This window comes from Mustela erminea, chromosome X, assembly GCF_009829155.1.
Source record: "Mustela erminea isolate mMusErm1 chromosome X, mMusErm1.Pri, whole genome shotgun sequence".
Classification (NCBI taxonomy): domain Eukaryota; kingdom Metazoa; phylum Chordata; class Mammalia; order Carnivora; family Mustelidae; genus Mustela; species Mustela erminea.
In genome coordinates, this window is record NC_045635.1 from 82,666,835 (window position 1) to 82,738,923 (window position 72,089).

At 38.4% G+C, this 72,089-nt stretch overlaps 2 long non-coding RNA genes and 2 pseudogenes across 3 annotated transcripts in view; 2 read left to right on the forward strand and 2 right to left on the reverse strand.

Annotated features, from left to right (window-relative positions):
- Positions 1–5,603: 5,603 nt before the first annotated feature.
- LOC116583175 lies at positions 5,604–50,933 on the reverse strand. Its single transcript, XR_004282637.1, has 3 exons — positions 50,600–50,933; positions 44,350–44,474; positions 5,604–5,684 (listed from the first exon to the last, which is right to left on the reverse strand). It is a non-coding gene; the product is annotated as an uncharacterized LOC116583175 (long non-coding RNA).
- LOC116583738 lies at positions 16,494–16,712 on the forward strand (annotated as a pseudogene).
- Positions 50,934–69,476: 18,543 nt separating the features above from the next.
- On the forward strand, positions 69,477–71,240 carry LOC116583173 (annotated as a pseudogene).
- Positions 71,237–72,089, reverse strand: part of LOC116583174 — a 2,190-nt gene continuing 1,337 nt past the window's right edge. Inside the window, exon 3 of one of the 2 annotated variants that reach the window (XR_004282635.1) lies at positions 71,237–71,322. This is a non-coding gene — a long non-coding RNA (uncharacterized LOC116583174). The remainder of the gene's footprint in view (positions 71,323–72,089) is intronic. The other variant, XR_004282636.1, reaches the window with a different exon arrangement.

Below are 72,089 nucleotides of genomic sequence, written 5' to 3' on the forward strand. Positions count from 1 at the left end.
CTTCATGGAGATACCTCTCCAGAAACAAAAGGTCTGGCTGGTACCATCTCCCTCTCCAACCCCTCAGCATAAACACAGATGCATCTGCAGGAAGCAGCACAGCACCAACACTGATAGACTATCTTGCATACAATGAACCCAAACCCCCAGGGCTCTGGCTCTGACTGGACTGCCCTTCTCAGTCAAGTTTGCCTCAGCCCCAGCATGACAGATCTCTGGTCTGGAAAACCAGCATAAACCCTGGCCCACACCACATAACCCAACCAGAGAGTTCTGCAGGGCCTCAGTTCTGGTAGAGGTGGTGTCAGGAATCATTTCACAAGCAGATTAGAAAAAACCGAGTTAAAACTCGTGGCTTTCAGCCCAGGGACCAAACACTGCCCACAGCAGGCAAGGAGAGCCTCACAGATGGCTAGCATGAAGGACAGACCAGCCAAAACACAACAGCACAGCATGTGCAGCACACATCAGAGACACTTCCTGAAGCATCCGGCTCTGGACAGTACATGACTGTTTCTTCAGAAGGTCATTATTTTCAGGTCCAGGAGACATAACTGGCATTACTAACACAGAGAAGAAGCATAGACATAGTCAAAATGCCAAGATGGAGGGATTTATCCCAAATGAAGTAACAAGATGGCCACAGCCAGAGATCTAAGCAAAACAGATAAAAGTAATATGCTTGATGAAGAATTTAAAACAATAATCTTAAGTATACTCACTGGACTTTAGAAAAGAACAGAAGACATCAGTGAGCTCCTTACCACAAAAATAAAGAGCTAAAAAAGAATCAATGAGAGATGAAGAACGCAATAATCAAGATTGGAATCAGGATTGATGTAATCAACAGCAGAACAAATTAGTGACCTAAAGGATAAGGTAATGAAAATTAGTGAAGCTGAATAAAAGAGAGAAAGAAGAATTAATTAGAAGTATTATACAACATGAGAGTAGACTCAGGAACTCATGGACTCCATCAAATGTAGTAACATCCATATTACAGGAGTTCCACATGAAGAAGAGAGAGAAAAAGGGGAAGAATATGTATTTGAAGAAATAATAGCTAAAAACTGCTGCTCTGGGGAATGAAACAGACATCCAGATCTAGGGGGCAAAAAGAACACCCATCAAAATAAATAAAAGTGGGGACGCCTGGGAGACTTAGTTCAGTGTCTCCCTACAGCTCAGGTCATATTCTCAGGGTCCTGGGATCAAGCCTCACATCAGGTTCCCTGCTCAGAAGGGAGTTTGCCTCTCCCCCTACTCCTGTCCCTACCACCACCCCTGTACTCTCTATCTTACACACTCTCTCTCTCTCAAATAAATAAAATCTTTTTTTTAGATCAACAAAAGCAGGCCAGCACCAAGACATACTGCAATTAAATTTGCAAAATATAGTGATATAGACAAAATCTTAAAAACAGCAAAAGAAAAGGAGTCCTTGGTTACAATGGAAAACTCATAAGGCTAGCTGCAGATTACCCAACAGATCTGGGAAGCACGAAGAGAGTGGCATGATATATTCAATGTGCTAAATGGGAAAAATCTGCAGCCAAGAATACTCTGCCCAGCCAGGCTATCATTCACAATAGAAAGAAAGATAGTTTCCCAGACAAACAAAAAATAAAGGAGTTTTTGATCACTAAACCAGTGCTTAAAGAAATATTAAAGGCTACTCTTTGAGTAGAAAGGAGAGACCCCCAAAAAGTAACAAAGATAAAAAAGGATCAGAGAAAATCTCCAGAAACAATGACAAAACAAGTAATAAAATAGCACTAAATTCATATATATCAATAATTGCTCAGAATGCAAGTGTATTAAATCCTCCAATCAAAAGAAATAGGGTATCAGAATGGATTAAAAAAAAAAAGACCCATCTATATGCTGCCTACAATGGACTCATGGTAGACCTAAAGACACCTGCAGATTAAAAGTGAAGGGATAGAGAAATATTTATGACATAAATGAATGCTAAAAGAAAGCCAGAGTAGCAATACTTATATTGGAAAACTACACTTTAAAATAAAGAGTGTAAAAAGAAACAAGGAATGACACTATATAATCATTAAGGGGAAAATCAAACAAGAAGATATAGCTATAAATATTTATGCACCCAACTTGGGCGGTCCCAATATATAATAAAATTAGTAACAAACATAAAGGAACTCATTGATAATAATATAATAATAGAAAGAGACTTTAACACCCTCCTTCCATTAATGACAGATCATTCAAACAGAAAATCAAAAAAGAGAGTGGCTTTGAATGACACACTGGACCAAATGGATTTAACAGATATATTCAGAACATTCCACCCTAAAATAGCAGAATACATGTTCCTTTCAAGTGCACATGGAACATTCCCCAGATAAGATCACATACTAGCCCACAAATTAAAAAAAAAATAAAAACTCAACAAATTCAAAAAGAGGGAAGTCATACCATGAATCTTTTCTGACCACAACACTATGAAACTAGAAGTCAATCACAAGAAAAAATCTGGGAAGACCACAAATACATGGAGGTAATCAACATGCTACTAAATAACAAATAGGTCAACCAGGAAATAAAAGAAGGAATTAATAGTATAATTATTTTTGTTTAGGGACTTGTATTAATTACTTAGGTGTTAAATGTTGGGAGTCTCTTAACATGCAAATGAAAACCACAATGAGCTATCCCTTCATCCTTATCAGATATCCCTTTATCCTTATCAGAATGGCTAAAACCAAAAACACAAGAAACAACAAGTACTGGCAATGATGTGGAGAAAAAGGAACCCTTGTGCCCCATTGGTGGGTATGGAAACTTGTGCAATCACTGTGGAAAACAGTATGGAGATTCCTCAAAAAATTAAAAATAGAAGTATCATATCATCCAGTAATTCCACTACTGATACTTATCCAAAGAATACAAAAATACTAATTTGAAAAGATATGTCCACCCCTGTTTATTGCAGCATTTATACAATAGCAAGACATGGAAGCAACACATGTGTCCATTCATGCATGAATGGATAAAGAAGTTGTGGTACTATGTATAAAATGGAATATTACTCAGCCATAAAAAAGAATGAAATCTTGCCCTTGAAACAACATGGATTGATCTTGAGAGTATAATACTAAGTAAAATAAGTCAGGGAGAGAAAGATAAATAGTGTGTGATTTCACTCATATGTGTAATTTAAGAAACCAAACAAAGAAAAAAGAGATAAATGAAAAAAAAAATCAGACCCTTAAATATAGAGAGCAAATTGGTGGTTACCAGAGGAGAGGTGGATGGGACAAAGGGAGAAATAGGTGAAGAGGATTAAGAGTACATTTGTCATGATGAGCACTGTGTAATATATGTAATTGTTGAATCATTATATTGTATACCTGAAATTAATGTAACACTATATGGTAATTATACTAGAATTTTAAAAAAATTAATTTCTTTTAAAAGAAGGATTTAAAAAGTATATGGAAACAAATGAAAATGACAACATACCACAATCCAAAACTTCTGGGACACAGCAAAAGTGGTCCTAAGAGGGTAGTTTATAGCAATACAGTCCTACCTCAAGAAGCAAGAAAAATCTCAAATAAACAACCTAACCTTACACCTAAGGAAGCTTGAAAAAGAACAACAAACAAAGCCTAAAGCCAGAAGAAGGAAATAAATAAAAAAGATGAGAACAGAAACAAATGATATAGAAACAAAGAAAATAATAGAACAGATCAATGAAACCAGAAGCTTGTTCCTTGAAGAAATTAATAAAATTGAAAAACCTCTAGCCAGACTTACCAAGAGAAATGAGAAGGGACCCAAATAAGTAAAATCACACATGACAGAGGAGAAATAACACCAGAGAAACACAATTATAAGAGAATATTATGAAAAACTAGATGTCAACAAATTGGACAACCTAGAAGAAATGGACAAATTCCTAGAAACACATAAACTACCAAAACTGAAACAGGAAGAAATAGAAAACTTGAACAGACAGATAAGCTCAGAATGCAAGTGGATTAAATCCTCCAATCAATCCTCCAATAGATCAAAGAAACTGAACCAGTAATCAAAGAACACAAACAAAAGTCCAGGACCAGATGGCTTCACAGGCAAATTCTGCTAAACATTTATAAAAGAGTTAATACCTATTCCTCTCAAACTATTCAAAAAAAAAAAACAGAAAAGGAAGGAAAATATCCAAATTCATTCTATGCTGCCAGCATTATCCTGATATAAAAGAGATAAAGACTCTACTAAAAAAGAGTACTACAGGCCAATAACCCTGAGGAACACAAATGCAAAAATCCTCAACAAAATACTAGCAAACTGATTCAAAAAATACATTTTTAAAAATCATTCACCACAATCAAGTGGGGTTTATTCCTGGGTTGCAGTGGTGGTTTAATATTTGCAAATCAATCAACATGATATACTACATTAATAAAAGAAAAGAACCATATGATTGGTTCAGACTGGATGAGAAAGGATGCAGAAAAAGCACTTGATAAAGTACAACATCCATTCATGATTTTTTAAAAAAAACCTCAACAAAGTAGGTTTAGAGGGAACATACCTCAACATAATAAAGGCCATACATGTAAAGCCCATAGCTACTATCATCCTCCATGTGGAAAAACTAAAGGCTTTTCCTTTACAGTTAGGAAAAAGACAGGGATGTCTACGCTAACCAGTGTTATTTAACATAGTACTACAAGTCCTAGCCATGGCAATCAGAGAGCACACAAAAATAAAAGGCATCCAAATTAGTAAGGAACCCAAACATTTTGCAAACTATTACAGACGACTGATACTCTATATAAAAAAAAAAGCCCTAAGACTCCACCAAAAAACCGCTAGAATTGATGCACAAATTCAGTAAAGTTGCAGAATATAAAATTAACATATAAAAATCAGTTGCATTTCTGTACACCGACAATGAAGCAGCAGAAAGAGAACTTAAGGAATCAATCCCATTTACAACTGCACCCAAAGTAATAAGATACTTAGGAATCAACTTAACCAAAGAGGTAAAAGACCTATACTCTGAAAACTATTTTTAAAAGGCTGAAAGGAATTGGGAATGACACAAAGAAATGGAAAAACATTCCAAGCTCATGGGCTGGAGGATCAAATATTGTTAAAATGTCTGTACTACTTCCAAGAAATCTACACATTCAATGCAATCCCTATCAAAACACCAACAGCATTTTTCACAGAACTGGTACATACAATGCTAAAATGTGTATGGAACCACAAAAAAAAAACCTCAAATACCCAAAGCAACCTTGAAAAAGAAAAGCAAAGCTTGGAGGCATCATAATTCTGGACTTCAATGTATATTATAAAGCTATAGGAATCAAAACAGTATGGTTACTGGCACAAAAATAGACACAAAGATCAACAGAACAAAATAGAAAACCCAGATATAACCCCACAACTATGTGGTCCATTAATCTTCGACAAAGCAGGAAAGAATATCCAATGGGAAAAAGACAGTCTCTTAACAAATAGTGTTGGGAAAACAGGATGGCAACATGTAAAAGAATGAGCCTGGACCACTTTCTTATATCATGCACAGAAATAAATTCAAAATGGATTAAATGTAATAGATAAACCATAAAAATCCTGAAGAGAACCCAGGAAGTAACTTCTTTGACTTCACCTCAGCAACTTCTTTCCAGATAGGTCTCCTGAAGCAAGGGAAATAAAAAAAAACAACAATAATCTATTGGGATTAAAATAAAAAGCTTTTGCACAGGAAAGGAAACAATCAATAAAACTAAAAGACAACCTGTAGAATGGGAGAACATACTTGCAAATGAAATATCTGCTAAAGGGTTAGTATCCAAAATATATAAAAAACTTATAAAACTCAACATATGAAAAATAAAATAATCCAGTTTAAAAAATGGGCAGAAGACATAAATAGACATTTCTCCAAAGAAGACACCCAGATGGCAGGAGACACAGGAAAAGATGCTCAACCTCACTCATCAGTCAGGGAAATATGCCAAAACTACAACGAAGTATCACCTCACATCTGTAAGAATGGCTAACATCAACAGCACTAGAAACAACAGATATTGGCGAAGATGTGTAGAAAAAGGAACACTCATGCACTGTTGGTGGGAAGGCAAACTGGCGTGGCCACTGTGGAAAACAATATGGAGGTTCCTCATAGTTAAAAATAGAAGTACCCTACCATTCAGCAATCATACTACTGGGTATTTATCTGAAGAATACAAAAACACTAAAGTGATTAATGTACCCTAATGTTTATAGCAGCATTATTTATAGTAACCAAATTATGGAAGCCTCCCAGGTGTCCATTAATTGATGAATGGATAAAGAAGATGTGGTGTATATATACAATGGAATATTATTCAGCCATAAAAACTAAAGAAATCTTGCCATTTGCAATAACATGGATGGAGCTAGAGAGTATTATGCTAAGTGAAACAGATCAAAGATAAATACCGTATGATTCTACTCGTATGTGGAATTTAAGAAACAAAACAAATGAGCAACGGGGAAAACAGAGAGAGAGAGACAAACCAAGAAATGGACTCTTAATTATAGAGAATAAGGGGATCACTACTAAAGGGGAGTTGGGGGGATGGCACGGGTTAAGTAGGTTATGGCAATTAAGGAGTGCACTTGTCATGATGAGTACTGGGTGGTGTATGGAATTGTTGAATCACTATATCATATACCTGAAACTAGCACTTAATGTTAACTAACTGGAATGAAAATAAAAACTTAAAAAATAGGTCATAATTGGGAAAGACACAAATAAATGTAAAGAAAATCCATGTTCATGGATTAGAAAAACTAGTATTATTTAAATATGCATAACTACCCAAAGGGATCTTCAGTTTAAGTTCAATCACTATCAAACTCTCAATGGCATTTTTTCACAGAAATAGTAAAAATAATCATGAAATTTGTTTAGAAGAGCAAAATATCCTTAACAGACAAAGTAAAAAACAGAGGTGGAGGCATTTTACTTTGAGGCATTTTACTTCCTGTATATAACAAAGCCATAGTAATCAAAACAGTATGATACTTGCATAAAAATAGATACATAGATCAATGGACTAGAATAGAGATTCCAATATAAACCCATGCATATATGGTCAACTAAACTTTGACAAGGGCTCCAAGACACACAGTGGGAAAAGGATAGTTTCCTCAAGAAATTTTGCTGGGGGTGGCCCTGGGTGGCTCAGCCATTAAGCGTCTGCCTTCAGCTCAGGTCATGATCCCAGGGTCCTGGGATTGAGCAGGAAGCATGCTTCTCCCTCTCACACTCCCCTTGCTTGTGTTCCCTCTCTCGCTGTGTCTTTCTTTGTCAAATAAATAAATAAAATCTTGAAAAAAAAAAAAGAAACTTTGCTGGGAAAACTGGCTATCCACAGGCAAAAGAATGAAACTAGACTCCTACCTTATACCACTTAATTATACTGACATGGATTAAAGATTTACATGTAAGACCTGAAATTATAAAATTCCTAGATAAAACATAGATAAAATGTTTTTTGATACCAGTGTCTTGGTAATGATTTTTTTTAATATCACACAATAAACACAGGCAATAAAAGCAAAAATAAATAAGTAGGGCTTCATCAGTCTAAAAAGCTTTTGTAGAGCAAAGGAAGTAACAAAAACAAAAAGACATCATATGAAGACATCATATGAAGACAGTATTTATAAACCATATATCTGACAAGAGGTTAATATCCAAAACATAAGGATCTTATACAACCCCATAGCAAAATAACAAATACTCTGATTTAAAAAGGGCAATGGAGGGGCACCTGGGTGGCTCAGTTATTTAAGTGTTAGACTCTTGATTTTGGCTCAGTTCATGATCTCAGAGTCATGAGTTCAAGACCGGTGTGGTGTTACCCACTCAGCAGGGAGTCTGCTTGAGATTCTCTCTCCTTCTCCTTCTGCCCCTCCCCTGCTCTCTCTCACTCATGCTCTCTCTCTCAAATAAATAAATAAAATCCTTTTTTAAAGGCCAATAGATCTAAATAAGCATTTTTCTATAGAAGACACACAAATGGTAAACAAGGGCGTGAAAAGATGCTCAACATTACTAATCACCAGGGAAATGCAAATCAAACCATAATGAAATATGACCTCATGTATGTTAGGATGGCTTTTACCAAAAATATAAGAGATAACAGTTGTTGGTGGAAATACGGAGAAATCAGATCCCTTGTACGCTGTTGGTGGAAATGTAAATTCGTATATCCATTATGGAAAACAGTATGGAGATTCCTCAGAAAAGTAAAAATAGAACTACCGTATGGTCTAGCAATCCCACTTCTGGGTATATATCTAAAAGAAATTAAATTAGTACCTTTTTTTTTAATTTATTTATTTTCAGCATAACAGTATCATTTTTTTTTTCACCACACCCAGTGCTCCATGCAATCCATGCCTTCTATAATACCCACCACCTGGTACCCCAACCTCCCAACCCCCCACCACTTCAAACCCCTCAGATTGTTTTTTCAGAGTCCATAGTCTCTCATGATTCACCTCCCCTTCCAATTTCCCACAACCCCCTTCTAACTCCCTATGTCCTCCATACTTTTTGTTATGCTCCACAAATAAGTGAAACCATATGATAATTGACTCTCTCTGCTTGACTTATTTCACTCAGCATAATCTCTTCCAGTCCCGTCCATGTTGCTACAAAAGTTGGGTATTCTTCCTTTTTTTTTAAGATTTTATTTATTTAGGGGCACCTGGGTGGCTCAGTGGGTTAAGCCTCTTCCTTTGGCTCAGGTCTGTCTGTCAAATAAATAAATAAATAATCTTAAAAAAAAAAGATTTTATTTATTTATTTGACAGAGATCACAAGTAGGCTGACAGACAGACAGAGAGAGGCAGAAGCAGGCTCCCTGCCGAGCAGAGAGCCCAATGTGGGGCTCAATCCCAGGACCCTGGGATCATGACCTGAGCCGAAGGCAGAGGCTTAACCCACTGAGCCACCCAGGCGCCCCTAAATTAGTATCTTGAAGACATATCTGCTCTTCCCTATTCACTACAGTGTATTCTCAATAGTTAAGAGATGGAAATGATTTAAGTGTCCATCAATGAATGAATGGATGAAGATGAAGTGTGTGTACACATACACAAACACACACAATATGGAATATTATTTAGCCCTAAAAAGGAAAGAAATACTGCAATTTGCTACTACACTGATGAACCTAGAGGACACTATGCTAAATGAAATTAAATGCTGTTTGGTCTCATTTACTTATGGAATCTAATGGGAAAAAAACTTATAGAAACAGATAGTGGATGTATGGTTACTAGGGCCTTATGGATGAAATAGATGCAGTCATGCTTATCAAGGAGTACAACACTTCAGTTTTAAATGACAATGTCCCAGGAATATAATGTACATGCTATAATGTACATGATGACTACAGTTTATAAAACCATATTTGTATGTGAAATTTGCTAAGAGAGTAGACCTTAAGTGATACATAAAAAAGGTAACTATGGAAAGATGGCAAAGGAGTGGGGTGCCTGGGTGGCTCAGTGGGTTAAGCCGCTGCCTTCGGCTCAGGTCATGATCTCAGGGTCCTGGGATCGAGTCCCATATCGGGCTCTCTGCTCAGCAGGGAGCCTGCTTCCCTCTCTCTCTCTCTGGCTGCCTCTCCATCTACTTGTGATTTCTCTCTGTCAAATTAAAAATAAAATCTTTAAAAAAAAAAAAAAGATGGCAAAGGAGTAGCAGACTGAGATGACATCAGGTCACAGGAGTTCAGCTAGATAGTTATCAAACCATTCCAAACACCTACAAATCCAACAGGAGATCAAAGAGAAGAAGAGCAGCAATTCCAGAAACAGAAAACCAACCACTTTCTGAAAGTTTATTTTACAAATAACTTTCAAAAAAAATTTATAAACCTTCATTATTATAGTCATATTTTATCCTTCATTGTATCTAACTTTATTTATTGTATACATATAGTGTTTTTTCACCTAAAAATGTTTGGGATACAATTTCTTCTAATAGATCAAAATATACCCTCAATCTAGCACAGGGTTTTGTTCTAGTCTCCAGCCTAAGCAAATTTTCTCCACTTTCTTTTTCTTTCTTTTTCCAACCAACTTATCAATTCTTTTTTTAGAATTTTTTTTTAAATTTTCACCTTTACAGTCATATTCCATCCCTTCATTGTGTTTACCCCTGTTTTTGTATATACATAAGTTTTTCTTACTTTAAAATTTTGGGAGGTAATTTCTTCTAAGAGACCAAAATACACCCAAAATCAACAGAATGGCTCTGTTCTATTCATCAGTCTAATATATATATTCTTTTTAATTATTTAAAAAAATTTTTTTAAACTTCTTTTTACCCCCACACTTTTCCCCCCAATTTGGAGTCTCTTCTGATTTGGTTAGCATACATTTTTCTGGGGTCTTTGCCACCATTTTAGTATTTTATTTTCTCATTCATATATTCTTATCTGGATAAAATGACAAGGTGGAAAAACTCACCACACACACACACACACACACAGACACACACACACACACAAAAGAACAAGAGGTAGAACCAAAGGCTAGGGACCTAATCAATACAGACATTGGTAATATGACAAATCTAGAGTTAAGAATGATGACTCTCAAGGTGCTGCTGGGCTCAAAAAAGGTATGGAAGATATTAGAGAAACACTGTCTTGAGAAATAAAAGCCCTTTCTGGAGAAATAAAAAAACTAAAATCTAAAAAAGCTGAAATCAAAAAAACTATTAATGAGGTGATATCAAAAAAGGAGGCTCTTACTGCCAGGATAAAACAGGCACAAGAGAGAATTAGCGATATAGAAGACCAAATGATGGAGAATAAAGAAGCAGAGCAAAAGAGAGATAAACAACTATTGGACCACAAGGGGAGAATTCAAGAGATAAGTGATACCATAAGATGAAACAATATTATAATAATTGGGATTCCAGAAGAATAAGGGGTGGGGCAGAAGGTATATTGGAGAGAATTATTGGAGAGAATTTCCCCAATATGGCAAAGGGAACAAGCATCAAAATCCAGGAGGTGCAGAGAACCCCTCTCAAAATCAATAAGAATAGGTCCACACCCCGTCACCTAATAGTAAAATTTACAAGTCTTGGTGACAAAGAGAAAATCCTGAAAGCAGCCTGGGAAAAGAAGTCTGTAACATACAATGGTAAAAATATTAGATTGGCAGCAGACTTATCCACAGAGATGTGGCAGGCCAGAAAGAGCTGGCATGATACATTCAAAGCACTAAACGAGAAGAACATGCAGCCAAGAATACTATATCCAGCTAGGCTATCATTGAAAATAGAAGGAGAGATAAAAAGCTTCCAGGACAAACAAAAACTGAAAGAATTTGTAAACACCAAACCACCCCTACAGGAAATATTGAAAGGGGTCCTCTAAGTAAAGAGAGAGCCTAAAAGTAGTAGACCAGAAAGGAACAGAGAGACAATATACAGTAATAGTCACCTTATTGGCAATACAATGGCAGTAAATTCATATCTTTCAATAGTTACCCTGAATATAAATGGGCCAAAAGACACAGGATGTCAGAATGGATAAAAAAACAAAACCCATCAATATCCTGTCTATAAGAAACTCATTTTAGACCCAAAGACACCTCCAGATTTAAAGTGAGGTGGTGGAAAAAGGGGGTGGAAAACAATTTACCATGCTAATGAACATCGAAAGAAATCTGGGGTGGTAGTCCTTATATCAGATAAATTAGATTTTAAGCCAAAGACTATAATAAGAGATGAGGAAGAAGAACACTATATCATACTTAAAGGGTCTGTCCAACAAGAAGATCTAACAATTTTAAATATCTATGCTCCTAATGTGGGAGCAGCCATCTATATAGACCAATTAATAACAATCAAAGAAATACCTCGATAATAATACAATAGCAGTAGAGGACCTTAACACCTCCCTCACTAAAATGGACAGGTCATCAAAGCAAAAGGTCAACAAGGAAATAAAGGCCTATAAAGGAAATAAATGACACAATGGACCATATGGACATCACAGATATATTCGGAACATTCCATCCCAAAGCAACAGAATACACATTCTTTTCTAGTTCACATGGAACATTCTCCAGAATAGATCACATCCTGGGTCACAAATCAGGTCTCAACTGGTACCAAAAGATTGGGATCATTCCCTGCCTATTTTCAGACCACAATGCTCTGAAGCTAGAACTCAATCACAAGAGGAAAGTTGGAAAGAACTCAAATACATGGAGGCTAAAGAACATCCTACTAAAGAATGAATGGGTCACCCAGGAAATTAAAGAATTGAAAAAATTCATGGAAACAAATGATAATGAAAACACAACTGTTCAGGGATGCTTGGGTGGCTCAGTTTGTTGGACAGCTGCCTTCGGCTCAGGTCATGATCCCAGTGTCCTGGGATTGAGTCCCACATTGGGCTCTTTGCTCAGCAGGGAACCTGCTTCTCCCTCTGCTTGTGCTTGCTCTCTCACTCTCTCTCTCTCTCTCGGACAAATAAACAAATAAATAAAATCTTTTAAAAAACACACACACACACAACTGTTCAAAATCTGTGGGACACAGCAAAGACGGCCCTGAGAAGAAAGTATATAGCCATACAAGCCTTTCTCAAGAAACAAGAAAGGTCTCAAATACACAACCTAACCCTACACCTAAAACAGCTGGAGAAAGAACAGCAAAGAAAGCCTAAACCCAGCAGGAAAAGATAAATAATAAAGAGAAGAGCAAAAATCAATGAAATAGAAACAAACAAACAAACAAAAAAAGACCAATAGAACAAATCAGTGAAACAAGGAGCTGGTTCTTTGAAAGAACTAATAAGATTGATAAATCCCTGGCCAGACATCTCAAAAAGAAAAGAGAAAGGAGCCAAATAAATAAAATCATGAATGAAAGAGGATAGATCACAACTAACACCAAAGAAATACAAACAATTATAAGAATACATTATGAGCAACGCTATGCCAGCAACTTTGACAATCTGGAAGAAATGGAAGCATTCCTAGAGACTAAAAACTACCAAAATGGAACCAGGAAGAAATAGAAAACCTGAACAGACCCATAACCAGTAAGGAGAGTGAAGCACCCATCCAAAAATCTCCCAACAAACAAGAGCCCAGGACCAGATGGCTTCCCAGGAGAATTCTACCAAACATTTGAAAAAGAATTAATACCTATTCTCCTGAAACTGTTCCAAAAAATAGCAATGGAAGGAAAACTTCCAAACACATTTTATGAGGCCAGCATTACCTTGATCCAAAATCCAGACAAAGAGCCCATCAATAAAGAGTATTACAGACCAATATCCTTGATGAACATAGATGCGAAAATTCTCACCAAAATACCAGCCAATAGGATCCAACAGTACATTAAAAGGATTATTCTCCATGACCAAGTGGGATTTATTCCAGAGCTGCAAGGTTGGTCCAATATCCACAAATGAATCAGTGTGATACAATACATTAATAAAAGAAAGAACAAGAACCATATGATACTCTCAATAGATGCTGAAAAAGCATTTGACAAAGTACAGCATCTTTTCTTGATCAAAACTCTTCAAAGTGTAGGGATAGAGGGTACATACCTCAATATCATCAAAGCCATCTATGAAAAGTCCACAGCAAATATCATTCTCAATGGAGAAAAACTGAGAGCTTTTCCACTAAGGTCAGAAACATGGAAGGGATGTTCTCTATGACCACTGCTATTCAACATAGTACTAGAAGTCCTAGCCTCAGCAATCAGACAACAAAAAGAAATTAAAGGCATCCAAATCAGCAAAGAAGAAGTCAAACTATCACTCTTTGCAGATATGATACAATACATTATGTGGAAAACCCAAAAGACTCCACTCCAAATCTGCTAGAACTTGTACAGGAATTCACTAAAGTGTCAGGATATAAAATCAATGCACAGAAATCAGTTGCATTTCTATACACCAACAGCAAGACAGAAGAAAGAGAAATTAAGGAGTTGACACATTTACAATTGCACACAAAACCATAAGATACCTAGGAGAAAATCTAACCAAGGAGGCAAAGAATCTGTACTCAGAAAACTATAAAGTACTCATGAAAGAAATTGAGGAAGACACAAAGAAATGGAAAAATGCTCCATGTTCATGGATTGGAGGAACAAATATTGTGAAAATGTCTATGCTACCTAAAGCAATCTACATGTTTAATGCAATCCCTATCAAAATACCATCCTTTTTTTTTTTTTTCAAAGAAATGGAACAAATAATCCTAAAATTTATATGGAATCAGAAAAGACCTCGAATAGCCAGAGGAATGTTGAAAAAGAAAACCAACGTTGGTGGCATCACAATTCCAGACTTTAAGCTCTATTACAAAGCTGTCATCATCAAGACAGTATGGCACTGGACAAAAACAGACACATATATCAATGGAATAGAATAGGGAGCCCAGAAAAAGACCCTCAATTCTATGGTCAACTAATCTTTGACAAAGCAGGAAAGAATGTCCAATGGAAAAAAAGACAGCCTCTTCAACAAATGGTATTGGGAAAATTGGACAGCTACATGCAGAAAAATGAACTTGGATCATTTCCTAACACCCCACACAAAAATAGACTCAAAATGGATGAAGGACCTCAATGTGAGAAAGGAATCCATCAAAATCCTTGAGGAAAATACAGACAGCAACATCTTCAACCTCAGCCACAGCGACTTCTTCCTAGGAACGTCGCCAAAGGCAAGGGAAGCAAAAGCAAAAATGAACTATTGGGATTTCCTCAAGATCAAAAGCTTTTGCACAGCAAAGGAAACAGTTAACAAAACCAAAAGACAACTGATAGAATGGATAGATATTTGCAAATGACATATCAGATAAAGGGTTAGTATCCAAAATCTATAAAGAGCTTAGCAAACTCAACACCCAAAGAACAAATAATCCAATCAAGAAATGGGCAGAGGACATGAACAGACATTTCTGAAAATATATTTTATTTAACCCAATACACCTGAAATATTGTCAATTTATAATCATGCTTATTTTTAAAATATTAAGTTAACAATAATGCTAAATTCTGAGCCCTTTGGGACCACTAAATTCTTATTTAAAGAAACAAATGAAGATCATAAAAACTAAAATCCATCTTCAATTTTTCTTCTAAGACAGCAAGATTTCAAAATCCAAAGAAAAACATGCATGAATTTACCAATGTGGAATGTCTATATTGACTAGTAAACAATGCTTAATAAACTACAGGTATAAAATGTATGGAAAATTCAGTTAAAATTTTTCAGATACTTTGAAGCCCAAGTAATCATTTGTTAGCAAACATTGCAAGCCTTGAACTCAAAGGCTATTTTAAAAGGCCTTTTTAAAAACGACATTTTAAAATTACTTATAGTGAAAAATATTTAAAGTTATAAACTGTATCCATGTAAAGTTATATATCATATCCATGGATTTAGTAACTAAAAACATTTTTAGTAGTCACGTTCTATAGATATGATTACAGACATCCAGTTATCTAGGAGGCAGAAAATATCTTATTTCTAATTGTTCATTAAACAAAACATTGACTTTATTTAATTCTACATTGTTTCTAAGATTGTGAAACTGTTTATTAATATATTAATTAATTTTTTTTTAATGTGAACTACACCATATTAAAACTTTATTTGTCTTTGTCCCTTACCATTATAAATAAAGGTACATGCTATTGTCCTTTACGGAGTACAAATGGTTGGTGTGATTTTAAATTTCATACTGAAATGACAAATAATTGGGATATGTCAATATCCCAGAATATAGTTCTATTTTACCTAAATATAAAAGTAACCAGAAAGGCAGGTAATATTAATGAGCAGTCTATGTCAGCTTCTTTAAAAGGGATGAAATGTTTCTAACTACTATTCACAATATGTTGAAACTGATAAGGAAACTAAATTATTAACACACATTGAAAGAGTGAACACATTTTTCAACAAATATCTAATATAGTCCTCTATCAAAAATGAATAATTTTATTGGGTCTGTTAACAAATGCCTCAGTATTTAAAGATAAATGTTCATGAAACAAAATTAGCAAATTGATTTTTACTACAATGTCTCAAATTATAACAAAAAGACAAGATGTTATATTAAGATATTTTAAATCAATAAAAAACAGGCATACAGATTATAAAGGAAGTGATAACACCAACTCTATTCATTGACATGGTTGTCTATATAGTTAGTCCTAAGGAATCTACAAAAAAAAACCCTCCAGGAAATAATTTCATTTAGCAAGGTGACAAGATATAAACTCAACACATAAAAGTCAATCATATTTTCATAAATTACTAATGAACAATTTGGAAACTGAAATTAAAAACAATACCATTTACCATTGGGGTAAATTGGAAGGGGAGGTGAACCATGAGAGACTATGGACTCTGAAAAACAGTCTGAGGGTTTTGAAGGGGTGGGGGAGCTTTGCGCAGTGGCAGTATCATAGCCAATGAGGTTTATCCGAGGCGCGATTATTGCTAATTGAAAGGGTGTGGGGGTAAGAGGTCGGGGTACCAGGTGGTGGGTATTATAGAGGGCATGGATTGCATGGAGCACTGGGTATGGTGCAAAAATAATGAATACTGTTAGGCTGAAAATAAAAAATAAATTTAAAAAAATTTAAAAATATTTTTAAAAATACCATTTATAAAAGCTTCAAATACATATAAAGTATGTAGGTGTAATTCTAACAAACTATATGCAGTATAAAATACTCATGAAAGAAATAAAGAAAAGCTACATATATGGAGAGACATGTCATATTCATGAATTTGAAGACCCAGCATTACAGCCATGTCAGTCTTCCAAAATTGATCTGTAAGTTTTAATGCAGTTACAATACAGAGGGCACTTGTTATGATGAGCACTGGGTGTTGTATATAAGTGACAAATCACTGAATATTACTCCAGAAACCAATATTGCACTGCATCTTAACTAACAAAATTTAAATTAAAAAAATACTCCAGCAGGGTTTTTTGTAGCTATAGGTAAGCTGATTCTAAAATTTATACAAGAAATGCAAAGGAAATAACATAGCCAAGACAATTTTTAAAAAGAAAAATGAAGCTGAAGGAATTATGTGATTTATTTATTATAAAAGCACATAACATAAATGTTACCATCTTAACCACTTGTAAGTGTACACTTTAGTGTGTAAATTTGTAATGTTAGTGCCTGACATTAAGCTTTTGATTGCCAAGGCATCCATTTTATTTTATTTTTTATTTTTTTTAAAGATTTTATTTATTTATTTGACAGAGAGAGATCACAAGTAGGCAGAGAGGCAGGCAGAGAGAGAGAGAGGAGGAAGCAGGCTCCCTGCTGAGCAGAGAACCCGATGCGGGACTCGATCCCAGGACCCTGAGATCATGACCTGAGCCGAAGGCAGCGGCTTAACCCACTGAGCCACCCAGGCGCCCAAGGCATCCATTTTAAAGACATCTGTCTCAAGGAAACATATTGACAACTATACAACTAGATAAAGAGCCCAGCTGCTCTACCCATGAAATTCCCATTTTAGAAAGCCCTGATTGACTTAGGTAATTGACCACTTGAGTGACCCTACATTTCCCTTCCTGTGTTTTAATTCCCAATCTTATGTTTTAAATCACCAATACAGAGTGAACACCTGAAATGCTAGGCACCCCACCTTCAGCCCCAATAACTGGGGAGCCCCAGGTCCGTGTTCTCTCTTTCTTACCTGCAGCATTGCTATGCGGCCTCTGGTGTGCCATGTACTCTCCAGGTCTTAATGAGTAAAGAATGTTTTTTTCAAAGTTCCCTGATGGTTGTTCTGAAGTGCATCCTGTAATCATAAGAACCACAAGGGCTGGTCCAGCCACAATACTGACTCTGGTTAGGAGAAGTGCTTGTAGAGCTCAACACAAGTTGTATGGGCCCAGGTGAGTGCCCCCAGGGATTCCTAATTGACAGCATCACTATTAATAGGCTGAGACTGACAGAAAGCTGCCTAGCAGCAGGATTGCAATGATTGCTCTTGTTATTAACTGAAGGAAATGCCCTTTAGCTGCAACTGACTTAATAACTGGTTAACCCAGGTGGGTAACACTGCTTACTGGTGGTCTCTCACACTGCTATGTGCTTTTGCATATTGCCTCAGCTGTGTGTTGTCTGCAGTATCCATCCTAAAATGTCACCATTGCCATAATAACTCAACAATCTCCCCAGAGCAGCGTGATCAAAGCCATGTGGACCAATGAGACAATTAGACCACTTAATTGACTATTAATATGTGTGAAGTTCCTTCATGCCTCAAGGCCAAGAAGAGCTAAGAGGTGGGGGAGTGGATCACAAAGTTATTGTCACCACACAAGGAAAATCTCACCACTAAAGGCATGAGGAATAGATACTACCCTAGGTAAAGGGGAGGGAGATCTCTGCCTGTGACTGCTGAATTGGTGGGTTCAGCAAGGACTGTGTGTCAACCCAGATGAGTAAAATAGCTTTGCAACAGGAGACCAGTGGCACCATGAAAAGGGAAATGCAGCAGAGACCTAATGTCTCTGCTTTGGCGCTTCAAATTCATGCTGTTGCTCTTCATCTCCTGACCTGATGTGATATTATGGGTCCAATCCCTGGTGTGATGTTGCTAAAATATTAATGGACAAATATAAAAGTCCTGAAAATATGGTGCCAGCATCTCCTAAGGACCCCAAGGAGGTATACTAGCTCCTTGATAAATGCAAAAGCCCTATGAAGATTCCTGAACATTGCCTAGTGCCTGGCACACCAACATATCAAGGCTCCTGTATTGTGCTCCAGAGGTGTAGGGACTTTTTCCAAAGACTCTCCATATTGTTGTAGCGAAGGTTGATTCCAGTCCTGAAGAGGTGGATTGGAACACCCTGGGAAGGGAAGTGGCTGCCTATGAAGAAGGCTCACAGGGGCATCATCCACAGATTTTTCTGGTAACACATAAGTGAAATAAGTCAGTCAGTGAAAGACATGCTATATGATTTCACTCATATGTGGAATTTTTTAAAGATTTATTTAATTGAGAGAGAGAGAGGGAGAGAGCTCAGGGAGAGGTGACAGAGAGAGATGGAGAGAGAGAATCTCAAGCAGATTCCCTGCTGAATATGGACCCTGAGGTGGGGCTCAATCCCACAACTCTGAGATCATGACCTAAGCAAAATCAAAAGTCAGATGCTTAACACCAAGGCACACTTTATACATGGAATTTAAGAAACAAAACAGATGAACACGGGCAGGGGGTGGGTAGTGAGAGTCAAACCATAAAACAGACTCAACTATAGAGAACAAACTGAGGGTTGCTGTAAGGGAAGTGGGTGGGGAGATGGGTTAAATGGGTATTAAGGAGAGCACTTGCGCTGAACACTGGGTATTGTATATAAATAATGAATCACTAAATTCTACTCCTGAAACTAATATTACACTATATGTTAATTAACTGGAATTTAAATAAAAACTTGAAACTAAAAATTATAAAAATAAAATTAAAATTAAAGGTACTGGAGGACATTGATATGGTTGCTAGACATGGTGAGATCCTGCCCAGATACCCAGATACACCAGAGTTATGCCCTTCCATATATGCTGCCCCAGAAATTTCCCTTGGACAAATTTCCCTCAACAAAAAGGACTCCCCACCCATCTCCAATAAACCCTTACCTAATTTTGCCCCTTATGAGAAAACACAGGCAAACCTCTACTGGGAGTGACAAAAACTTGATGTTCCTGGCCACTTTACCTCTGGACAGCCAGTCCCTAAACCCTGGGCCCTAAAAGTAGTATTCTTGCAGCTACAGTCCTATTCTGCCATCCATCCTCTTGTCACACAGCCACCCTCTAATCACTGTGGCCTCAACCTAGTGCCACTACTCTTATTCCCCCTTCCCTGACCTCCAAGACTGGAAGACATCTAACCCCCTACCCTAGGAAATTGATGGTTCCTTGGGGCTTGTCCCACCTTTTGGGGACAATCATCTCTATACCACTCTAGTAATCCATTGAGACGATAAAAATGCACAGTCCTGAGGCACGTGGGTGGCTCAGTCAGTTGAGTGTCCCACTCTTGATTTTGGCTCAGGTCATGATCTCAGGTTTGTGCAATCGGGCCCCAAGTCAGACATGGAACCTGCTTGGGATCCTCTCTCCCTTTCCCTGTGACCCTCCCCACCTCTCTAAGAAAATGCAGCCCTTCTTGGCCCTGTTAGACCCTGGGGCCCCAGTCACTGTCATTCCAGGCAATCCCACCAAATTCCACAAATTCCACAAATGCACCTAAAGAGCATTGCTAGTGTACAAACCCATTCAGGTATATAAGACCATTCACCTTAATTAACCAGCTTCCTCTGGTGGTGCCTCCCCACCCTGGTTCTTTTCTCCCTATTATAGGCATGGAGGCATTTGACATAATGCCATGCTATATGGAACAAGCCCAAATTCTTGGCTTTCCTGGTAGGACTTGCCAAATGGATGCCAGCGACTCTCCCTCCTCAGATCAAGATGGCAAACACTTCCCAATAACTGATTTAAAGATGACATTGAATGTCTATAACCTGTCATTAAAATTTTGCTTGAGAATGGAGTCATTAAGCCCATAATCTCCCCTTTTGACAGCCCCATTTGGATGGCATTTAAGCCAGGCACTAATGAACAAAATCTCATAATTGGCTATTGAAACCCCCTCCAATTAAGGCTCCAATTCATATTATTATAGAATTGATTGGGAACATACAATGGCCCAAGAAGCATCCATGGGTCATCGACCTTGCTAATATGTTATTTTCTGTTCCCATTGCAAATGAACTCCAAAACCAATTTTCTTTCATGTTTGAAGGGGCTCAATATATATTTATGGGTCTCCTCATAGGAAATTTAAATAGCTCTGCAATTGTTCATAACCTCTGATGCCAGTATTTACATCCCTCACAATTGGAAAGGTACTGTTTTTTGGCATTGTATTACGCTGAGGAGTTCTTCTGAGAAAGTACAGGAAAATTTACACACCCTCACAGACTAGCTACATCAACAATTGCGCCTCACAAGTCCCAAGGTCCAGCCTCATCTGTCAAGTTTCTGGGCATCATGTAGTCTTCTGAGGGCTGAGAAATTTCTCCAACAGTCAAACATCACTTATTCACCATTAAACCACTCACTACCCTCAAAACAGTCACAACACATACTAGGAATTCTCACATTCTGGAGGCAACACATCCCTCATACCTCACTAATGCTTTACCCTATATATGCAAGCACATAAAATTCTACCACCTTCCATTGGGATTAAGCCCAGCATTGTGCTTTGGAACCTGCCCAGCAGGCAGTTCAGTAAGTCTTACTTTTGGTCCTACCTAGCTCCGCATTCCAAATGAGACCACAACTGACTATGCCTCCTGGAGTTTCTGGACCAAACAAGAATCTACCTAGCTTCCTATGGGGTTTTCAACTAACTGCCTACTTCCAGTGGCAACCTGATATACTCCCCTTGAATGCCAGCTTTTGTCATCCTGTTGGGCTCTTTCAGAAACTGAGGCCTAAACTGGCCCCCACTGGGTAATAACTCAGACCTGAGCTCCTTTATTGTCCTGAGAAATGCCTCCCAGTAGAAACTCTGCATGACCACTGATGCCTCCTTGATAAAATGGAAATGGTACCTTTAGGAGAGGGCTAAACCTGATGTCAGAGGCCTTGCCAAATAACAAGGGGATGTGGCTTCCCTCATGGTCAGTCCCTTGCCTGAAAGCATTGAGGAATTGATAGTAGCACCCTGCTTCCTCTTCTTCTGGCTGCTTGGGGAACCCCTTAGGACCAATTCTCAGAGACAGATGGGGGTCAATATTGTTTACTGATGGTAGAACATACACCTTTGTACAACACTGTACACAATGCAGCTTGTTGGAAGACCATAGCATTCTACCTAGCCTTAAGCACCTGACTAGTTGAGGAGGACACTCCAGGTTCAGCCCAGTTGATGCAACTTGTAGCTGTTCATTTCGCCCTTAAGGAAGCAAAAAAGGGCTTTTCACAACTCCACATTTTCATAGACTACTGGGTTGTTGTTAGTGGCCTTGTGGTTTGGTCTGGCCAGTGGCTAAGGGACAATGTTCTCATAAAAGGCAAGTCCTTCTGGGGCACTCAGATATGGAAGTGATTAACAGAGTCCCCAGTTTCTATTATTGTTACTCACATTTCTGCTTATACTAACCACTGCACACTAGAAGACATTTTCAACAATATTTTAGAATCTCTCACTAAGACCTCCACAATCTGCCTGGTACAGACTCCTCAGGGTATTAACTTTTCCTACTAGCGCACAAAATGGATCTACACAACCTCAGGTCATTGGAGAATTCAGCCTTAATAACTTGGGCTCAAGTGAAGCGACTCCCTCAGTCTTCAGTGGCAGTCAAGTTTGTTGGTTTGCTCATATACCAAACAATGTAGACCATCCAGAGGGGGATATACTCCAGGGGAAACCAACCATACTTCTGTTTTGGTGTATTGATTTCATCAGCCCACTGCTCCCTTCTGTTGGGATTTCCAGATATGCCATTAAAATCATATACACAATTGATGAATTGTTGAACACTACATCAAAAACTACTGATGTACTATTATATATTGACTAATTGAAAGTAATAATAAAAAATCATCGATACTTACATGGGACTCCTCTTGGTGACCCCAACCCAGAATTTCTCTTCAAAACAGGTAATATTTTCCTTACTAAATTTGTTCTTGTTCCCTTTGGATCACCAAACATTATTGACCCTGACCATGGTACTCATTTTACCTCTCAAGAGAAACAGTGGTCTATCCAATATAATATTCTTTGGAAAATCAATCTAGACTATTGCTGCAAATCAGAAGACCTCATTGAGCACCATAATAGCCTTCTCTTTTTCAGTATAGTTGACATATAATAGCATATTAGTTTCAGGTGTACAACATAGTGATTCAATAGTTATGTAAATTATAAAATGCTCACAATGATAAATTTAGTTATCATCTGTCACCATACATAGTTACTATAATATTATTGACTCTATTCCCTATGCTGTAGTTTTATCCCTGTGACTTATCAATTTTACAACTGGAAGATTGTACTGCTTAATCCTCTTCATTCATTTTACCCATCCCCCTTTAACTCCAGGAACCACCAGTCTACTCTCTGTATTTATGAGTCTTTCTCTTTTGTTTACTAATTTGTTTTGTTTTAAATTCCATATATACATGAAATCATATGGTACCTGTCTTTCTTTCTCTACTTATTTCACCTAGCATAATACCCTCTAGATCCATCCATGTTGTCACTAATGGTAAGATTTAATTTTTTTAAATGGCTGACTATTAGTCTATTGTGTATGTATACCATATCTTCTTTATCCATTCATTTACCAATGGACACAGGTTGTTTCAATATCTTGGCTCTTGCAAATAACACTGCAATAAATATAGAGGTGCATATATCCTTTAGAATTAGTGTTTTTGTTTTCTTTGGGTAAATATCCAGAAGTGAAATTAATGGGTAGTAGGGTATTCCTATTTTTAATTTTTTGAGGAGTCGCCATTCTGTTTTCCATAGTCACTGCACCAATTCACATTCCCAATTATAGTGCATGAGAGTTCCATTTTTCAACATCCTTGCCAATACTTGTTATTTCTTCATTTTTCTTCTTTTTTAAAAGATTTTATTTATTTGTTAGAAAGAGAGAGTGCACAACAGGGGAAGCAGCAGGCAGAGGGAGAAGCAGGCTCCCTGCTGAGCAAGAAGCCCAATGTGGGACTCACTGTCAGGACCCTGGGATTATGACCTGAGCCAAAGGCAAATGCTTAATCAACTGAGCCACCCAGGTGCCCCTATTTCTTCTCTTTTTGATACAAGCCATTTTGGTCCAGTTTCACATAGACCAATGGAAAAGAACAGAGAGCCCAGATATGGACCCTCAACTCTACGGTCAAATAATCTTCAACAAAGCAGGAAAAAATATCCAATGGAAAAAGGACAGTCTCTTCAATAAATGATGCTGGGAAATTTTGACAGCTATGTACAGAAGAATAAAACTCAACTATTCTCTTCACCATACACAAAGATAAACTAAACACGGATGAAAGACCTCAAGGTGAGATAGGAATTGATCAAAATCCTGGTGGAGAACATAGGCAGTAGTCTCTTCAACACTGGCCACAGCAACTTCTTTCAAGACATGTCTCCAAAAGCAAGGGAAACAAAAGCAAAAATGAACTTTTGGGACTTCATCCAGATAAAAAGCTTCTACACAGCAAAGGAAAGAATAAACGAAACAAAGAAGCAACCTGCAGGATGGGAGAACATATTTGCAAATGACACTACAGACAAAGGGCTGATATTCAAGATCTATAAAGAACTTCTCAAATTCAACCCCCAAAATATAAATAATCAAATTTAAAAAATGGGCAGAAGACATGAATAGACACTTCTCCAAAGAAGACATACAAATGGCTAACAGACACATGAAAAAATGTTCATCAGCAGCAGCCATCAGGGAAATTCAAATCAAAACCACATTGAAAGTGCTCTTTGGCAGCACATATACTAAAACCACATTGAGATACGACCCTACACTGGCTAGAATGGCAAAAATTGACAAGGCAAGAAATAACAAATGTTAGAGAGGATGTGGAGAAGGGGGAACCCTCTTACACTGTTGGTAGGAATGCAAGTTGGTACAGTCACTTTAGAAAACAGTGTGGAGTTTCCTCAAAGTTAAAAATTGAGCTAACTACCCTATGACCCAGCAATTGCACTACAGAGTATTTACTCCAAAGATACAGATGTAGTGAAAAGAAGGGCCATTTGCACCCCAAAATTCATAACAGCAATGTCCACAATAGCCAAACTGTGGAAAGAACCAAGATGCCCTTCAACAGAAGAATGGATAAAAAAGATGTGGTCCATATATACAATGGAGTATTACTTAGCCATCAGAAAGGATGAATACTCAACTTTTGCATGAATATGGATGGGACTGGAGAAAATTATGCTAAGTGAAATAAGTCAAGCAGAGAAAGTCAATCATCATATGGTTTTACTTATTTGTGGAACATAAGGAATAGCATGGAGGACATTAGGAGAAGGAAGGGGATAATGAAGGTGGGGGGGAATTGAGGGGGAGACAAACCACATGAGACTATGGACTCTGAGAATCAAACTGAGGGTTTTAGAGGGGAGGGGGTAGTGGGATGGGTGAGCCCGGGGATGGGTATTAAGGAGGGCCCACATTGCATGGAGCACTGGGTGCTATATGCAAACAATCATGGAATACTACATCAAAAACTAATGAGGTACTGTATGGTGACTAAAATAATAAAAAATAAATAATTAATTAAAAGGTATGATACTGGAAAATTTAAAAATTAAAAAAAATGGTCCAGTTTCACTCTTCTACATGTGGTTGTTCAGTTTTCCCAGCACCATTTATTGAAGAGACTGTCCTTTTCCATTGGATAGTCTTTCCTATTTTGTTGAAGAGTAATTGACCATGGAGTTGAGGGTCCATGTCTGGGCTCTCTATTCTGTTCCATTGATCTATATGTCTGTTTTTGTGCCAGTACCATACTGTCTTGGTGACTACAGCTTTGAATAGAGCTTAAAGTCTGGCATTGTGATTCTACTGGCTTTGGTTTTCTTTTTCAATATTCCTCTGGCTATTCAGGTTTTTTTTCTGGTTCCAAGAAATTTTAGGATTATTTGTTCCAGCTCTGTGAAAAATGTTGATGGTATTTTGATAGGAATTGCATTATATATGTAGGTTGCTCTAGGTAGCATAGACATTTTAACAATATTTGTTCTTCCAATCCATGAGCATGGAATGTTTTTCCATTTCTTTGTATCTTCTTCAATTTCTTTCATAAGTGTTCTGTAGTTTTTAGAGTACAGATCCTTTATTTCTTTGGTTAGGTTTATTCCTAGGTATCTTATGGTTTTTGGTCCACTTGTAAATGCAATCAGTTCTTTACTTTCTCTTTCTTCTGTCTCGTTGTTAATGTATAGAAATGCAAGTGATTTCTGTGCAATGATTTTATATCCTCTATTTTGCTGAACTCCTGTATGAGTCCTAGCAAGTTTGGAGTGGAGTCTCTTGGGTCTTCCACATAAAGTAACATGTAATCTGTGAAGAGTGAGGGTTTGATTTCTTCTTTGCCAATTTGAATGTCTTTTATTCCTTTTTGTTGTCTGACTGCTGAGGCTGGTACTTCTCATACTACATTGAACAACAGTGGTGAGAGTGGACATCCTTGTTGTGTTCCTGACCTTAGGGGAAAAGCTCTGTTTTTTCCCCCATTGAAAATGACATTCACGGTGGCCTTTTCATATATGGCTTTTATGATATTAAGCTATGTTCCCTCTATCCCTATACTATGGAGAGTTTTAATCAAGAAAGTATGCTGTATTTTATCAAATGCTTTTTCTGCATCAATTGAAAGAATCATATGATTCTTGTCCTTTCTTTTGTTAATGTGATGTATCACATTGGTTGATCTGTGAACGTTGAACCAACATTGCAGCCCAGAAATAAATACCACTTGGTCTTGGTGAATAATCCTTCTAATGTACTGTTCAACCATATTGGCTAGTATCTTGGTGAGAATTTTGGTATGCATGTTCATCAAGGTTATTAGTCTATAATTCTCCTTTTTGATGGGGTCTTTTGTCTGGTTTTGGGATCAAGGTAATACCAGCCTCATAGCACAAGTTTGGAAGTTTTCCTTCCCTTTATATTTTTTGAAACAGCTTCAGAAGAATAGGTATTAGTTCTTTAAATGTTTGGTAGAATTCCCCCTGGGAAGCCATCTTGCCCTGGAATCTTATTGGGAGATTTTTTATTATTGCTTCATTTTCCTTGCTGATTATGGGTCTGTTCAGGTTTTCTATTTTTTCCTGATTCAGTTTTGGTATTAACTCTTCTTTAAATGTTTGGTAGAATTTACCTGTTAAGCCATCTGGTCCTGGACTTCTGTTTGTTGGGGTTTTTAAAATTACTGATTCAATTTATTTGTAGGTTATCAGTCCGTTAGAGTTTTCTATTTCTTCCTGTTTCCGTTTTGGTAGCTTATACATTTCTAGGAATTTGTCCATTTCTTCTAGGTTGTCCAATTTTTCGCCTCTAGTTTTTCGTAATATTCTCTTATAATTGTTGTGTTTCTCTGGTTTGGGTTGTTTTTTCTCCTCTCTCATCTGTGATTTTATTTCTTTATCATTTCTTTTTCATACATCTGGCTAGAGGTTTATCAATTTTATCATTTTTTTCAAGGAACCAGCTTCTGGTTTCCTTGATCTGTTCCATTGTTTTCTTTGTTTCTATATCATTTGTTTCTGCTCTAATCTTTATTATTTCCTTCCTTCTGCTGGCTTTCATTTGTTTTTCTTTTTCAAGCTTCTTTAGGTGTATAGTTAGGTTGCTTATTTGAGATTTTTCTTGTTTCTTGAGTTAGGCCTGTATTGCTATATACTTCCCTCTTAAGACCACATTTGCTGCATCCAAAACATTTTGGACTGTTTCGTGTTGTCATTTTTATTTGTCCATGTACTTCTTTATTTCTTCTTTTATTTCCTGGTTGACCCATTCATTGTTTAGTAGAACATTGTTTAACCTCCATATATGTATGCAGATTTTTTTTCTTGTCATTGACTTTGTTTCATAGTGTTGTGGTCTGAAAAGGTGCATGGTATGACTTCAGTCTTTTTTATTTTTTTGAAACCTCTTTTGTGACCTAATATGTGATCTATTTTGCAGAATGCTCCATGTGTACTTGAAAAGAACGTGTATTCTGCTGTTTGAGGATGGAATGTTTTGAATATCTCTGTTAGGTCCCTCTAGTCCAGTTTGTCATTCAAAACCATTGTTTCTTTGTTGATTTTTTGTTTAGATGATCTGTTCATTGATGTGATGGGGTGTTAAAGTCTTCTATTATTATTGCATTATTATCAATGAGTTCCTTTATGTTTGTTACTAATTGCTTTATATATTTGGGTGCTCCCATGTTGGGTTCATAAATATTTTTGTTTAAAGATTTTATTTATTTATTTGACAGACAGAGATCACAAGTAGGCAGAGAGGCAGGTAGAGAGAGAGAGGGAAGCAGGCTCCCCGCTGAGCAAAGAGCCTGATGCGGGGCTCAATCCCAGAACCCTGAGATCACAACCTGAGCCAAAGGCAGCAGCTTAACCCACTGAGCCACCCAGGTGCCCTGGGTCCATAAATATTTACAAGTCTTATATCTTCTTGTTCGATTGTCCTTTTATGATTATATAGCACCATCTTTGTCTTTTGTTAGTCTTTGTTTTAAAAGTCTAGTTTGTCCAATATAAGTATTGCTACTCCAGCAGTATTTTGGCAGTCATTTGTGTTATAAATGGTTCTCCACCCCCTCACTCAATCTGTAGGTGTCTTTAGGTCTTAAATGAGTCTCTTATAGGAAGCATATAGATGGGTCTTGTTTTCATCCATTCTGACACCCTATGGCCTTTCATTGGAGCATTTAGTCCATTTATGTTCAAAGTAATTATTGATAGATATGTCTTTATTACCATTTTTTATTTACTTTGTCCTTGTTTCTGGAGGTTTTCTCTGGTCCTTTCTTGTCTTTGTCACTCTTGAGAATTTCCTTGAATATTTCTTGCAGGGCTGGTTATAGTGGTCACAAACTCCTTTAGTTTTTGTTTGGGAAACTCTTTATCTCTCCTTCTATTCTGAATGATAGACTTGCTGGATAGAGTACACTTGGCGGCAGATTTTTCCATTTAGCACTTTGAATATATCATGCCACTCTCTTCCGGCTTAGAAAGATTGTGTGGATAAATCCCCTGATAGCCTTATAGATTTTCCTTTGTCAGTTAAGGACCTCTTTTGTCTTGGTGTTTTTTTTTACAATGTTTTCTTTATCAATATATGTTGCCAATTTAAGTATAATGTGTCTTGGTACACCTCTGCTTTTGTTGATTTTGATAGGGGTTCTCTGTGCCTCCTGGATCTGGATTGTCTTTTTCCTTCCCCAGATTAGGAAGTTTTCAGCTATTAGTACTTCAAATAAATTTTCTGCCCCTTTTTCTCTCCTATAATACGAATAATACTATGTTTGAAGGAGTTACTGAGTTTCCTAAGTGTGCTCTCATTTTACCTAATTCCTTTTTCTCTCTTTTGTTAAGCTTGATTACTTTCCATTACTCTGTCCTCTAGGACATTAATTTATCCCTCTGCTTTTGCCAGCTTGCTGTTCATTCCATTGAGCATATTTCTCATTTCATTTATTGAGCCCTTTGTCTCTGCAATGTTATTCCTTACCTCTATGTTAAGGCTCTCACTCATGGGAGAGTGTTCTGACTCTCTTTTTTCTCAAGTCCAGTGAGTATCCTTATGGTCATTGCTTTAAATACTCCATCAGGCATGTTTCTTCTATCTGTTTCACTTAGATCACATAGCTGAGGATTCTTGTCACTCACTGAAACTCTTACTTTCCCCATGGAAGAAACCATAGGTGGAGAGGGTCTCTCTTAGCACTGAGCTTATGCCGCCTTAAAAGAAGGGTTACTTAAGTGTAGAAAACCTTTTCCTCTTACCATTTACAAAATGTTCAATCTCATTATTTTTGCTCCAGCGATATGCTAGAACTCCACTGGAATCCTGGGCTTCTGTGAAGGAACTCTCATCTGTAGAAGATTGTGAAAATTGATGTTCTGAAGAAGGGGAAGATAGTATAAAACTTCTAATCTGCCATTTTGCAGATGTCACTCTGAATCCAGTAAGTTCTGTTATTTCATGATTTTGTTTTCATTTGTCTCAGATAACTTTTTAAATTTTATTGTAATTTCTTCTTTGGTTATTTAAGAGTGAATAGCTTAACTTCTACACTTTTATAGATTTTCTTTTTTTTTTAATAATCTCTTATTTTTTATAAACACGTAATATATTTTTATCCCCTGGGGTACAGGTATGTGAATCACCAGGTTTACACACTTCACAGCACTCACCATAGCACATACCCTCCCCAATGTCCATAATCCCACCCCCTTCTCCCAACCCCCCTCCCCCCAGCAACCCTCAGTTTGTTTTGTGAGATTAAGAGTCTCTTATGGTTTGTCTCCCTCCCAATCCCATCTTGTTTCATTTATTCTTCTCCTACCCCCTTAACACCCCCTGTTGCATCTCCACTTCCTCATATCAGGGAGATCATGTGATAGTTGTCTTTCTCCGCTTGACTTATTTCACTAAGCATGATACCCTCTAGTTTCATCCACATCATTGCAAATGGCAAGATTTCATTTCTTTTGATGGCTGCATAGTATTCCACTGTGTATATATACCACCTCTTCTTTATCCATTCATCTGTTGATGGACATCTAGGTTCTTTCCATAGTTTGGCTATTGTGGACATTGCTGCTATAAACATTCGGGTGCACATGCCCCTTCAGATCACTACGTTTGTATCTTTAGGGTAAATACCCAGTAGTGCAATTGCTGGGTCATAGGGTAGTTCTATTTTCAACATTTTGAGGAACGTCCATGCTGTTTTCCAGAGTGGTTGCACCAGCTTGCATTCCCACCAACAGTGTAGGAGGGTTCCCCTTTCTCCATATCCTCGCCAGCATCTGTCATTTCCTGATTTGTTAATTTTAGCCATTCTGACTGGTGTGAGGTGATATCTCATTGTGGTTTTAATTTGTATTTCCCTGATACCGAATGATATGGAGCACTTTTTCATGTGTCTGTTGGCCATCTGGAGGTCTTCTTTGCAGAAATGTCTGTTCATGTCCTCTGCCCATTTCTTGATTGGATTATTTGTTCTTTGGGTGTTGAGTTTGCTAAGCTATTTATAGATTTTGGACACTAGACCTTTATCTGATATGTCGTTTGCAAATATCTTCTCCCATTCTGTCAGTTGTCTTTTGGTTTTGTTAACTGTTTCCTTTGCTGTGCAAAAGCTTTTGATCTTGATAAAATCCCATAGTTCATTTTTTCCCTTGCTTCCCTTGCCTTTGGCGATGTTCCTACGACGATGTTGCTGCGGCTGAGGTCGAAGAGCTTGCTGCTTGTGTTCTCCTCAAGGATTTTGATGGATTCCTTTCTCACATTGAGTTCCTTCATCCATTTTGAGTCTACTTTCTTGTGTGGTGTAAGTAAATGGTCCAATTTCATTTTTCTGCATGTGGCTGTCCAATTTTCCCAACACCATTTGTTGAAGAAACTGTCTTTTTTCCATTGGACATTCTTTCCTGCTTTGTCGAAGATTAGTTGACCATAGAGTTGAGGGTCTATTTCTGGGCTCTCTATTCTGTTCCATTGATCTATGTGTCTGTTTTTGTGCCAGTACCATGCTGTCTTGATGATGACAGCTTTGTAATAGAGCTTGAAGTCCGGAATTGTGATGCCACCAACTTTGGCTTTCTTTTTCAATATCCCTTTGGCTATTCGAGGTCTTTTCTGGTTCCATATAAATTTTAGAATTATTTGTTCCATTTCTTTGAAAAAGATGGATGGTACTTTGATAGGAATTGCATTAAATGTGTAGATTGCTTTAGGTAGCATAGACATTTTCACAATATTTATTCTTCCAATCCAGGACCATGGAACATTTTTCCATTTTTTTGTGTCTTCCTCAATTTCTTTCATGAGTTCTTTATAGTTTTCTGAGTATAGATTCTTTGCCTCTTTGGTTAGGTTTATTCCTAGGTATCTTATGGTTTTGGGTGCAATTGTAAATGGGATTGACTCCTTAATTTCTCTTTCTTCTGTCTTGTTGTTGGTGTAGAAAAATGCAGGTGATTTCTGTGCATTGATTTTATGTCCTGACACTTTACTGAATTCCTGTATAAGTTCTAGAAGATTTGGAGTGGAGTCTTTTGGGTTTTCCACATATAGTATCATATCATCTGCAAAGAGTGATAGTTTGACTTCTTCTTTGCTGATTTGGATGCCTCAAATTTCCTTTTGTTGTCTGATTGCTGAGGCTAGGACTTCTAGTACAATGTTGAATAGCAGTGGTGATAGCGAACATCCCTGCCATGTTTCTGAGCTTAGCGGAAAAGCTCTCAGTTTTTCTCCATTGAGAATGATATTTGCGGTGGGTTTTTCATAGATGGCTTTGATAATATTGAGGTATGTGCCCTCTATCCCTACACTTTGAAGACTTTTGATCAGGAAGGGATGCTGTACTTTGTCAAATGCTTTTTCAGCATCTATTGAGAGTATCATATGGTTCTTGTTCTTTCTTTTATTGATATGTTGTATCACATCGATTGATTTGTGGATGTTGAACCAACCTTGTGCCCTGGAATAAATCCCACTTGGTCATGGTGAATAATCCTTTTAATGTACTGTTGAATCCTATTGGCTAGTATTTTGGTGAGAATTTTCGCATCTGTGTTCATCAAGGATATTGGTCTATAGCTCTCTTTTTTGATGGGATCCTTGTCTGGTTTTGGGATCAAGGTGATGCTGGCCTCATAAAATGAGTTTGGAAGTTTTCCTTCCATTTCTATTTTTTCAAACAGTTTCAGGAGAATAGGAATTAGTTCTTCTTTAAATGTTCGGTAGAATTCTCCCGGGAAGCCGTCTGGCCCTGGGCTTTTATTTGTTTGGAGATTTTTGATGACTGTTTCAATCTCCTTACTGGTTATGGGCCTGTTCAGGCTTTCTATTTCTTCCTGGTTCCGTTGAGGAAGTTTATATGTCTCTAGGAATGCATCCATTTCTTCCAGATTGTCAAATTTGTCGGCGTAGGGTTGCTCATAGTATGTTCTTATAATGGTCTGTATTTCTTTGGTGTTAGCTGTGATCTCTCCTCTTTCATTCATGATTTTATTTATTTGGGTCCTTTCTCTTTTCTTTTTGATAAGTCTGGCAAGGGGTTTATCAATCTTATTAATTCTTTCAAAGAACCAGCTCCTAGTTTCGTTGATTTGTTCTATTGTTTTTTTGGTTTCTATTTCATTGATTTCTGCTCTGATCTTTATGATTTCTCTTCTTCTGCTGGGTGTAGGGTTTCTTTCTTGTTCTTTCTCCAGCTCCTTTAAGTGTAGGGTTAGGTTGTGTTTCTGAGAACTTTCTTGTTTCTTGAGAAAGGCTTGTACCGCTATGTATTTTCCTCTCAGGACTGCCTTTGTTGTGTCCCACAGATTTTGAACCGTTGTGTTTTCATTGTCATTTGTTTCCATGAATTTTTTCAATTCTTCTTTAATTTCCTGGTTGACCCATTCATTCTTTAGAAGGATGCTGTTTAGTCTCCATGTATTTGGGTTCTTTCCAAATTTCCTCTTGTGATTGAGTTCTAGCTTCAGAGCACTGTGGTCTGAAAATATGCAGGGAATGATCCCAATCTTTTGATACTGGTTGAGACCTGATTTAGGACCCAAGATGTGACTTATTCTGGAGAATGTTCCATGTGCACTAGAGAAGAATGTGTATTCTGTTGCTTTGGGATGAAATGTTCTGAATATATCTGTGATGTCTATCTTATCCAGTGTGTCATTTAAGGCCTTTATTTCCTTGTTGATCTTTTGTTTGGACGATCTGTCCACTTCAGTGAGGGGAGTATTAAAGTCCCCTACTATTATTGTATTATTGTTGATGTGTTTCTTTGATTTTGTTATTAATTGGTTTATATAGTTGGCTGCTCCCAGGTTGGGGGCACAGATATTTAAAATTGTTAGATCTTCTTGTTGGACAGGTCCTTTGAGTATAATATAGTGTCCTTCCTCATCTCTTATTATAGTCTTTGGCTTAAAATCTAATTGATCTGATATAAGTATTGCCACTCCTGCTTTCTTCTGATGTCCATTAGCAGGGTAAATTCTTTTCCACCCCCTCACTTTAAATCTGGAGGTGTCTTTGGGTTTAAAATGAGTTTCTTGTAGGCAACATATAGATGGGTTTTGTTTTTTTATCCATTCTGATACTCTGTGTCTTTTGATTGGGGCATTTAGCCCATTCACATTCAGGGTAACTATTGAGAGATATGAATTTAGTGCCATCGCATTGCCTCTAAAGTGACTGTTACTGTATATTGTCTCTGTTCCTTTCTGATCTACTACTTTTAGGCTCTCTCTTTGCTTAGAGGACCCCTTTCAATATTTCCTGTAGAGCTGGTTTGGTGTTTGAAAATTCTTTCAGTTTTTGTTTGTCCTGGAAGCTTTTAATCTCTCCTTCTATTTTCAATGATAGACTAGCTGGATATAGTATTCTTGGCTGCATATTCTTCTCGTTTAGTGCTCTGAATATATCATGCCAGCTCTTTCTGGCCTGCCAGGTCTCTGTGGATAAGTCTGCTGCCAATTTAATATTGTTACCATTGTATGTTACAGACTTCTTTTCCCAGGCTGCTTTCAGGATTTTCTCTTTCTCACTAAGACTTGTAAATTTTACTATTAGGTGACGGGGTGTAGACCTATTCTTATTGATTTTGAGAGGGGTTCTCTGCACCTCCTGGATTTTGATGCTTGTTCCCCTTGCCATATTGGGGAAATTCTCTCCAATAATTCTCTCCAGTATACCTTCTGCTCCCCTCTCTCTTTCTTCTTCTTCTGGAATCCCAATTATTCTAATGTTGGTTCGTCTTATGGTGTCACTTATCTCTCGAATTCTCCCCTCGTGATCCAGTAGCTGTTTGTCCCTCTTTTGCTCAGCTTCTTTATTCTCTGTCACTTGGTCTTCTATATCGCTAATTCTTTCTTCTGCCTCATTTATCCTAGCAGCGAGAGCCTCCATTTTTGATTGTACCTCATTAATAGCTTTTTTTATTTCAACTTGGTTAGATTTTAGTTCTTTTATTTCTCCAGAAAGGGCTTTTATATCTCCTGAGAGGGTTTCTCCAATAACTTCCATGCCTTTTTTGAGCCCGGCTAGAACCTTGAGAATCGTCATTCTGAACTCTAGATCTGACATATTACCAATGTCCGTATTGATTAGGTCCCTAGCCTATGGTACTGCCTCTTGTTCATTTTTTTGTGGTGAATTTTTCCACCTTGTCATTTTGTCCAGATAAGAGTATATGAAGGAGCAAGTAAAATACTCAAAGGGTGGCAACAACCCCAGGAAAATATGCTTTAACCAAATCAGAAGAGATCCCAAATCATGAGGGGGGAGAAAGGGGATTAAAAGAGGTTCAGAAGGAAAGAAAAAAAAAAGCAAAGCAAAGAAACAATTAAAAAAAGAAAATGAATAAATAAAAAGTATAAAAAAGAAAAATATATATATAGTAGATAAACTAGTTAAAAAAACTTTAAAAAAGAAAAGTGTAGAAGCTAAAAAAAATTAGCAGAAGAAGAAAAAAAATTGAAAAAGAAAAAAACATAAATTAACTGCAAGACTAAAGAATCACAGGGAGAAAGCCGTGAGTTCCATGCTTTGCTTTCTCCTCTGGAATTCCGCTGCTCTCCTTGGTATTGAAACTGCACTCCTTCGTAGGTGAACTTGGTCCTGGCTGGATTTCTTGTTGATCTTCTGGGGGAGGGGCCTGGTGTAGTGATTCTCAAGCGTGTTTGCCCCAGGCAGAATTGCACCGCCCTTACCAGGGGCTGGGCTGAGTAAGCCTCTCAGGTTTGCTTTCCGGAGCTTTTGTTCCCTGAGCGCTTTCCGTAGAGTTCCGGAGGACGGGAATAAAAATGGCGGCCTCCTGGTCTCTGGCCTGGAGGAGCCGAGATCCCGGGGCCCCACTCTTCAGTGCCCCCTCAGAGAACCACGCCCAGTTACTCCCGTTTCCGTGGTCTCTGGCCGCACTCCAAGCTCACCGAGCCTGCGGCCCCGTTCAAGGTAACCCCAAGCTGGGAGCTCACACAGCTGTGTCTCTGTAGCCGGCTTCCCCGTTCTAATACCTGTAAGCTCTGTGACACTCAGACACCCCCGATCCTTCTGTGACCCTGCGGGACCTGAGGCCACGCTGACCCTATGCGGGCTTCACCCCGGTTTAGCCTCTGGAGCGATGTCCCTCAGCGGAACAGACTTTTAAAAGTCCTGATTTTGTGCTCCATTGCTCCGCCGCTTGCCGGGAGCCGGCCCCTCTCCCCGGGGTCTATCTTCCCGTCGCTTTGGATTCACTACTCTGCCAGTCCTACCTTTCAGAAAGTGGTTGATTTTCTGTTCTAGAATTGTTGTTCTTCTTCTCTTCAATCTGCCGTTGGATTTGTAGGTGTTTGCAATCTTTAGATAAGCTATCTAGCTGATCTCCTGCTAGCTGAAGTAGTTTCAGCCTGCTACTTCTCCGCCATCTTGACTCCTCCCTCCCACTTTTGTAGATTTTCTTGTTTCTTGCTTTTGATCTCTGATTTCATTCTATTAGGGTCAAAGATTCTTTGTATGAATCCAATCTTCTTAAATTTGTTAAGAACTGTTTTGTGATGTAATCTGAATGTTTATGTTTATGTTGAGAATAATAAATATTCTGCTGCTGTTAAATGAAATGTTCTATATACATCTGTTAGGTCTATGTGGTCTACAGTGTTGGTCCAGTCCTCTGCTTCTTTACTGATCTTCTGTCTGGTTTTTCTACCAATAACTGATATTGAGGTATATAAATCTATTGTTATTGCTTCTCCTTTTGATTTTGTCAGTGTTTCCTTCATATATTTGGAAGCTCTGATATTAGATGCACATATATATAATCATTATATCCTCCTGGATAACTGACCCTTTTATATTTAATATCCTTTTTTGTCTCTTAACAATTATTGTCTCAAAGTTTATTTTGTCTAATATAAGTATGGCCATCCCTATTCTCTTTATATTCCTGTTTCCATGGAATATCTTTCCCATCCTTTCATTTTTAGTCTAACATGAATGTCTTGTAGACGGCATCTGGTTAGACTTTGTTGTCATCCATTCAGCCAATCCATGTCCTTTAACTGAGGTGTTCAATTAATTTACATTTAAAGTAATTACTGATAGTGAAAAATGATTGCCACTTTGTTCATTTTTCTGTATGTCTTGTAGTATTTTGTCCCTCTTTTCTTGTTGTCTATTTATGTTTGTTGAATTTTTGTCATAACATGTTTTGAGTCCCTTCTCATTTATCTTGTGTATAGTCTATAGATATTTTGTTATTATTATTACAATTACATGAAACATCTTAAAGTAATAACAATCTATTTTAAACCAAAAACAAATTAAATCCAATCACACAAAGCAACACTAATTCTTTAAATCTCTGTCCCCTCAAATTCATGTTATTTATTACACAAATTACCCTTTTATACCATGTATCCATTAACATAGATGTATAACTACTTTTTATGCTTTTTTAAAAATTGCTTACTAGTTTTTAAAATGATGTGTGTACTTAGAATATTATGATTATTTCTGTATATATTTACCTTTATTTTTTTAAGATGTTATTTATTTATTTGACAGAGAGAGAGGGAACACAAGGAGGAGGAGTGGGAGAGGGAGAAGCAGGGTGCCACCCAGGCACCCTTATATTTACCAGGGAGTTTTATATTTTCTTATGGTTTTGTGTTGTTGTTTATCATTATTTAACCTCAACTTGAAGGAATCCCTTCAGTATTTCTTGTAGGGCAGATGTAGTGGTAATAAATTCCCTCAGCTTTTATCTAACAAAATCCCAATTTCTTCTTTATTTTTTCTGAAGGTCAGTTTTGCTGGAAATAGTGTTCTAAGATAGCAGGGTTTTTTTTCTTTGAATTGAATATGCCACCCCACTTCCTTCTAGCCTGCAAAGTTTCTGCTGAGAAATCCACTAATAATTTTAATAGAAGTTCACTTGTATATTACAAGTTGTCGTTGCTGCTTTCAATTATTCTTTTTGTCTGTGAACTTTGACAGTTTGCTTAAATGTGTCTTGGTGTATATCTCCTTATACTTATCCTAGTTGGAGTTTTATGAGGTTCTTGAATTCATGTGTTCATTTCTCTTCAGATTTGGAGAATTTTCAGTCACTAGTTCTTCAAATAGATTCTCTGTCCCTTTTTCTCTTTCTTCTCCTTCTGAAACTTCCAAATGCATATGTTGTTCTCCTTGATAGTGTTTCGTAAACTCCATTCAGTTTTTTCATTCTTTTTTTCCTCCTCTATCTTGGTAATTTTGAAGTCTTTGAATTCATTGATTCTTCTGACTGGTCAAGTCTACTGTTGAACCTCTCTAGTGACTTTTTCAGTTCAGTAATTGCATTCTTCAGTTCCGGAATTTTATGTTTCTTCTTTATAATTTCTAACTTTTTCTTGATATTCTAATTTACTCATGAATTTCCTCCCTGATTTTGTCTGCACTGTCTTTTAATTCATTGAGAATTCATATTATGGCAGTATTTTGAATCCGTTGCCCGGTAATTCATATATCTTTATTATTCTAGGAATGGCTTCAGGATATTTAATTTGTTCCTTTGAGCCATGTTTCCCTGTTTCTTTGTATACCTTGTCATGTTCTACTGGGTCTTTGGTATTTGAAAAATCAGCCAACTCTCCCAGTTTTAGCGGTCTGGTTTTGTATAGTGAAGACTTTCTCCAATCACTCAGCTACAGATTCAGTAAACCCCTAAAGCTTTTTCTGGGAATACATTCTCTCCGGGCTTGTATGTAAATTCCTAATTTAAGAGATTTGACAATGTCTATTCGCAAGCTCCCTCTGGTGTCTGTTTGCGATAGGGCGAGCTCTTTAATATTATACTAAGCCACAGTACTGGAGCACCATCTAGTGTCTGCAGACTTTGGTCCATGTTAATTTTCCTTGTTCTCAAATACTTCCAAACTGAAACCATTTTAGAGTTAAGGCAAGGTAAAAGCAGTCTCTCAGGGAACACCCCCAAAAGTCAGAATACTGCACATGTTTTCTACTCTCCTCTTTCCCTCCAAAGGGAAAAGTAGGGGGTTAGGAGTTTTCTCTCAATCATGCGTACTGTGCTGGGGAGCGGGTCTCTAGTGAGCGAGTACTACAAATTTTTCTACCCGGCTTTGAAGCAGTGGGCTTCTTGCGCACCTGGAGTGCTGGAACCTCTTAACTGGTGTCTTGATTTCTTACAAAGGCAACTGGTCCGTGTCTTGTAGTTAAGGTGGTGTTTGTGTGGAGGAAGGAGGTTCTGGGGCTTCCTATTCTGCTCTCTTGCTGATGACACTATCCAGTAGTCTGTTCATTCTTTTTTGTTGTTGTTGTTGTTCATTCTTTTTTAAAACAGATTTATGAATTATAATTCACATGCCACACAATTTACACATTTAAAGTGTACAACTCAGTAGGTTTTGTTTTGTATTTTTACTGTATTTACAGATATGGGCAAGTAGCACCACAGTCAATTTTAGAACATTTTCATCACCTCTAAAAGGAACAATTTAATTACCCTCATCTTTCCAAACCTTAAGCCACCACTAATCTTCTGTGACTATAGATTTCTCTATCCTGGATATTTTATATGAATTGAATGGTATGAAAGCATGATCTTTTAAGACTGGCTTGTTTTGCTTAACACAATGTTTTTAAGCTTCAGCCATGTAGCATGTATCAATACAGCACTACTTTCTGTGGCTGAATATTATTCATATTATTAATATTCATATTATTCCATTGTGTGGTTATACTACATACACAAAAAATTTACCCAACAAAATAACAAACTGAACCCAAAAATGTATAAAAATAATTATATACCAGGACCAGTTTCTTCCAACTATGTAAGGTTTGTTCAATATTTAAATATCAATGTGATTCATTATATTAACAGGCTAAAGGAAAAAATAGTATCAGTTCTTGAGAAAACTTAACACCTATATGTGAATTTCAGTAAAGCTATTTTTTAGAGTCGTAGTAAACTAGGAATACAAGAGAACTGTTTTGATGTGTATTTTTACATATATATTCATAAGGAATATTGTTCTGTAGTTTTATATTTTTGTTAAGTGTTTGGGAACTTTTGGCATCAAGGTAATACTGGTCTCATAGAATAAAGCTGAAACTGTTCCTTTATTTTTTTGAAGAGTTTATATAAAATTGATATAATCAATTTCTTTAAGTGATTAGTAGAATTCACCAATGAAGTGATATGGTCCTGGGGTTCCTGTTACAGGAACATTTTATTGATATAATTTAGATACTATAAAATCCAAACTCATAAAGTGTGCATTTGTGAATTAGTATGTTTTCGGAGTTGTGTAACTATTATTACAATTAATTTTAAAATACATTCATCTCCTTTAAAAGAAAGTCTATACCAACTGGTATTCTCCTGCCCACCATGCTCCCCACTATATTCCTATGCAGCCAATAATCTACTTTCCATGTTTTTCTCTATTATAGGCACTTCATAGAAATAAAATTATAAGATATATGGTCCTTTGTGACTGGCTTCTTTCATGTAGCATAATGTTAATGTTCATTCATGTTATATCATACATCAGTACTTCACTGCTTTAAATGTCTGAACAATATTCCACTGTATGGAAATGTCACATTTACCCATTAATTGACATTTTTTGCTATTATCAGGAATGCTGCTATGAATATTTGTGCATGATTTTTTGTGTGAACATTGTTTCAGTTCTCTTGGGTATATAACCTAGGAGTGGAATTCCTCTGTGTTAACTCAGTGCTTAACCTTTTAATGTTTTGTTTCACATAGCAGCTGCACCATTTTCCATTCCTACTAGCAATGTGGGAGGATTCCAATTTAACTGTGTCATCATTTGTTATTGTCTGTCTTTTTTTTTTAAGTAGGCTCCAAGCTGCCCCCGCCCATGGAGCCCAACACAGGGCTTGAACTCACAACCCTGAGATCAAGACCTGAGCGCTGAGATCAAGAGTCAGATGCTTAACTGACTAAGTCACCCATGAGTCCCTATCTTTTTTTAATATAGACATACTGCTGTGTGTGAAATGGAATCTCATTGTTTTTTTGACTTGTATTCTCTAACAACTGATGATGGTGACCATCTTTTTGCTTATTGGTCATTCATATATCTTCTTTGGAGAAATGTCCACTCAAACCCTTTGTCCATTTTTAAGTTGGATTGTAGGCTCCCATTTTTTTTGTAGGCTCCACACCCGGCATGGAGCCCTATGCAGAGCCTGAACTCATGACCCTGAGATCAAGACCTGAGCCAAAATCCAGTGTCGGACACTTAACTGACTAAGCCACCCAGGTGCCCTGAGTTGTATGTCTTTTTGAGTTTAAAGAACTCTTAAATGAATGTTAAAGAGTTCACACATTCTAGATACTAGATTCTAATCAGATATATGATGCAAATATATTCTTTTTGTGGATTTGCTTTTCATTTTATTAAAAATGAATTTTTAATGAATAAAATTTTATTTTATTAAGTGTCATTTGAAGCAAAGAATTTCTTTTAATTTTGATAAGGCATAGTTTATATTTTCTTCTGTTGTTTTTCCTTTAGATATCATACCTAAAGAGCCATGACTTCATCTAAGTATAAGAAGATGCACACTCACTTTTTTAAATTGTTTTTATTTTACTTCCAGCATAATTAACACACAGCATTATATTAGTTTCAGGTGTACAATGTAGTGATTCAGCAATTCCATACAACACACACTGCTCATCACAAGTGCACTCCTTAAACTCTACCACCTATTTCACCATCAAAGAAATATAAATTAAAACTACAGTGAAATATCGGCTCACACCTGTGAGAATGGCTAAACTCAAAACCACAAGAAAGAAGTATCAGCGAGGATGTGGAGAAAAAGGAATCCTCCTGCACTGTTGGTGGAGAAAAAGGAATCCTCCTGCACTGTTGGTAGAAAGGCAAACTGGTGCATCAACTGTGGAAGAAAGTAGAGGGTCCTCAAAAATAAAACTATCCTACAATCTAGTTATTGCACTACTGGGTATTTACCAAAAAATACAAAAACGCCTATGCCTTCTTGTAATAATTTTGCAGTTCCAGTTCTTACATACAGGTTCTTTGATAAACTGAGTTAATTCACATATGTAGTGTGGGACGGGTATAGTTTTCCCAGAAAGATTTGTTAACAAGACTGTTCTTTTTCCATTGATTGTCTTAGCATCTTTACTGAAAATCAAGACATACTGGTTTATTTCTGGACTCTCAACTATATCCCACTGATCTATATAACTATCTTCGTGACAAAATCACACTGCTCTGATTACTGTACCATTGTAGTAAATTATGAAACAGGGAAATGAGTCCTCCAACTTTGTTGCTCTTTTTCAAGATTCTTTTAGCTCTTAACAGGTTCCTTGAATTTCCATATGAATTTTAAATCAGATTGCCAATGTTAGGGGAAAACAGGCATCTGAAATTTTGATAGCTATTACATTGAATCAGATAATTTTTTTTCAGAAGATCATTTTGGGTAGTATTACCATCTTAACAATATTAAGCCCTCCAATCTATAAACATAGAATATATTTCCATTAATTTAATTTCACCCAATAATGTTTTGTAATTTTCAGTGTAAAAGTCATGCCTTTCTTTGGTTGTTCCTAATACTTCTTTTTGATGCTATTATAAATAAAATTACTTTCTTTAATTCATTTCTGGATTGTTAATTACTAGTATTTAGAAATACAACTGATTTTCATATTGATCTTGTATCCTGCAATGTTTCTAAACTCATTTATTAGTTCTAATAGTTTTTTCTGTGTAGATTCCTTAGGACTTCTTATATAGAAAACTATGTCTTCTGAAAGTAAATAATGTTTTACTTCTTTCCTTCTGACCTGGATGTTTTTATCCTTGTTTCGGGTTTAATAAGGTATAGCTGACAAATAGAAATTGTATATATTTAAGGTATACAATTTGATGTTGTTGTTGTTGTTTAAGATTTTATTTATTTGACAGAGAGAGACAGAGCAAGAGAGGGAACACAAGTAGGGGGAGCAGGAGGGAGAGTGAGAGAAGCAGGCCTCCTGCTGAGCAGGCAGCCCAATCCCAGGACTCTGGGATGGTGACCTGAGCCAAAGGCAGCCAGCCATCCAACGACTAAGCCACCCAGGTATCCCTACAATTTTATGTTTTGATAAATGTATACATTGTAAAATGATCACTACCATCAAGGTAATTACCATATCCATCACCTAATGTAATTACCTTTTTTGTGTGTGGTGAGAACACCTCTTAGCAAATCTCAAGTTTATAATATAGTATTTCTAACTAGTCATTATGCTAGACATTAGGTCTCTAGGACTTACTTATCATACATAACTGAAACTTTGTACTCTTTTCCCATCTCTCCATTCCCCCTCACCCCAGCCCCTGGCAACAACCATTCTATTCTCTGCTATGAATTTGATTATTTTAGATTCCATATTGTATTATTCAGGGTTCTCCATGGAAACAGAACCAATAGGATGGATGTATTGATAGAGAGCTATAGATATATATACAGCTATATAGATGAGGGGACTTACTATACAAATTAGCTCGTGTGATTATTGAGGCCAAAAAATCCCAAGATCTGCCATTTACAAGCTGGAGAACTAGGAAAGCTGTAATTCAGTCTGAATCCAAGGGGCTGAGAAATGAGGGGCCACCTGTGTAAATTCCAGTCTGAGTCTAAAGGCGCAAGAGCCAGGAGTGGCAATCTAGAAGGGCAAGGGAAGAAGGATATTCCAACTCAAGCAAAACTGAAGCAAAGATTAAATTTGCCCTTCCTCTGACTGTTCTATTTAGGCCTTCAATGGATTGGATGATGCCCACCCACATTAGTGAGGGTGGTCTTTACTCAGTCTACCAATTCATATGTTAATTACTCTGGAAACATCCACATAGACACACCCAGAAATAATGTTTTACCAACAGAGTATCCTGTAGCCCTGTTATGATGATACATAAAACTAACATAAGTTCACCACCTGTCAATTTGGCACTAACACATATCTCCTTAAACTATACTTAATCTCCAAATAAAGACAATAAACAAGGTCAGAATTCTACCAAACAGGACACAGCTCTCCTGCATTTAACTGAACATGTACTAATCCCTTCTCCAGAAGATGAGGTAGAGTCCTTGAGTGGTGTTTACCCTTCTGATATCCTGTAACTTAAATACTATGATGTAAAATTAGCAATACTTAAAAACTAATATAAAGTCAATTCATGATAATGAAATAAGAAACAAAGATATTTGCTTCTTTATGTGTATATATGCACACAAACATGTTTATGACAAAATGAGGAAATATTCATCACTATTAGAGTCATTTCTGTAACTCGTCATGTGGTTGTAGGTGGTATTTATACCACCTATAAATAGGCGGTATAAATAAATATTAGAAGAAGGTCTTCTAATACCCATTCAGTATTCCCTTTGCCTTCAATGAACACTTACCTCAGCTGGTCATTGTTCTTTAGCAGGCAGGGTAACTCTTTCATTCCTGAAGGGTGTGGGCCATTAGTAGTCCTGCCTGGATTGGTTTGTTGTAGTTTTCCATTGGCTTCACTTTTTTTTTTAACCTGTTTTTATGAAACAATATTTATTACAAATGTTTACAACAATATGCATACAGAATATAATACAATCAGAAAATTCAGAATTCAGGGGCACCTGGGTGGCTCAGTGGGTTAAAGCCTCTGCCATTGGCTCAGGTCATGATCCCAGGGTCCTGGGATAGAGCCCTGCATGCATTGGGCTCTCTGCTCAGCAGGGTGCCTGCTTCCTCCTTCTCTCTCTGCCTGCCTCTGCCTACTTGTGATCTCTGTCAAATTAAAAAAAAAAAAAAAGAAAATTCAGAATACAACAAAAAATCCCACACATCCACCAAATAGCCTTATTAAATTTTAACATTTCCTTGTTTGTCTCAAATCCATTCTTTAACCAAAAAAAAACTGCATATAAAAATGAAGCCCTGTGTATTCTGATATCATTCCCTTCCTCTCTCCTTCCTTCCCAGAAGTAACCACTATTCTATCCTGAATTCTTTTATCAGCTTCATACATGTTTTAATACTTGTACTATAGAATGACTATATCTATGAACAAATATTAAAATTTACCAGACTTACTGGTTGTTTCTCACATAATTTCAAACTGTATCTAAATATTGGGCTTTGGGTAACCTTCTTTAACTTGTGGGGTTTTTAAAATTAACATAAAATGTATTATTTGTTTCAGGGGTACAGGTCTGTGATTCATCAGTCTTACACAATTCACAATGCTCACCATAGCACATACCCTCCCCAGTGTCCATTTCCCAGCACCCCCATCTCTCCCACCCCACTCCCTTCCAGCAACCCTGTTTCCTGAGATTAAGAGTCTCTTCTGGTTTGTCTCCCTCTCTGGTTTCATCTTGTTTCATTTTTTTCTCTCTTCCCCTATGATCCTCTGCCTTCCACTGACTTTAATCACAAGGCATGGTTATACTAAGAGACATCCTAAGAGACTGACTGTATTCCAGACATACTTATCCTAAGTTCCCTTGTGTAGTAGTAATCCAATTTCCCCTTGATAATCAAAAACAATCACCCCAGGCAATGCCATAACTCCTTTCTTCGTCTATTGATTCAGAGGCATGAGGAGCCCAAAGTAGCCAGGTGGCAGTCTTAACCTTCAGCTTGTTGGAATCGTTGTCTCCCAATAAAAGCTTTCCTCCCTCTTGACACCAAAATCTCTAGGCCAGCAGAACACAATATCATGAGAACGGGAAGCAAAAATTTTGGTAGTCAGTCACTATGATAATAGTGAGTGGTGGACTTTCATTTCTACCCCTTGATTCCTGGACCTGTGAATCCTGGCTATTGGAAAAACAGCACCATATACTAGACACTTATTCAGAGCATCTACAGTTTTCTGGAGAACCCTGCCCTGGGCCTGCCAGGTATTGCCACCTAGCTGGTACTATAACTAAATATTAAAAAGGTCATTCCATTGTTATATTAAGCAAGCTGCTTCAAGATTATAGGGAATAGGGGTGCCTGGGTGGCTGAGTCCATTAAGCACCTGCCTTCAGCTCAGGTCATGATCCCGGGGCCCTGGGATGGAGCCCCATGTCAAGCCCCTTGCTGGTGGGAAGCCTGCTTCCCCCTCTTCCCTCTGCCCCTCCCCCCAAAAATAAATAAATAAAATATTTTTTAAAAAGATCTTTAAAAAAAGATAGGGAATATAGTAAAACCAGTGAATTCCATAAGTATGAGCCCAGTGTCATACTTCTTTTCCTGCGAAGTGAGTTCCTTGATCTGCAGGCAATGCTCTGTGAAATACCACAATGGTGGATAAGGCATTCCTTAAGTCCACAGATGGCAGTTTTGGAGGAAGCACTGCATGCAGGGTAGGCAATCTGTATCTAGTATGTCTTTTCCAATAAGGACAAATGCTGCCCCTTCCATGATGGGAGCAGTCCAAGGTAATCAACCTGCCACCAGGTAACTGGCTGATTATACCAGGGAATGATACCATATCAGGGGCTCAGATCTGGTCTCTACTGTTGATAGACTGCATACTCATTGTTAGCCATAGCCACGCTGGACTTGGTTAGTGGAAGTCCATGTCACTGAGCCTATGTATAACTACCATCCTGCCACCACAGCCACTTTGCTCATGAGTCCACTGGAAATGACAGAAGTGGCTGGAAAAAGCGTTGAATGGTATCCACAGAATGGGCCATCCTACCCACTTGATCATTAAAATTTCCTCTGGTGAGGTAACCAAACCATTGGTGAGCATTCACACAGGCTATAAATATCTTCACATCTTTTGCCCATTCAGACAGGTCTATCCACATGCCTTGCTCCTAAATTTCTTTATCACCAATTCTTTAATCATGTTCTTTCCAAGTCCCTAGCCCTTGGCCACAGCCCAGGAACTGGTATATAATCACATGTCTGGTCATTTGTCTTTCCAACATAAGTGAACAATCAGAGGTACTACCTGAAGTTCTGCCCACTAGAAGGATTTCCCATCACCAGTGTCATTCAGGGATGTCCCAGAGAGGGGCCACAGTGCTGCAGCTGTCCACTTTTGAGCAGTACCTGCATACCATGCAGAACTATCTATAAACCAGGTCCAAGTCTTTTCTTCCTGCCAATTGATTGTAGGGAACTACCGCATGAAGCAACAGATCCAGGCTGGGAGGAAGAAAGCAGTATAGCAGGAGTAGGGACCATGGGAATTTGGGCCACTTTTTCATGTAATTTGTGTCTTTAGGGCCCATCTGGGCCTGATCACATATATACCACTTCCATTTGATGATGGAGCATTGTTTTGCATACCCAGCTTTAAGGCTTGCTGGGTCAGACAACACTCAAGTTCATGAAAGGCAACTAAGGTCATGTGGTAACTTGGTGGCCCATGGTCAAGTTCAGTCTCAGGCCCAGTAGCAGGTTGGAGCAGTTTCTCAAAAGGGGAGCTATTTCCAGATGATGACGGGGTCTTGCTCCAAAATCCTAAAGGACTACACTGCAATTCACCTAGAGAAGTCTACCAAAGTCTTCAAACACCATCTCTGTCACTAACACTTCAAGCACCTATTGGATCTTCTGGATCATATGGCCCAAGTGCGGTACACCTTGCTAAGTAGACTGGACTGCTGCTAAGCCTTCTCTTGTTCTAGATTTCAGTCAAAACTAGCAACTTTCCAGGTCACTCAGTAAATAGGCTAGAGTAACACACCCAAATGAATATGTTCCTTCCAAAATTCAAAGAGGCCCACTAGGCACTGTGCCCCCTTCTTTGTTGTAAAAGGGACCAAATACAATTTATCCTTCATCTTGGATGTCTCAGCATTGGTGCCCCACACCACTGGAGCCCTAGAAATTTCAGACAGAAGACCCCTGAATTTTAGTTCAATCTATTTCCCACCCTCTGAGCACAACTGTATCACCAATAAGTTTAGATCAGTTGCGAATTCTCACTCACTAGGTCCAATTACCATAATGTCATCAGTACAATGAAACAGTGTGACATCTTATGAAAGGGAAAGGCAATCACATTCCCCGCAAACTACATCACAACATAGAGCTAGACAGCTGATTTACCCCTGAAGTAAGACAGTGAAGGTACATTGCTGGTCTTGCCAGCTGAAAGCAGACTGCTTCTGGTGGATCTTATGGACAGGTATGGGGGGGAAAAGTGCATCTACCAAATCAATAGCTGCATGCCATGTACCACATAATCTTAATTTGCTCATGCAATGATACCACATCTGGTACAGCACCTGCAAATGGAGCCACTACCTAGTTAGGCTTAAAATAATCCATTGTCATTCTCCACCTGTCTTCTCATAGATCAAAGATATAGAAGAGCTGAAGGGGGATGTGGTAGAAATCACCACTCCTGCATCTTTCAATCTTCCATGGTGGCACTAATCTCTGCAATCCCTCCAGGAATGTGGAGTTTTTAAAAATTTATTACTGAAGTATTTTTGATTTATTTTCCTAAGTAGAAGCAGTTCTAATGGCTTCTTCTTAGTCTTTCCCACCATAGTAGCCCTCACTCCATAGATCAGGAAACAGCTGGGATTCTGCTAGCTGTTATGTGTTTCTATTCCAGTTATATATTCAGGAACTGAGGAAATAATCACAGAATGGGTTTGAGGACCCATGGGACTCCCTGTGAGATAGACCTGAGCTACAACTCCATTGATCACCTGATATCCATAAGCCTATACTCTGACTGCAGGGCCACAGAAATCTTTCAGGCCTCCTAGAATTAGTGTCTGTTCAAATCCGTGTCCAGCAGTCCCTGAAAGGTCTGATTATTTCCTTGTCTTCAATGTGCAGTTACCTCAGTAAAAGGTTGTAGGTTCTTTTGTACAACAGATTAACAGTATAAATTCTCAATAGTGTACGGGGGTCCTTCCTCAAGGGAACTGGCCTCTCCTTCCTTCAAGAGTTGTGGGCCTGGGCACCTGGGTGGCTCATTTGGTTGAGTGACTGTCTTCAGCTCAGGTCATGATCCTGGAGTCCTGGGATTGAGTTCCACATCAGGTTCCCTGCTCAGCAGAAGGTCTGCTTCTCCCTCTGACCTTCCTCCTCTCATGCTTACCCTCCCTCATTCTCTTCTCTCTTTCAAATAAATAAAATCTTTTAAAAAAAAAAAGAGTTCTGGGACTACAAACTATCTCGAGTGTGGGAATTTATTGAGAAACTGTGATTCTTGGCTTTAGGATTTGAGTTAGACTTTCGTTCATGTGACCTAAAACTTTTCTGTTTATACAGATCAAATAAAAATCTAGTAGGCTATTTATCTCACTTTTCAGAACACAATAGCTAGCTAGTGCCATAAGTCTGCATGAATCAGAAAAATCTGCTGTTTCGATTATACTGCCCATTACAATAACCACACCCACCTTCCCTTTGGTGTTTGAATGCCAAAACTTGGCCCCCAGGATCCAGTTATTCCCATTACATTTAGTTTTTCCAACTGAGTGGCTGTGGTTCCCACTATAAGGTCTGGCCCCCAGAGAAGAGCAGTCACAGAGCTCTTTGAGGATGCCAGGGCTCCACTCACAAAATTATTTCTCATAGTATTAGTAAAAGGTAGGTCTTCTGGACCCTCCCAGTATGGATGAGTACAACTTAAATGACAAATCCACTCTAATAGTCCAATCTCTCTAAGCCTTTCAACTCCTTCCTCTACATTAAACCAAGGGAGATGGGACATTTCCAATTCACATCTTTTGGTCCATCTTTTGGTCCATATTTCAGCCAACCAACCAATTAAAGCCCTAATTTCCCAAGCTACATCACACTGCAGAATTACATTACGTGCAGAATCTCTGCTCAGTGAGCTGTTAGAGGTCATTGAGAGGATGTGACCACTGGCTGACACATGAACTAAACCCAAGAAATCAGATGCACAAAATTGTAATTAATTAATTGGAGAAGACTTTTAAGATTTGTTTTTGCCCTTGATGAATAATCTTACGGAAACTATACACTACATTTTGGGGAAGGAAGATTCAATAGCAGTTGGTATTTTAGAAATTCATCTGTTTCATTCTCAACCACAACATTCTCCACTTTGTTCTCCTCAATTTACCAGTGATTCCACCTCTTAATGTCTCAATCAGGCTTTGTCACAGGCACTCAAACTTTAAGCCATGGCAGTTTGTGTCCTCCTGGCTATGCAAAGGTCTCCAACTTCTTATTCTGCTCTCCTACCTTGTCTGCTAGCCCCAAAATTAGTTGAGTAGTGGATAACTCTGAATAACATCCTTCTCTACCTTGGCCCTTCTGCCAACTTTCCAACTGGGAGCTTCAGCTTCTAATTGGGCTGAAATGCTTATAATAGAGACCGGCTCAACATAAAAGGAATGTCTCCTTTCTTTGCTGCAATGCACTGTGAAAAGTTTCTCAAACAAGCACATCAAAATAATAAGCATTTTTAGAAGTCTCTGTACTTAAGCAGTGATCAAGCATCTAACATACAACTGCTCCCACACACAAGCACACAGGTTGATGGCCAATTCAGGACTCCCCACCCGCACAGATGCCTCTTTCCCAAGACCCATTTCTGCAGTCTCCTGGCTGGCTGACCAACTGTTTATACACAAATGGGCCCCATACACAGAGGACAAGGAGAGAACAAAGAAAAAGACCATTCCAGACTAGTATGTAGCAGTTTTAATAAGCGAGGGAACTTACATGTAAGACTTGTCCTGGGCAGTCAAAGGATGAGTAAATCTCTGCAACCAACCATCAGAGCCTTACAAGTTTATTTAGTTAACTGCATCACTCACATATTCCTTCCAGATCGACTCAGCAACACACTGCTCTCTCAAGGCTGCATCCTTGAAAACAGCTCCTACCACACTGCTCTCTCAAGGTTGCATCCTTGAAAACAGCTCCTACTGTGAGAATGGTGAACAGAATGTACATTCCAACAATAGGGGAGCAGGTTAGGAGCCGCTAATTGTCCAGGTCCAGTTTGTGGGTCAACTGGCAGTCACGTCCTCTCAACTACCTCCTCCTATAACAATTTTAGTTATTTTAGAACTGATGTTACAGTGGGGTGCCTGGCTGGCTCAGCCAGAAGAGCATGTAACTCTTGATCTCCGGGTCATGAGTTCAAGCCCCACGTTGAGTGTAGAGATTACTTAAAGAAATATTTTTAAAAATGTCACAGAAATAATCAAATTCTCTTGTCAAATGCATTATAATGAACTCTCATCAGATCTTTATGCACAGCCACTTGTAAGTCTTATGTCATTTGCAGACAGCTGTTGTTTCACTCTGATGCTTTACAAAAGTGTTCCTGCAAACCTACTTTATCTTTAAGGAAATTCATGGAAAAGGATCTGACAAGTAAAGGTTTTTGATAACTAAGATCATTCCACTGAACTAAGAATTTACAGAACTCTAATGGAAAAAAAATTAGATGAACTCACTAAACTGCTAAGAAAAGATCAAAAATTATATGGGACTAGAGAATGATTATGATTTTTATGACTTTCTGTTTAAAACATTCTTTGTGTGTGTTTTACACATTTAAGATAAACTTTTCTTCTTTTCTCTTACGCTATTGGCAATTTACCAAGATATAACTTTTTCAATAATGATAAAACACTTGTCTTTTTCTCCCTACCTGATCTCTTTAGAATTCAGAAACTCTTAGTGATTATTCTTACATCCATGATGATAATAGTTATTTGTCTAAGTTCCATGAGAACCTGTTCTCCTTATAATGGGACACAAATGGAAACACTGGTTATGTTACCAGGGCTTTGACTAGAATGCCATATTCCAAAATGTACACAGAATCAGATATGACTAGACAGCATTAAGGAACACATTATCAGGGTAAGAACTTCCCTTCCTACCAAAGGATGGATTGAGAATATAGCCCATCAACCCACCTCTGAGACACCCAACACCATGAAAGTGTATAAAGGTATGGATCACAGGTGATACCCATTGCCCAGATTCTTACCATGGATCAGTGTGCTATGCTGCTGAGAATACCATGCCCCACCATGCCTGGAAAAGGTGTTAACTACTGGAGTTTGCAATAGGACATCCCACCAAGATGGGTAAATTACTTTGCACCCCTGGTTCACAGAGAACTATTCAATCTCCACTGTAATCTCATTGCCCTGGTACAAGCCGGATCTACTGAAACACAATATACCTGTAACAGAACACGCACCATTAAAAGAGTGGTAAAGGTGGGAATTCTGCTGTGGCAGATCCCACCCCCAGTCCATGTCTTCACACCTGCCAGTCCTGCCTCCCCCTGCCAACATGTATGGTATGTACAACCAGGTCAAATTCCTAAAGCTGCACTCACATTAACATCTGAGGTTCCTGCCACAAGTGTTAATTCTTATAGAAGGGGAAGACCTTCCCATACAAGTTCCTACTAAATATCTGTCTTTTCAACCTTAGATTTCTTCTGCTTCTGTAGGATCCAGTCAGTGGATGAGCACATTCTGTTTTCTACCAATACAATCATTTGTCTATATACCCTCCATTGGCCTGGAGGACCTTATAGCACACATAGAAGCCCTCATTAAATTCACCCAATAAGACTTAAATGATAGACAGCAAACCTATCTTTGTTGAACCTGAAATATTTGTAATAAGAAAAACTGTCCTCCAAAACAGGATGGTCTTGGGACATTATTACTGCTTAACAAGGAGGCCTCTATGCCATTATCAAAACAGAATGTTGTATGTTCATATCTGATGACTCTGCTCATGTATCATCTTTATTAAATGACATGAGGAAACAAGGGAATGTCTGAGTGATCCAACCCCTAACCTAAGGAATTATGTTGCTCTTGGTAGGAAAAAAAAAAAAAAGATGTTAACACGAGCTGTACCTGGACAATCAGAGGCTTCTTACCCTGTACTTTGGATATATGTTCTGCCCACCATTCCCACACTAAATGCCACTTCAAGGATGCAGCCTTGAGATAAGACCATCTGGACTGTGTATGTGACTGAATTCCATTAAGAACTCTATATAAACAAAAAAGATTCTAGTGGATGGGTACAGAGACCTACTCCTCTTGCAGCCATCCAAGACAAGCCTCATAAGTAAGTTTCCTTGCTTATTAAAACAACCCCCTGCCGGGCGCCTGGGTGGCTCAGTGGGTTAAGCCGCTGCCTTCGGCTCGGGTCATGATCTCGGGGTCCTGGGATCGATGCCCGCATCGGGCTCCCTGCTCGGCAGAGAGCCTGCTTCCCTCTCTCTCTCTCTGCCTGCCTCTCCATCTACTTGTGATTTCTCTCTGTCAAATAAATAAATAAAATCTTTAAAAAAAAAAAAAAAAAAAACAACCCCCTGCCAAAACTAGAGCAGTCTGCTGCTTCAGTCTCTCCAGGCCCCCTGTATATGGGAGCCAGTTCCAAATTTCACCCAGGAAACTCCCAAGGTTTGAACCAACATAAGCCTGTATCAGTAAATTTGTACTGATCCAACTTTATATTCTTTCCACCATTATTCCATACTCTGAGTACACATTCCCACAATTTCCTTGGATTTAGGCATGTATAAATTACTTGAAAAAACTCAAGTAATTCATCTTAGAGTGCACCACCCCATGGATCACATTTTATACAACATCTTCAGAGGCTTGCTGGGACTTGAGTCTATTTATAGAAGCAGTGAGGGGGTGATGAGAGTGGATCCTAAGTCTCAGTATTGTCTTGCATGGAAACTGCCTCTGGGGAATCCATTTCCATTTCCTCAAGCAATGCAGTGTTAATCCCCATAGACAGGTGGAGAGGCCCACACCACTGTGCATAGGGAGGTGGCTGCTACAGAGGGTAGGGAGGACACTTCTGCTGTAGTTGAGGGAAATACTTTTCCTGGGGCTGGACAGGTTTGTTCCACTGGGAGTGGGAAGACCTCTTCCACTAGTAAAGACTATCCTTCAGTATTTAGAAGCTCGATGCTCCTAGCCTCATCAAGATCTTCCTACACATCCTTACCACAATTTACAGGATCCCATTCTTTCCCAATCAATGCCCCTACTTTAACAGAAGATATCCTGCAAGATTGAGAGTTAAACTTGTGTTGTAACTCAGCCAAATACAAGGTGAGGTTCTATATTTGAGTGTCAGCAATTTCAGCGCTGAAGCTATGAGATAAGACTCTCCTTCAAGGCACATATAAGGCTCCTAAGTCATTTACAGGGCATTTGAGCTGGGAATTCAAATCCCTGACCTCATTCCTTTCTTTCTCCACTCTGTCCTGCAACATTAGGAGCAATCGGTTTTCAAAAAATGTTTAAAAGTATTATATTGAGTCACTCAGCTCTTTGCTTCTCAAGAGTGGTTGGTTAGGAGTATCTGATGCAGAGATTTTGCGTATCTCTACGAATAGTTCCCACCACGGACTATCAATGTTCTCTGTCCTAATAGAAATAGAGTCATTAGCGTCTTTTTTTTTTTTAAAGATTTTATTTATTTATTTGACAGAGAGAGATCACAAGTAGGCAGAGAGGCAGGCAGAGAGAGAGGGGGAAGCAGGCTCCCTGCTGAGCAGAGAGCCTGATGTGGAGCTCGATCCCAGGACCCTGAGATCATGACCATGACCTAAGCCAAAGGCAGAGGCTTAACCCACTGAGCCACCCAGGCGCCCCCTTTAGTGTCTTAAAATCTAGTCAGATGAGAGAGCAAATTCCAGAAACAACAGAACCAAATCCGAAAACATCCTTAAATTTCTATTCCTCTGGAACCACTCTTGGTTCCAAATTCTGCATTGGTCAAGGTTCTCCCAGAAACAGAATAAAATGGATATAGATAATGACATGGGGAGAGTGAGAAAGGGAGGAAGGGAGAAAGGAAGAGAGAGAGAAGAGATATTTCTTACAGGAATTGGATCACATAGTTATGGAGACTGAAAAAACCTACTTTTGGATATCTGCACTCCCCATCTTTATTGCAGCATTACTTACAATAGCCAAGACAAGGAAGTCAACCAAGTGTCCACCAATGGGTAAAAGAAAGAAAATGTAGTAAATACAGAGCAATTCCTCCTGAAGAACTGAGGGCTGACTGAACAGCAAAACAAAGGATAAAGGGACCATACTGAGAATGGCAGGAGAGAAGGAGGCACAGACATGTTAACAATAAAATCCCACTCCCAATGCTGCAAACTATGGTAGGGAGAGTCAGTACTGCAGAAACAGGAGCAGATTCAGTTGCCCTGGAACAAAGAAAAAAGATGCAATTTAGAAGTACAACAGCAATGAAAAGGAACTAACCCTCCTCTAAATGGTGGGAGCCTACTGGAACTCTCTTCAGCGGGGGCTAGCCAGCACCACCTTTTACATTCCCCCTCCACATTTTAAGTGCAGACAGGAGCAGGGTCCAGGTGCCCCAGTGGGCTCACTGCCACAATAATCCCCAAGCCCCTAGAATACACCAGCTCCAGACACCCTGGAGTACAGGGGAAAAAAGCTGTGGTTTAAAAGGGCAACTGATGGGCACCTGGGAGGCTCAGTCTGTTAAGTGTCTGCCTTCAGCTCAGGTCGTGGTCTCATGGTCCTGGAATCAAGCCCCGCATCAAGGGAGTTGGCTTTTCCCTCTCCTTCTGCTCCTCTCCCCTGCTTGTGCTCTCTCCCTCTTTCTTTCTCTTTCAAATAAGTAAATAAAATCCTTTAAAAATAGTAAAAGAGCAATTGAAATATCAAGAAACAAGTCCTAAAACTCAAAGAGCAGGGGAGCTGCAGGAACTCTCTAAAATCAAAGGGACTGGTGGCACCACTGTTTATATCCCCCCTCCACCTTAACAGTAAAGATGGGAACAAGGTCCAGGCACCTGAGCCACCTGCTGCCTCAACAAGTAGTGGCCCCTAGCCCACACCAGCCCCAGCTTACCCCCAAGGTGGCTCCACTGCCTCAAACCATCCTGAGCTCCAGCCATCCCACCAAGACAACCCCAGTGGGACACACCCTGGGACACTCCTACTAGACAGTGACCACTACAGCTCCAGCCAACTGACCAAGGTGAAACAAGTACAAAGAACCCTAGAACATCCCAGGCCCACACCTAATTCAGCTCCAGACCACTTGCCAGGTCAATCACTGCATGAAGCACCATGAAACCTCCCAGTCCACACCCACCTCAGCTCCAGTTACCCACCAGGGCTGCTATTCATGGACCTTCACAAGCCTCCCAGCCTAAAGCCACTTCAGCTCCAGCCATTCTGCCAGCGTGTCCCATGTACACAGTACCCTGAAACCACTCAGCCTGCAACCACTTTGGATCTTGCGATCTTGCCAGTGTCCACTGTGTGGAGCACCCCAGAACCCTGTGGCCCATGCATGCTTCAGCTCCAGATGCCCTGTTAGGACACCCACTGAGTGGAATACCCCAGGATCCCCAGGCTGCACCCACTACAACTCCAGCCAACCAGCCAAAACAACCAGGTACACACAGTCTATACAGGGGCTGTCCCTACACAAGACCATTCCTTCAACTCTAGAAGTAGCTAGTCTTCATAAATCACAGAAAGAAACACAAAAAGTCAAACAAAATGAGGAGAAAGAGGAATATGCTCTGACAGAACAAAATAAAACCTCAGAGAAAGAACTAAACAAAGTGGAGACAAGCAATCTACCTGATAAAAAGTTCACAGTAACAGCCATAAAGAAACTCACCGGATGTGAAAGAAAAGTAGATGAACTCGGTGAGAATTTCAACAGAGAGAGAAAATATAAAAAGAACCAATCACACCTGAAATGAAAAATACACCAGAGGAAATCAACAGCAGATTAATTTAAGGAGGAGTAAGGGGTGCCTGGGTGGCTCAGTCAGTTGAGCATCTGTTTTCAGCTCGGCCCTGAGATCAAGCCCCACATGGGGCTCTCCACTGAGCAGTGAGTCTGCTTCTCCCTCTCCCCCTGTGATCTCTCTCACTTTAGCTCTCTCTCAAATCAATAAATAAAATCTTTAAAAAATAAAAGATAAAGAGGAACAGATTAGTGATTGGAGGCTGGGTAGTGGAAACCATGCAAGCAACACCACAAAAAAAAAAAAAGAGAGAGAGAATTTTAAAAAATAAGGACAGATTACGGGAGTTCTGGGGAAACATCAAGCATACTAACATTCACATCATAGGGGTCCCAGAAGAAGATAGAAAGGGGCAAAAAACTTACTTGAAGAAATAATAGCTTAAATTTCCCTATTCCAGGGAAGAAAACAGACATCCATATCCCAGAAGCAGAGATGCTCAAGTAAGATGAATCCAAAGAGACCCACACCAAGACATGTAACTATGAAAAATATTTAAACTAAAACATGAAGAGAAAATCTTGAAAAACTTAAGAGAAGAATACTTACATACAAGAGAAATCTCACAAGATTATCAACTGATTTTTCAACAGAAAGTTTGCTGGTGAGAAGAAAGTAACACGAAATATTCAAAGTGCTGAAAAGAAAGAATCTACAACAAAGAATACTCTACCCAGCAAGGTTATCCTTAAGAATTGAAAGAGAGAGGGTGCCTGGGTGGCTCAGTGGTTTAAGCCTCTGCCTTCGGCTCAGGTCATGATCTCAGGGTCCTGGGATTGAGCCCCACATCAGGCTCTCTGCTTCCCCCAGGCTCTTCCTGCCTCTCTGCCTACCTGTGATCTTTCTGTGTCAAATAAATAAAATCTTTAAAAAAAAAACTAGTATGAAGGGTAAAAGACAAAAGTAGTAAAATCAATTATAACTAAAATATCAGTTAAGGGACTCACAAAATAAAAGGACATAAAATATAACATCATATACGTAAAATATGGAAACGAAGTAAAAAATGAAACAGACTCTTAACTATGGAAAACAAAGTTATGGTTACCAGACAAGGGTGGGGGATGGATGAAATAGGTGATGGGGATTAAGGAGTGCACTTGTTATGATGAGCACCAGGTGATGTATGGAATTTATGAATCACTATATTGTAACCTGAAACTAATATGTAGGTTAACTCTCCTGGAAATAAAATTTTTTTAAATGAAGTTCTTTTAATATGTGTTCAAATTTAAAGAACCATCAACTGAACACAGAATACTATATATTTAGGATACTATATATAAACCTCATTATAACCACAAACCAAAACGTGTAATAGATATGCAAAAAAATAGAGATAAATCCAAGTATATAACTAAAAAAACTCATCAATCACAAGGGAAAAGAGTAAAAGAAGGAACAGAGAACAAAACATCCAGAAAAGAGGGAATTAAATGGCATTAACTACATACCTATTAATAATTACTTTAAATGTAAATGGTCTAAATACTCCACCAAAAAAAAAAATATGGTGAATGAATAAAAAAAAGCAAGATCCATCCATAATATGCCTAGGAAAGACTTCAAACTGAACAACACATATAGACTGAAAGTGAAAGGATGGAAAAACAGAATTCCATGCAAATGGTAGTGGGAAAAAATGTGCAGGTAGAAATACTTAGATCAGACAAAATAGATTAAAACAAAGACTAAGAGGCTGGGAAGATGGCAGAGTAGGAGGACCCTAAGCTTGCCTCCTCCCAAGATACAACTAGATAACACTCATATCAGTGTAAATAACCCAGAAAACAACACAAAGATTAACAAAACACACTCCACAACTCAAGACAGAGAAGAAGCCACATAGAAAAAGGGAGGAGACAGAGTTTGGGAGTGAAAAAGACTATGGAAGTCTACAGTTGGAAGGGAGCTGAGGGCCCAGAGAAGGGCAGGAAACAGACAATAACACTGCAGAATACACATGAGAAGAATATACTGTATATACGTGGTTTTGAAAGGAAGAGGGGCCAAGTCTCCTAAGTTGTTACAATGAGCAAGACTGAAGACCTGGAATTCTAAAAATAAGTAAGCTCTGCTCTAGGAGCACACAGAAGATGTTAAGAAGTTGAACCACTCCATGGGGTGCCTGAGTGGCTCAGTGGGTTAAAGCCTCTGCCTTCGGCTCAGGTCATGATCCCAGGGTTCCGGGATCAAGCCCCGCATTGGGCTCTCTGCTCAGCAGGGAGCCTGCTTTCTCCTCTCTCTCTCTCTGCCTACTTGTGATCTCTGTCTGTCAAATAAATAAATAAAATCTTTTAAAAAAAAGAAGCTGAGCCCCACCCTTAAAGAGACAGCATGACAAACACCCTGCAGAGATATAGCCTACGAGGCACATTTAAAGGAGAGTGATTTACTCACCTCAGAGCTTGTGCTAGAGAAGTAGGAATCACAAGGAGTCCCCTCCAGAACAAAGGAGCTGGAAGGTACCGTGTCCATTCCCCACCCCTCAGCATAAACACACAGCCACCTACAGAAGTCAGTGTGGTGCCAACACTCTTCCCTAACTTGCTTACACAAACCCTGTGCCCTCAATTGACAGTCTGCCCTTTTCGGTCATGCTGGCCTCAATCTCTTGCTAAAGGGCCCCTCCCTCAGGAAAACCTTGTCAAAGACAAACCTTGTCAGTCTCCCATCCCATATATTTTGTGGGGCCTCAATTCTGATGACGGCTACGACAGCAACTGCCACTGCAGTAGCAGGCCCTACTGAAGCCTGAGGTATGCCTTGTTAAGGTTGCACACATGACCCACATGGACTTTGCTGATCCCCTTAGCCAGCCCAGTCCCAGCAGTGGGTCTCATTTCAAAAGCAGACTGGCAGGTAACTTGTTAAAATTAACCCAACACAAGCCAGGGACCAAACACAGCTCACACAAAAGACAGCTACTGCACACAACTGGACTGAATGTAAATGTGTCCAGGACAAAACAGGGAACTCAGAACATACATAGGAGACACCCCTGAAGTGCCAGGTCCTGGGGAATAGGGACATTGCACTGTGGGCACTATAGGACCTCTACTTCATAAGGCCATTACCTTCAAGAGGAGAGACATAGGTGACTTGTCTAACACAAAGAAACAGACGCAGAGTTACACAAAATGAAGAGACACAGGAATATGTCCCAAATAAAAGAACAGGAGGAAAAGAACACAGTAAGGAACCTAAGCAAAACAGATACAAGTAATATGCCTGATAGGGAGTTTAAAGTAATGATCATATACTTACTGGACTTCAGAAAAGAGTGGAGGACATCAGTAAGACCCTTAACAAACACACAAAAAACAGCCAGTCCAAGATGAAGAACATAATAAATGAAATTAAAAATAAACGATGAGGGATGCCTGGGTGGCTCAGCCAGTTAAGCATCTGCCTTCAGCTCAGGTCATGATTCCAGGGTTCTGGAATCAAGCCCCATGCCGGGCTCCCTGCTAACCCTAAACCTAACCCTGGGATCAAGTCCCGCATAGCTTTCCTTGCTCAGTGGGGAGCCTGTTTCTCCTTCTAGCCTGCTCATGCTCTCTTTCTCTCTCTCAAATGAATAAGTAAAATCTTTCAAAAAATAAAATAAAATCAGAAATAAGACAATAATGCCCACTCTCACCAGTTTTCTTAAACATAATAGTGGAAATCCTAGCAGTAGCAATCAGAAAAATAAATTAATAAAAAGCATGAGTTAAGCAGTCACTCTTCACAGATGACATAATACTATACAGAGAAAACCCTAAAGACTCCACCAAAAAACTATTAAAAATAATACATGAATTCAGTAAAGTTGACACAAAATTAATATACAGAAATCTACACACTAATAATGTATAGATTTCTAATTTCTAAACACTAATAATGAAGAAGCAGAAAAAGAATTAAGAAAACAACCCTGTTTATAATTGTACCAAAAAGAATAAAATACCTAGGAATAAATTTAACCAGAGGTGAAAGACCAGTACTCTAAGAACCATATAACACTGATGTAAGAAATTGAAAAGAACACAAAAAAGGTAAGATATACATGCTCGTGGATCAGAAGAATTAATATTGTTAAAATGTCCATACTACCCAAGGTAATCCTCAGACTCAATACAATCCCTATCAAAACAGAAACAATGAACCACAGAACACTACATCAAAAACCAATGGTATACTATGTGGTGACTAACATAACCTAATCAAAAAAAATAATAGTACTTTTCACAGAACTAGAAAAAATAATGGTGAAATTTGTATGGACCACAAAAGATGCCAAACAGCCAAAGCAACCCTGAGAAAGAACAAGAAGATTGGAGGTATACAATGCCAGACTTCAAGATATACTACAAAGCTAAAATGATCAAAACAGTATGGCACTGGTACAAAACAGACCAACATATAGATCAGTAGGGCAGGGCAGAGAGTCCACAGAAATATACCCACACTTATATGGTCAATTACTCTATACAAATGAGGCAAGAATATATAATGGCAGAAAAGACAGTCTATTCAATAAATGGTGCTGGGAAGAGTGAACAGCTACGTGTTAAGAATAAAACTAGACCACTTTCTTACACCATACACAAAAATAAAGCCAAAATGGATTAAAGACCTAAATATAAGACCTGACACCATAAAACTCCAAAATGAAAACACAGGCAGTAATCTCCTGGACATCAGCTGTAGCAACATTTTTCTGGACTGTTCTCCTCAGGTAAGGAAAACAAAAGCAAAAATAAACTATTAGGACTACACCAAAAAGAACAACAAAAAAACCATCAATAAACAAAAAGGATACCTACTGAAGATATTTGTAAATGATAGATCTGATAAGGGGTTAATATCCAAAATACAAAGAGAACTTTATTCAAGTTATCACCAAAATGCCCTTCAATAGACGAATGGATAAAGATGTGGTCCAGATATACAATGGAGTATTATGCAGCCATCAGAAAGGATGAATACCCAACTTTTGTATCAACATGGATGGGACTGGAAGAGATTATGCTGAGTGAAATAAGTCAAGCAGAGAAAGTCGATTATCATATGGTTTCACTTACTTGTGGACCATAAGGAATAACATGGAGGACATTAGGAGAAAGAAAGGAAAATGAATTGGGGGAACTCAGAGGGAGAGATGAACCATGAGAGACTCTGGACTCTGAGGAACAAATTGAGGGTTTTGGAGGGGTGGGGGAATGGGTGAGCCATTGAGGTGGGTATGAGTGGTGGGGGAATGGGTGAGCCATGAGTGGTGGGTATTATGGAGGGCACGTATTGCATGGAGCACTAGGTGTGGTGCATAAACAATAAATCTTGGAACACTGAAAAAATAAATTAAAAAAATCAAAAAAAAAAGTTATCACCAAAAAAACTCAAACAATCCAATTTAAAAATGGACAGAGGACCTGAATGGACATTTTCCCAAGGAAGACATATAGATGGCCAAATAGACACATAAAATGATGCTCCATATCACTAATCATCAGGGAAATGCAATCAAAACCACAATGAGATCACTTACACCTCTTAGCATGAAGACAAGAAATAACAATTATTTGCAACGATGTGGAGAAAAGAGAACACTTGCATTACTGGTGGGAAGTAAACTGGTGCAACTACTGTCGAAAACAGTATGGTAGTTCCTCAAAATGTTAAAAATAGAAATACCTTATGATTCAGTAATCCACTACTGGGTATTTACCCAAAGAAAATGAGAACACTAATTCCAAAAAAGACATATATGCCTCTATGTTTCTTGTAGCATTATTTATAATATTCAAGGTATGGAAGCAACCTATGTGTCCATCAATAAATGAATGGATAAAGGAGATGTCATACACACACACACACACACACAACAGAACATTACACAGCCCTAAGAAAGAATGAGATCTTGCCATATGCAACAACATGGATGGACCTAGAGGGTATAATGCTAAGTGAGAGATATCAGAGAAGACAAAAACTGTATAATTTCACTTATATGTGGAATGTAAAAAACAAATGAACAAAGAAAACAGAGACAGAATTGTTAAGAACAAAGAACAAAATCATGTTTGCCAGAGGGGAGGGGTTTGGAGAGATGTGTGAAAAACACGAAAAGGATTAAGAGTTACAAACTTCTAGTCAGAAAACTGGTAAGTCACAGGACTAAAAAGTATAGCATAGGGAATATAGTCAATAATATCGTAATAACATTGTATGGTGACAGATGGAGATGGTAACTATACTTTATCATGGACAGAATTATTGAATCACCACTGTAGACCTGAAACTAATACAACATCAAGTACAGTTCAAACAACAAATACAGTTCAAAACAAGGGAAAGAAAATATGGTAAAATATTACAATGGAATGTAATTCAGCCATAAAAAAGTGGAAATCTTGTCATTTGGGATACCATGGATAGACTTTGAGGTCATTATGCTAAATGAAGTGAGTCAGACAGAAGATGAAAAATACCATATGATCTCACTTACATGTTGAATCTGGGGGGGAGGGGGTGGAAACAAACTCACAGAGAACAGATTGGTGGTTGTCAGAGGTGGAGGTGGGCAGTGGGCTAAATGGGTGAAGGGGGTCAAAAGGTACAAACTTTCAGTTTTAAAATAAATAAGTCATTGGATATAATGTATAGCATGGTGACTACAGCTAATAATACTGTACCATATATTTGAGAATTGCTAAGAGAGTAGATCTTAAAAATTCTCACAAGAAAAAAATATAATTTTATGTGGTGATAGACATTAATTAGACTTAGTGCGGTGGTCATTCTGCAACTTATACAATTTAAGTACTTATGTTGTACATTTGAAACTAGTAATATGTCAGTTACACCTCAATAAAGAAAAAAGAAATGGGTAGAAGTAGCCAAAGGCCACCAAAAATACTTACAAAAGAAACATTTGATAAGGATTTTAACCCTGATCAAACGACAGGTCAGAGACCTAAGAGACAGACACTTCACCAAAGACACACATACAGCACATGAGCATATGAAAGAAGGTCCACATCATATGTCTCCAGGGAATTGCAAATTAAACCAACAAATATATACCACTTCATAACTATTAGAATGGCCAAATTCTAGAGCAGTGAGTGACAACACCAAATGGTGGTGAGAATGTGGAGCAGCAAGAACTCTCTCATTTACTGCCAATGAGAATGTAAAATGGTATTTAGCCTCTTAGAAACAGTTTAGTGGTTTCTTACAAAACCATATATGTTTTTAACCATACAATCTAGCAATCACATTCCTTGGTATTTACCTAAAGATGAAAACTTACGTTCATGCAAAAACCCGCACACAGATATTCTAGGAGCTTTATTCATAACTGCCGAAACTTTGGAAGCAATAAAATGTCCTTCAGTAAGTGAATGGATAAACAAACTAAATAACATAGTATTATTCATTGCTAAAAAGAAATGGGCTATCAAGCCATGAAAAGACATGGAGGAACTTTAAATGCTTATTACTGAGCAAAAGAAGTTAATCTGAAAAGGCTACATGTTGTGTGACTCCAACTAGATGACATTCTAGAGAAGGCAAAACTATGAAAACAATTAAAAAAGAGATCAGTTAGGGGTTGCAAGCAGGGGTACTGAGCAGACATTATTTTTAAGGCAGCAGAAATACTCTGTATGATACTATAATGATGGACATGTATAATTCCATATGTTTCCAAACCCAAAGAATTTACACAAGAATGAACTCTAAGGACACCTGGGAGGCTCAGTGGGTTAAGCCTCTGCCTTCATGACCTCAGGGTCCTGGGATCTAGCCCCGCATGGGGCTCGCTGCTCAGCAGGAAGCCTGCTTCCCCCTCTCTCTGCCTGCCTCTCTGCCTACTTGTGATTTCTCTCCCCATCAAATAAATACATAAAACCTTAAAAAAAAAGAATGATCATTCCCCGATGCCTGGGATTTGATATGCAGCTGGGACTCCCTCAGAATTTCTACTCTGACAACCAACATTAGTATTCTCATTCCAGAAAGTATATAGATGTACAGATGATATACATAGTATATGTAGTATACGAAGTTAGAGGAGTGGTGGTGTCCTGTAAGTAAAGTGGTCGAAGAGAACAAGAGGACAAGAGGAGAGAGGAAGGCAGACTTGTCAAAAATAGTGCTTTAGGCTTTAAGTTTAGACTTAGAATTTTTAATATTTTCAACACTTGCTTTCACAATGCTTGTGATTTATTTTTCTTCACATGCACTCCTCCATCACTTTGTATAATTGGCTTTGGTTTAAACAAGCTCAGCATCCTGTCTTCTAAGCAATTAATAAAATTCATTTTAAGTTTAAAAAAAAAAAAAAAAAAAGAATGACCTCTAAGGTAGACTATGAGGTTTGGGTGATTATAGTGTGTCAATGTAGATACATCAGTTGCAACCAAAGTACCACTACGGCAGGAGATGTTGAAAATGCAGGAGGCTTTTTAAGTGTGGAGGCAAGGTGTATATAAGAAATCTCTGCACCTTTCTCTCAATTTTGCTGTGAAGCTACAACTACTCTAAAAAATCTAAGTCTTGGGGTGCCTGGATGGCTCAGTGGGTTAAAGCCTCTGCCTTCAGCTTAGATCATGATCCTAGGGTCCTGGGATCGAGCCCCGCAACAGGCTCTCTACTCAGCGGGGAGCCTGCTTCTCTCTCTCTCTCAGCCTGCCTTTCTACCTACTTGTGACCTCTGTCAAATAAATAAATAAAATTAAATTAAATTAAGTATTTTAAAAAACCCACAGGATAGAAGAAAATAATAGCAAATAAGGGTCAAAAACCCCACAGGATAGAAGACAATAATAGCAAATAAGAGCCTAATATCTAGAATATATAAAGCATTCTTATAATTCAACAACAAAATGACAACCCAGGGGCACCTGAGTGGCTCTATCAGTTAAGTGTCTGACTCCTGATTTCAGCTCAGGTCATGACCTCAGGGTTGTGAGATCAAGCCCCATATCAGGCTCCACACCAAGCCTGCTTAAGATTCTCTCCCTCTTCTTCTATCCCTCCCACCCAGATCACACTCTCTCAGAAAAAAAAAATGACAACCCAATTAACAAATGGACAAAGGACTTACATATTTTTCAATGAAGAATTACATTATCTCCAGTAAGCACATGAAAAGGTGCTCAACAGCATTATTAGAGAAATGCAAAATAAAATCACAAGATACCACTTTACAGCCACTAAGCTGCCAAAAATTAAAAAAAAAAAAACAAACCTAGAAATGAGTATTGGTGAAGATGTAGAGAAAATGGAACCTTTGTATACTGTTTGTGGGAATGTAAAATGGTGCAGCCACTTTTGAAAGTTTGAGACTTTGTTAAAAATTGAAACACAGAATTACCATATCACCCAGCAATTCCACCCCTAGGTATATACATAAAAGAACTGAAAACAGGAGTTCTAAAATGATCTAAAATGACTAAAAACTGCATGTGTCTGTGATTATAGTAAATATTATTGAGTAGTTAACTATTTTTTTTAAGATTTACTTCTTTCTTTTGGAGAGACAGAGCCACTCAGGCACCCCTGAATTATTTTGTGTGAATTATACAGGGATAATATCTGAAAATAGCTGCTATACTCACACACACACTCTCACACATAAATACAGAATGAAATACTGACATATGCTACATCAATGAACCTTGAAATCATTATGTTCATTCAGTTAAAGAAGCCAGTCACAAAAGACCACATTACATGATTCAATTTATATAAAAAGTCCTTAATAGTCAAATATACAGAAATGAAATATACATTATTGGTTACCCAGGGCATGACAGAATGGGGAATTGGGGTGATTAGAGCTAAAAATTACAGAGTTTCCTTGTGATGTGATAAAAATACTTTAAAACTGATCGTGGTGATAGTTCCAGAGTTCTGTGAATATACTAAAAACAACTGAATTATATACTTCAAATGGGAATTATATGATAATAAACGGGTTTTTCTGTAAAAGAGAAAAAAAGAACTGAAGCAGATTACTAAGAGATAAGGGGCTCAGAACTTACACTGAGATAACAAGTTAAAGGCATCAACTACAGAAGCTCATTCACACATGGAACCCCTGTGCACAGGATTTACCTCCTCTAGTCAACTAATGGACAGGGATAATCTGCTCATACAGTTCGGATCCAGGACTATGTGATCTTACATAGACAGCACAGGATTTTACCACCTGAATATGCAGGATCTGCATCTTCCATAGTTTAGTGTGCAAAGTGAGTTTCTTCAGATCAAACCCACCTTTGCCACTCTAGCTTGGCTACTGCCAGATTTCCTCACAGAAACGCTGGTAGACTTGTATTTCCAGTGGTCATTAATAATTTGCTAAGGATAATGACAGTGTTTCTCCATCTCTATTTCCCTGTTTCCATGAAGATGGAGATCCTTCCTCAGGAAAGATCCCACAATTTGGTGGACACGCAAAATGCCCCCACTTCTGATAAAACCTTTAACAGGCAATGAACCAACCTTCTTCAAAGTGAAGGACCAGCCCCAGAATTACCCTATCAGTGATGTGCAACAGTTTCAGCTACAATAGGCATAAAGAAATGAAATGAGGAACAACAGCTGTACTATCAAGTGGGACAACAGCCATAGCAAAGCAAAAGAAAACGACTACCTAGATTTTCCCAATTCTCTTTATCAGTTGTGTATACTGAAAAGAAGAAAAATAAATTCCTCCACATTTTATTCTGTAGGAAATGATGACTCATCCTTTTTAAAATATTTTATTTATTTATTTGACAAGAGAGAGAGATCACAAGTAGGCAAAGAGAGAGAGGAGAAAGCAGGCTCCCTGCTGAGCAGAGAGCCCAATGCAGGGTTCGATCCCAGGACCCCAAGATCATGACCTGAGCCAAAGGCAGAGGCTTAACCCACTGAGCCACCCAGGTGCCCCAACGGTGACTCATCTTTCATGAGTTTTCACTTCAACTTATTACATTTCCCACATAATTTTCCTCTCTCATTTAAGGCAAGCAATACACATCTTTAAACAGTTTTAAATTCCTAAAGTCCCATACTTTTATTTCTACCACTTTATTATCTTTCTGTATTGCTTCCAGACCTTGGCTTCCTACCACATCCCCTTCCCCCATCCAATTACATGCAAATAACTTCCTACGTTGTTATCACTGAAATTCTGAGTAAAATCACTCAATATAAGAGCAGTACTTTGTACAGTGAGATGATAAAGGCAAACAATAGAGGTGGTCTGGTTTTATTTTTGGAGAGAAGAATATTTTCTGACTTTACTGTAAAAAGTCACTCCTAATTATCAAAAGATGTATTTCCCCAGCACTCACCTGTTATTCTCAAAGTATATTTAGCACCAGTCTGCTACTCCATCTACCTCTAGATTTTTCTTCTCAGCATAGCTATGAGGATTCCAATCACAGCCATAAAAGGCAGCACAGCATGAACTGGGAATGGCAATGTAAAATAGTCAATCTCCACAGAAATATTAGACACTGCTTGGTATTATGGACCCCAAGTGGCCAACCATTAAAAAGGTTCCAAGTTCTAAGATACAAATAGCAATCTCCTTGAGGGAACACCTAGCTCTGGACTGAGTTGGAAGTTAATTTCCTATAATCACAGCCAAGGGATTAAAGAAGGCATAATGAAACCGACTACCTCAGATTTAAGAAGTTCCTTTATTCATATTTGTAGATGACTATATTCGAGAGCTACTAGAAAATGTTTATCTTCCTCCTGATTATCAATAAGCAGATACTTAGTACTATCTTGACTGGGGTATTTACGCACATGTTCTTTAGGAAGATGACAGCATTAATACAAATATTTAGAAGATATGCAGGAACATAACCAAATGTTCAACACTTTGAGTATTTATACCATATACATATCAAGGGCCAGTACATTCTAGAGGATAAACAGCAGTGTTCAAAAGGCAGTAAACAGGGAGGTATTAGCACTCCTTTTTTTACTATAGGTGGTGTTTGAAGTTATTTGAATCATAGTCTAATGAAGAAAATGATGAGAAAAGAACATGTCATGCACGAAAATCATGGGAGAAGGTTCACAGGTATAAGAAATATGGCAATCTTATGGGGATGACAACACTCAGGAGGAATATTTTGAACACTGCCCATAGTGAAAGAGGAAGGCTCTTTAGGAGAAGAATCACATGATCAAAAGGAAGATAATTTCTCCTTTAAGGACTCACTTAAAGAGCTCCCCTAACAAGAGTACACTAAATTTGCTAGGAAGATAATTTAAAAAATTAATTCTATTAACAAAAAGAGATTGGGGGGGTGCCTGCATAGCTCAGTCAGTTAAGCATCTGCCTTCAGCTCAGGTCATACTTCCGGGGTCCTGGAATCAATCTCTGCATTGGGCTCCCTGCTCAGCAAGGGAGTCTGCTTCTCCCTCTCCTTTTCCTCCTCTCCCCACTTAAGTTTGCACTCTCTCTCTCTAATAAATAAATAAAATCTTTTTTAAAAGGAGATCTGAGGTTCCTCTGGGCGGGTGGTTTGGGTGCTTACTCGGACTGGCCGAGGGCGTGGGGCTCCGGGGTTCAGGGCTCGCCCCCCGCTCCAGGCAGGAGCGCCTATGGCGTTTGTAAGGTGACCTGCGCTCACTGACTTTCTCCGGGGGCGGAGGAGGCACCCATGAACCCTTCAGCGACCTTCCTCGCCGGGTGACAGGTGAACTACATAAAAGAACTGAAATAATCAGGTCACTCACAAAGAAGGTAAAAACCCTTGAATCTAATCAAACTGAATGCCAGGCAGTTCTTCAGAAGACTCAGCTACAGCTTCAGGAAATGGCTCAAAAGGCAACCCATTCCTCTCTCCTCTCTGAGGACCTCGAGGCTAAAAATGAAAATCTCAGCAACACATTAGTGGCACTTTCTGCCCAGGTAGGCCAATTACAAGCTCGAAAACAGGCTCTCACTACAATGATAAAGCTAAAGGACAAAGGTATTATCGAGTCCGTCAACCACATTGCAGACTGCTCGGGAAAATTTAAACTGTTAGAGCATACCTTGCGTGATGCGAAGATGGTGGAGACGTGTATCATGAAAGAAAAGCAAGATTACAAGCAGAAAAGGTATGTGCTATGGTGAGTGCTGTGAAATGTGTAAACCTGGTGATTCACATACCTGTACCCCGGGGGATAAAAATATATTATATGTTTATAAAAAAATAAAAAATCATAAAAAATTTAAAAAAAAGAAATTGAAGACACTTGAAGTTGAAGTCAATAAACTGAAAGCAGAGAGAGAAAAAAGGAAAGATGAGTTACTCGATATTGCAAAGTCAAAGCAAGAGCACACAAACGCAGAACTCCATAATCTGAGACAGATTTATGTAAAACAACAGAGTGATCTGCAGTTTCTTAATTTTAATGTGGAAAATTATCAGGAATTAATACAGATTTATGACTCAAAGATGGAGGAATCAAAGGTTCTGGAGTCCAGCAGAGACATGTGTTTGTCAGACCTTGAGAATCACTGCCTGAAAAGTCGACATCAAGAGGGAGAAAAATCAGAGGTCATTGGTTAAATATGCAAAATTTGAGACCATGTTCCCACAAAATTAGTCAGACAGGAGCCCCTGTGATGTGTGCAGAGAGAAGAAGCGACAGGTAATCCTTCATTTGGGGAAAAAAGTGTATTTGCTATCTCATCTCTGTTTACAAAAGACTTACTGGAGAAGCAAAAGTCTTGGTCTCTGGGAGGGAAAATGCAGATCCAACCGGAAAACCAAAGTAGATTGTGCAAGATCCATGCAAAGTCACCAAAAGGTAATGGGATCGGGATTCAGAATGAAGAGAAACAACTCTCTGAAACATCCACATCATCTGATGAGAGACAGTGGCATGATGTCAACCTGGGCCTGGCCAGCTGTTCTGGTTCCAGACAACCAGAAAAGCCGGATGTTGAAAGTCAAGATGACATAGAAAGGTATGTGCTGTTGCCATAAAAATGAGACCTGTCTAGGGGAGAGTGATATGTATGAATCCAAGTGCTGCCACCCAAGTAATTTCATCATTGAAGCCCCAGGCCCCATGTCTGACATGGAGTGGATGAGCATTTTCAAGCCTTCTAAAGTGCAAAGGACTGTTCGCCACAAATCTGTGTGTACTTGTTCGGAAAGTGCCAGTGGGAGGAACCACAACTCCGCCATGAGTGAGCTAATTGCCATCCAGCATTCCCACTGTTCAGGTTCTTCAAAATCTGCCCCTAGAGAGGATGAGAAATTGATAGAGACAGAGCCCTCTTCAGATGCAAAGAACTCACCTAAGATTTTCTTATTCAACAAAGAGGCACCATCGTCCAGTGACAAGGATGACTTTTTGCCCACAAGCAAGCTTCAGCGTTTGCTGGCAGAGTCTCGCCAGATGGTTACGGACCTGGAGCTGAGTACTCTGCTCCCCATCAGCTCTGAGAATCTCAGCAGCAGTGCCAGAAACAACTTAGAAGTCGCACAAGAGTCAGCTCAGAAAAATACCTTTCTTAGTAACTGAAGAACACAAAAGTCAACTTCACTGTTCATTGTGGTCGTAGAGGCCAATTTCTCATCTTTGGAAGGCAGAAAGCAGATATCAATACCTAATACTTAACCTTGAAAACAAAAAGGGGATTGTAGTCCTTTGTAAGCAACATTTAATACCAAAGGGAAGCAGAAACTGAAAGTTAATTTTTTAACATCTATAGTTTGTTTGTTTTCAAGTTGACTGTTTTCATGTTGAGGACTTTTTTTTAATGTGTAAGAAATTAGACCTTACTGTGTATTCTCTATATACAAACTTGGAATTCTGCTCAGAGAGAAAAGGACTTCTCTGTAAAGATGCAGACTACAGTTAAATACCAGAGAAGCTCTTTAAAATTGTGGACATCAAATAGAGAACCCCTGCATGTAAAATGCTGTTTTAACTATCTGCTTTTTAAAAAAACCTGTGCATACATTTAAATTATAACCAACAGCTTATCAGAGTCAGCTGCAAATCTATGAGAAGAAGTATTCTCTTCACTGGTGGCTTTACCCCTGGATTTTGCTGTGTAGAATAGACATAAAATGATAATATGATACAAAATATTTTTAACTGGAAAGTATCTCCTCAGTTACTGACAATTGAGGTCCTTCTGTCAAAGCTGAACAGAGCCCCATCTCATCTGGGTCTGTAGTGGTCCCATCTACTTACACAAACAAAAGCTTGTTGGAAGATCAGGTTTTATATGCATTTTTTTTTATCATTAGAGACTAAAACACTTCCATTTTAACTTATAATTTAATTTTTTAAAGAATATACTGTGTGCATTTCTGCCCCTTGTAAGAGAATTGATCAGCTTCATTCAATAAAAAATATTTTTAATAATAAAAAAAGAGA